The sequence below is a fragment of the Ailuropoda melanoleuca genome, chromosome 2 (assembly GCF_002007445.2).
Source record: "Ailuropoda melanoleuca isolate Jingjing chromosome 2, ASM200744v2, whole genome shotgun sequence".
NCBI lineage: Eukaryota > Metazoa > Chordata > Mammalia > Carnivora > Ursidae > Ailuropoda > Ailuropoda melanoleuca.
The window spans coordinates 160,091,294-160,163,382 of NC_048219.1; the positions used below are offsets into that span (position 1 = coordinate 160,091,294).

Genomic DNA, 72,089 nt, shown 5'->3' on the forward strand with positions numbered 1-72,089 from the left:
TCTGTATTAAAATCCGTTACTGGAGTGCCTGGATGGCTGTCGGTTAAGCATCAGACTCTTGATTGAGGCTCAGTCCCTCATCTCAGGGCCGTGAGATTGAGCCCAAGTCAGGTTCCAGGCTCAGTGGGGAGTCTGCTTGAGGATTCTCTCCCCCTCTCCCTCTGCACTCCCTCACCTCTCTCTTTCTCTCACATAAATAAATCTTTTAAAAAATTTGTTTTTAATATTTACATTATCATTATGTTTCATGGTTAACAAAACATTTTCATATATCTTACCTCACCATAATCTTCACCACTAAATTGAGTAAATACAAACAATGACACTAAAAATGTTTCTACTTCTACAGAAAACCTGCACACCTACTATACCAGCAGCCATGTTTTCTAACTTCCTTACATATAAAATTTATAAGACCAAATATCTAATAAAGCTTGCCTAGAAATTGAGAAGCGTAAATTATGTATTAACTATAACCTAGAATGGAAGGTGACACATTATTCTGATGACGAAGAAAAAAGATGGATTTTAATTAAAAAATAAATAACACTTAAATATTTATAATGCGTCAGACACTGCTATATTATTGTCTCATTTGATACTCACAAGTAAGCCTAAGAGGTGTATGTCATTTTAGCTATATACAAATCAGAAAACACAGATTTGAGAGTCCAGCCTAAAATAAGGCCTTCCCGGAGATCAGAGAGATTACCGTGCTGTCCTTGAAGAAGTCAGCACCTATGAGCTCTGCAACAGCAAGGAAATGAATTTTGCCAATGAGCATGTGATCTACTAAGAGGATCCCGAGCCCAGAATGAATCTCCAATCCTGTAGCCCCCTGAGACATGAACATGGGCCCAATTACGTGTTTTATTTTAAACTGTTAAATTTGTAGTAATTTGTCTTGCAGCAATAAACATAATATATCTGCCAAAGTTCACACGCCTAGTGGGTGTGGAAATCAGAATTTGAAGCCGGGGTGCCAGATCCCCAAACCCAACGAAATGACTAATTGCTATCATTTATGTTTGGTAGAAGAATGAAAAGATGATAGATAGATAGATAGATGATAGATAGATGACNAGATAGATAGATAGATAGATAGATAGATGATAGATAGATGACAGGTAAATGATAGACAGATATATAAACAGTTGGGTAGATAGAGAAGATAAACATTATTATCTAACTTAGAAATACAGACTTCTAAGCCTCTAGTATATTAAAAAAAAACAAAACCCTTAAGTCACTAAAGTCAGAGATGTAAAAGCCACAAAGGCTGTTTTTATCACTAACATAAGTTCTAAAAGAGGTCATTTAAACCCTAGGATATAAAAAAAGAATGCAAAATTACCAGTAATGGATAATGCCTGTGAGAACACTACATAATAAAATTTAAAAATGAAGTAGAATTAAGTGAGAATCTCTTTCAAGTCATGCTTTGAAATCCTAAGCTAATTTTTCTCTAAACAAACCTGACTTGACATTTTAATTTTGAAAAGTTTTATTTTTCCCAGGCAGATCTGATATATTGTTCCTCTTTCCCTGAAAAGCCATTAATTCTTGGCTAGTGGCCCTTTTGCAGTGCATATTGGATGTGAGCATGGAATTCGGAATCAGACAACATAGGTTCAAGTAATGCTAACACTTATTGGCATATGAACTTAGAATATCCTTTAACTACCAAAGTCTCACTTTCTCATTTGTAAAATGGAAATGATAATAACAGTTCCTACCTGTCCATGTTGCGGTAACTATCAAATGCCATGGTGTCTTTAAATTGCTTCAGATATGCCTATGGCATTGAATGCTCATAAAGAAGTTTCCTTTGGGTATTACTTTTATTACTGGTGGATAATTAATGTTCAGGCACAAGGACTGAGAGCAAATGACATGTGCAAGGAGCAGTTATAATGATAACAGCTGAAGTCATAATGATTTCAGTATCAGAAATGATCACACTTCTCAGGTGGATTTTAAAGATCTCAAGAGCAGATTCATGTTTAACAAACATCTGCTATGTGCTAGGATCAGTGGCAGACATTTGTATCTTGTGAGTCATATTCTTAATCTCCACCCAAAGTCTCAAGGGTGTGCATGAATGCTTCATTTCCACATGGGCAAACACCTATGGATAAAGAGTTCCCAATGATCTAGGACAGACAAAGTACAAAACTAGGTTTTTCTTTGTTTCTGTTGTTTACACACAGTGAACAGCAAAGCCCTAAACTAAAATTAAGATTTATTTTCAGTATCACTCCTAAAGCAGTGTTTCTCAAACTTGTAACACAAGCAAAGCAATTGAAGTTATTGCCAGGTTGCTGTGAAAAACATGCTGGATCACTTCTCTGCTGGCAAAGCTGAGCTAGATCTGCTAAACACTCAGTTTACACAAAGGTAGCTCTAGAACTTGCTGAATGAGGGCTAGGTTCCCAGGCCTTTAGGCCGGTCCCACACCACTGTGTTTGGACAATATGCAAATCAGCCAAAAAGATGGCATAAACAGTTGGTATCAAAGAAAAGGCAACTTGAAATACAGAATTAAACAAACAAGTGATATATAATACCCACAACCATCAAGTAAGAATGAAAAATTGAAATTCAAGTTCATGTCACTGTTGGGTAGAATATCCAAATTTATATTACCTGTATGTCCATAAATGCAAAGACAGACAATGAATGGTTCAAGACTAAAGAGGTAACTGGAACCAGTGAACAATAATTGAATGAGTGAATGGGAAAGTATCCTAGGAACATATTTGAACCAATCTGTGTCATCATGAAGAGATTGAGAGTGAAAAACGAAAAACGTTTTTACCTGAGTATACCATGTACCATACCTTAGTAATACTGTGTTCATATAATTCTGAGATTGGTGTGACTCAAGCAACGTGGCCTATAGCACATATCCAGGCAAAACTACATGCTAGTCTATCCAAGATTTATATGAAAACAGTTATACTCATTTCAAAATGCCTGATATGACCCTCACTCAGAAGTCACTTGGAACTGTGTTCCCACTGCTGAGGCTTAGGGGCTAGAAATCTCTTCTTTCCTGTAGAAAAAGTTCATTCTCTCTGTATATCTTGACTATAGTGACCTACTTCTTCTCATTTGGATGAGTAAACCTTATTTGATTTATTCAAATACTGTCTATGTCTGCTCTTTCTATCCATGTATTTATACTATTGACATCGTCAAGAGAATTTTTGTTCAGACATGTCATTCCTAAAGTGGTTAATATTCTAATATCTCACATTAATCTACAAGGCAGAATCACTGCACACTCTTATACATGGATATATTAATATATAATATACACAGATATATACATACATTTTATATACATGTATTTAAATACACAGATACACAAACACATGAATTTGTTTTTTATTTAGTATATTAAGGAGCTTCAGTTTTGGAGAATAAATGTATGTAATGTTGGCTTTAACTAATGATGTTCCAACTCTAGCTTTGGAACTCCATTCAGCTCAGTTCCAACTGCAATTAACTTTTTTTTTTTCTTTTCAAAATGTTAAGATTTTGTTTGCAAAGCGTCTTTGTTGTACAGATAGTAAAAATGCTATGGTCTTGGTATAACTGGTAGCCACAGATGGTTCACTCACCAATCACAGCTCTCCACACTACTGCAAGAGTCTTACATGGAAACGTAACAATGCTTACAATTGTGTTGGGGTGAAGTCCCCAAGCATGATGGTGAATTTCCAAGAAGGACTAAATGGAGGAAGGTGGAAAGTCATAAGAACGATTCTTTGGCTCTTCGGGTAGGTAGGTGTCCTGGGGTTTGTATCAAAGCTACCTTTTTTTAAAAAATAGCCACCAAATCCATATGAGCAGTCCAACCAAAACTGAACAGTTCTCTTTTTTACAGGTTATGCAGGGTCTTAATCATCTTCTCCTTCACCATCTGTTTCTTTCTTCCTCTTTTCATCTTTCCCACTTTCTTTCCCCTTTTATCTGCACCTTGCTCCTCACTGTCTTCACCTTCATCAACTTTATCATGTCCAGGCTCTACTCCCTCCCCACTGACTTCATCTTCATCTTCTTCCCCTTCCATATCTTCGTCTTCATCTTTATCCTATTTATCATCAAACTCTTCCTCCTCACCATCCTCATCTTCTCCTTCTTCATCCTCCTCTTCTTCATCCACACCATCCACCTTGGCATCTAAGTGAGGGGCTTCCCGATCCTCTTTTCACAGCTACCCAAGTAGGTCCGCTGGGGCAGGAGTTTAAACACTCTCTCAGTAGCCATTCTGGTTCGTAACCTCACAGTTAAACAGATCCAGGCTTTTCAGATATTCCAACTTTTTCAAAGACTCCAAGGCGATAATCTTTCAGTTTAGGTTCCACTTAAGGTTAGCAGTATGAGATTTGGAAGCTTTTCTCTTAGCTTGTCCAGACCTCCAAAGATTCTATTGTCACTAAGCTCAAGCTTTTTCAATTTGGGTAGTTTGGGGAGATTTGAAACTGAAATTAAGCTTGCATTTATTAAACTAAGGAATTCTAAGTTCACACATTCAGCTGTTAAGCCCTCAATTTTTCCATCATATGATTTGCAATTGTCCAAGACAAGTTCTCAGACAGTTGCTGGGGTACAGTTCCTCAGCCCCAGCTGTATCTTCCTCTTCATGTCTATGTTTCCTTCTTCCCCTCTCTTCAAACTTTACTTTGCATGGTGGGGGCAGAACAGAGAGAGGCTTCCCACCTGCAAAGCAAGGGTGCTTGGGAGGGGTCTGCTGGCAGCAAAGGCCAGCTGCACAGTCACAGGTGGTGTGCAGGAAGGTGAGCGGAGCCCTCGGAGCCCCAATTTACTTTTTTATCTGGGTTTTCTATCATACAATATGTGGGAGTGACATTGTGGTTATCTAAAAAAAAAAAGGCATATTTTTTTTCAAATGCTAACAGTTAATAGAATAGGATATATATATCTTGTTTCTGAAATTTACATCTTAAAAAAGTACATAACAATCTTAATTTCCATTGGGTATTTTAAATATTTCTTTTGATCTTTATTTAATATTTTCTGCTAAATAAATAGATTTGGATAAGGAATTGAGTGCTATTATTTAACAAAATTGGGGACTACTTTAATGATGTTATAATGAGTAAACAGATATCATCTGTACTGTAAAGCAGAAAAATTTCAAACAGTTAACATGCAAAACCTTGTAGAGTTTCAAATTTGATATAGCAAATACCTAATTGATTTTCTAACATAATAAATGTTTTTAAACTTTAGAAGAGGTGGTAACAAATCTTAAAGTGTTATGCATAAAAATAAAAAAGCAATTTAAGTATGATAAGACCATTATCAATAAAAGAAAAAAGTATGTTCAGCTTTACTGTTGGGTTTTATGAAATCTGAATTAGTTTTTGAATTAGACCAGATTTAGTACTATGCCAATGGGTCATTTCAATACAGTTGTAATGAACATTACCATGTACTGTACTGTATGGAAATAGAGCTTAGCTTGCCAAACTATCATTCTTGGGAACTCTGCCGGTGCAAAAATAGCCTCCTTCTCTTGGTATAATATTTAAGGGAATTTTAAGAAGTTTTAAAATTCTTTAGAGAATTATTAGAAGTTACTTGATAAAAGAAGCAATCAGGTGTGAGTTTGAAACAGCATCACATTGCTGGTTCCCCATCTAAAAATCCTTCTGCTTCTGATGGCCATTTGTCACTTTGTTTGGTCATTCGGTACTGTAAAGGAACTATTTTGTGACCATCTGCCACTTATCTCTTTGGCCCCAATCTCCTCTTCTCTGATCACTATTGATTTTCCAAATGGACCCACCATAAACTAACCGTAGCAATTACAACATTTAGGTTAGAAACAGCCTTTGCCACTGTAGGTTGTATGTGGATTACCAAAGAATCAGTCAAAAACAACCAACAAAATGAAAGCATTTCCTGGAGGCAAAGATTTTTAAATTGCTACAATTAAGTTTAAGCCTATATTATCATCATTAGTCCATATTTTCTATTTTTTAAAATAAATTAGCCACACAAATTCCCACATTTAAGTCCTAAGCAAATGCTAACACAGCTGGTCCTCCCAAATGCATTCATCGTATAATTTTTTGAACTACGTGCCATTTCTATTCAAAACTGAAATATCCTTCAGGAAAAAGAACCATTTAACATAAAAAGGTATTTGAATTAAAATTTTTTCTTTGGAAAGGCAAACTGTTGAGACAATAAAATTATCAGTGGTTTCCAGGGACTGAGGGTCATGGAGAATGGATGAATAGATGAGTACAATGGCTTTTTAGTGCAGTGAAATGATTCTGTATGATAACAAATGGTAGATGCATGAGTTTATACATTTGGCAAAATCCCTAGGTATGTATAACAAAGAATGAACCCTAATGTAAACAATGGACTTTAGTTGCTAGTAATATGCCATAATAATTCATCAACTGTAACAAAAATACCACACCAATACAATATGTTAATGATAGAGAAAATTGGATAGGGTGGCAGGATGTAGCAGGGTGAGGAGAGGCAATAAATGGAAACTTGCCATACTTTCTACTCCATTTTGTCTAAACCTAAAAGTGTACTATGAAATAAAAGTCTTTTTATTTAAAAACAAAACAAAATTGTCCCTCACTTGGCTCTTTATACTTCACCATGATTTTGTGTATCTGTCCTTAAATTAATGTAGAGATATGTGGAAAAGAAAAATTTGAAAGTCTGCTATAAATGAAACGGCCCAAACTAAAATCTCATGAGAAACTCAAGTAGAATTTCTGTCAACATATATTGTAACCTATATCACATTGGCCTGTCTGTTGAATTCCACTGTGGGTGAAGCAGCAATGGTGGAGCAGAAATTCCTGTTTATAACTCCCTGAAGGAAACCAACCAATTGATGATCAGACAGAAATCTTGCACCAACTGAAACAGTTGATGTCTACAGACTACCGGTCCTAAAACATGTTCCCAGGCTGTGTATGACCAGGGACCCATTATGGATTGGCGGGGGTTGGAGGAGGAGTGTTGTTGTTTAGTTCCTCTATATGTTGAATCTATGTGTTTCAAAGTTTCAAATTTCAATATATATCATGGTGTTGGCCCTGTCTTTTGAGGTTATTAGAAAGAAAGGGATAAGTGTCCCTCAATGGATGAATGGATAAAGAAGACATGGCACACACACACACAGTGGAATATTATTCAGCCACGAAAAAGAATGAAATCTTGCCATCGTTATAACACAGATAGATCTTGAGGATATTATGTTAAGTGAAGTATGTCAGACAGAAAAAGACAAATACCATATGATCTCACTTGAATGTGGAAGCTAAAACAAACAAACAAACAAACAACAAGCTCACAGATACAGAAAATAATTTACTGGTTGCCACAGACAAGGTGGGGGTGGGCAAAATGATTGAAGGATGTCAAGAGGTACAAACTTCTAGTTATAAAATCAATCATGGAGATATAATGTACAGCTTGGGGATTATAGTTAATGCTAATGTATTGCATACTTGAAAGTTGCTAAAAGAGTAAATCTTAAAAGTTTTCATCACAAGAAAAAGAAAGAAGGGCAGGTGACAAAAAAAAAAAAATAGAGGTCAGTAAGGAGCGAAGTGGAAAAGACAGGTGGGGCTTCCTAACTCTGATTAGGCTATGTTAGTGATAGAATCTGTATGAGCCCTTATTTATTGTTCTTATGTACATGTGTTGATCCAAATATCACTAGTAGTATTTTTTACTGCACATTGAAATCTAAGTTAGTATAATTCAGTTGATATCATATAATGGAAACAATACATATTTAATAAGATAATTAAATAGTATTTTACAACGTACTTTCTTCTACTCTTAAACGCTCAGATATTTGAAGGGAACTGCTAACTAATTCACTGTGCTTTTATTGATGGGAACAAGAGTAGGAGGTAAATAAGGAAAAAAAAAGATTTAAAAAATCAAGCCATATCCACTAACACTTCTAGGTTAACATGTACTAAGCTGACATTTGAAAGAGACTTACCTAAAACACATTCATGAGAGATGATACTGAACACTGGGAAGCCCAGAAATGTGTCCTGTATGTGTTCTTAAGTCAAACCTAAATTCCCTATATTTGGAATAGCTACTTAACTCAAGGGTCACACTATTATCTCATTTTCCAAATCTTACTCTTCTGTGATAAAGAATGTGTCAGTTAATTAAGTGGTAGAGAATAATTTAATGTTTCCCTAACCATTCAATTTTTTGAATGAAAGAAAAATACTTTTAGTTTAACTAGGGACATGATGCACAAATGGGAATGAACAAATCCATTATCTCTAACCCAGGGACATTAAAAAAAATCCTGCTATAGAAAGAGTCTCCCACATATTCATCATTCTCAGGGTGAACTGTGAAACTTGTTAAAGAATAGATATGAAAAGCATTGCCAATATGTCAACCACCTTAATACCATCCAAACTTCCTGCAATCGCTGCATTTTCTTCTGTAAGAAATGTCAAGATTTCATCAAAAAAGACTTTTAATTTGGATAGTCTCCATACAGTTGTCTGGCTATTTTCACTCTCTGGTTTGCAACTTCTCTTATACCAGTTGTCATTTCTGTAACCTTTCCAACAGCAACTGTGCAGTCTTGGGACCATGATGCAGAATATCTCACTCAACAATCCTCCCACAAACCATCTGCTTCTAGAGACATCAACAACTGTTGGCATTGGGAGACTCTATGCAAAATGGGGAAGAAATTGTTCTAAACGATAAAGTGAAACTTTCTCAGAGATCTCAAATCCCTAGCATAATAGGCAAATAATTGATGTATTAAAAAACAGAATTATTTGAGTAAAAGATATCGTCTGGAAAAATAAAATAAAACATATAAAACCAAAAGGACAGACAGTCCCTCACTTATTCTTCCATCACATTTACATAAAGTTGCACATCAAAATTTTTAAATTATAATAATAAATCTCTATAAAATTATGCAATATGCAAATGAAACATATACCCAAAAATGTGAAAACATTCATAAGACATTCACTCATCAAACACGGCCATACATATATATATGCCTTTGTGACATATATATATATATATATATTCTTTCATTATAAAATGACCGACATCAATCCTTGTGCAAATCATAAATAGAACTTTATTAACTTCCTGCATCTTGATTTGAAATCTGATCATCCTCGAGATATGAATGAACACCAATAATCATTTTTAATTCACTTTCATGGGGCAACTGAATGGTTTTGGACAGACTCTTTTTTTTTTTTTTTTTGAGATTTACTTACTTAGTTTCGAGAAAGAGAGCACGCAAGTGGGGGGAGAGGCAGAGGGAGAGGAAGAGAAGCAGACTCCCTCCTGAGTGTAGAGCCAGACAGGGTGGATCCCAGAACCAGAGATCATGATCTGAGCTGAGACCAAGAGTCAGATGCTCAAACAACTGAGCCATCCAGGTGCCCCTAGTTAGATTCTATAAAAAATAAATGCCCTAAAAAGACTAATTAGTTTTACAGTTGACAATGTGATTTCTTATACATCTGATATGATTTCCAAAATAACCTTGTGAAATATGTAGGGCAAATATCGCCACTAATTTACAGAAAAGTATTTGGTGAGTCATTCAAAGTCACATACCTTAGAAGTAACAGAGATGGAACTTAGAAGGCATTTTTACAATTCAAAAACAGTTCAAATTCTTTTCAAACACTACTGTTTAGATTGAGTTTTTAAAATAAAATGTGCTTTTTTTCCTTAATTTTCTAATATTACTTAACATCATATCATCTGGGTACACAGATGATAACTTGTTTGAATATAACATATAATTTTAAAAAATATTTTTAAAAGTCTAATACAAATGCCAAGATCTTAAAAACTGCAGGGTCTTACAGGTTAGGAACCACATCTGGTTAGTCTTACATAAAATTTAATAGCAAAATTATATTTAAAATTTTAAGTCTTATTTTAAAGACTGTTCCAAAGATCCAAGTTGCCACACAATATAAATTAATTCTGAAAAATAACTCATAGCCAAAATACCTTCTAAAATTCACTTCCTTCTTTTTTAATGGATTCTTTTGTTACTTTTTGTAAGCTCCCAGCCTGTTAAATTTCATGTCATTAATGCCTAATAGTTAATGTTTTGGTCTATTTAAGGCCTAAAGCTTAAATGATTCGAGTTTGATGATTAGCAAGTCTGTAATAGTGCTGTGCCTCTCTTTGGATCTCAGGTCTGTGAACCAGAGTCAGAGCATGTTTTATCTCATATGTATTATTCATCACTCTCATACTCGGAGGGAATTTTCACAGACATGAAAGCACTTTAATTTTTCTTTTTCTGAGGACACATTCATGTCCAATTGGACCAATTACCGCAGCCAGTTAACTCTCAATTATGTGGGCAAAACAAATTGTATCACTTAAAAGGTGTGATTGTCACTACAAGTGATCTTTTTGTAAATGGATGACTGGGTCAGACTTATAGAGTTTCTGTCAAAGGGCTGAGTAATTATAAATCTCCCAGATGTTAGCAAACTTCACCAAAGTGATGTCAAACAAAGGCATTCCATTTCGGTATTTTAGATCATTGGTTCTCAGAGGCAATTTTGCCTCTCCACGTAATACTCACCAATGTCTGAAGACATGTTTTGATGTCATGTTGGGGAAGAATAGTTATTTCTGTCAAAATGCCAATAGTGTCGAGGTTGAGAAACCCTGACCTAGATGGGATTATATGTGCAATGGTTCCTAAAAATAAAATCTGGCTAATCACAATCCTAATCAGTTTGTTTTAAATTGTAAGAACTGAACAGATTAGTTCAAGTTAATATCTCTCTTCCTGTAATATCTGATTGTTGTTTTAAAATTCTATTTTCCTATTTATTTCCATATTACTTAAGGTTCTAAACTTTAGCTTGAGTTTCTCTTCTGTAGTTGTCAGTGGATAATGTATTTGAGAAATGACAAGTATTTCTTTTTTCACATTGGGTGAGGAGATCCATAAAGGCCTAGTTTTAGATTTGGGTCATGAGAATTTCAGCAACTGCTCTACCACTGCTCTCCACTTAAGTTGGTTTACTTAATAGAGAGAAAGAGAGAGAGAAAGAATAGATACATGATACATAGATAGATAGATAGATGATAGATAGATAGATAATAGGTAGATAGATGATAGATAGATGATAGATAGATAGATGATAGATAGATAGATAGATAGATAGATAGATAGATAGATGATAGAATAGAGAAGAGCTTCAACCCTACAGCCAGCCTCCCTAAGTATGCATCATCTTGGCTTCATTACTTACTAATTGTGTGTCCTTTGACAAATAATATATTAGGAGTCTAAGATTTTAAATCTATAAAATTGGCAGAATATAATATTACCTACTTTATTAGGGTTGTCCATAGGATGAAATACACAAAGCCCTTAAACAGTTCCTTACATACAATATATGTTCAAAAATATCAGCTCTCCAAATATTTATTAATATAGATGTTTTTACACCAATAATAGCGCTTTATTTTTTTTAAAGATTTTATTTATTCATTTGACAGAGATAGAGATAGCCAGCAAGAGAGGGAACACAAGCAGGGGGAGTGGGAGAGGAAGAAGCAGGCTTCCAGTGGAGGAGCCTGATGTGGGGCTCGAACCCAGAACGCCGGGATCACGCCCTGAGCCGAAAGCAGACGCTTAACAACTGAGCCACCCAGGCGCCCCAATAGTGCTTTAAAAGTAATAAAAATTTTATTACTTAACATTATTTTACTTTTTCTGAAACACCAGAATTTCTGAGAATTACACGATTGCTTTCAAGAGCTTCAAATGATAAACAGATGTATACAACTCTGCTCCTCTGTGAAATTAATTTAATTAGCAATGTATTTTGATCGTCATTGGAAATGAGGAGTAAAAATGAAATTAGTGTATCAGTAGAAAATGAAAAGATTTACCAATCCTGCATTTTAATTTAAATGATTAAAGTACTTTTTGATCACCATTTCAAATGTATAGTGAAGATAAGATGTTTGCATCATCAGAAAATAACTGGATTGACCTATACTGCTTTTTCATTTGTATCTATTAGTACTTTCAAGCTTCTGACCCGAATTGCCCAGGCTTCAGTAATTTATTTTTCCAGGCTTATAAAGTGCTTTGGGTGTTCTTGATTGAAGTTACTCATTTTTTCATCACTATCATTGATCAAAGTCTTCCTACGCTTTTCTTTTTCTCCACAGTGACTTAAATATGTATCCTTGTCTTCAACTTTCTGCTTTAATCTTTCTTATCTTAAAATGTCTTATCTCACCATGTTTGTGCTGTTTTGTTCCAAAGGACTCTTACCTGAGCGTTTCCCTCTGTTTTTCACTCTAAGTGATAAATTCAGCAGGTACAGGGAAGTGATAGATAGATGATAGATAGTAGATGATAGATAGATGATAGATAGATAGATAGATAGATAGATGATAGATAGATAGATAGATAGATAGATAGATAGATAGATAGATAGATGATAGATAATAGATGAGTAGATGAACATATATTTTATATGCTTTTATACATATATAGCTTTGGCTGTATTTTAAATATATAGCTGTAAATGATGATAGACACAGTTTGGTCAATCTTAAGGTTTGCCTTATATCAGTTCTGATGTTTCACACTAGGATATGAGGATCCACAGTGTAGGCTTATACAAAGGAAGATTTGGAGTTTACCTCCGTTTAAACAGATACCCTCCAACTCATGTTGGTAAATTAGTTCAAGTGTAAAATATCCAATATCTGAAAATTGCCTTTTAATATCCTCAGCCTCTAAAATGGGATTAACTTTAAATGGGAAGTTGGGGACAAAGGAGTCCTTGGTGACCCAGAGAAGGCATCTGGAGTAGTACGAAATAGTAGCTCTATCCTATGTGAATTGACAACCATACACTTAATTTTGCTGGGCTGCATTTTGTCAGTTTTTCAATATAATATCTATAAGGAAACAGAACAGGATTTCCTTGAATGCTCAGATTTGCAGGGAAATAACCAGACACAAGAGAGATAATCTAGCCAATAAGCAAGGGGATATGAGGCATATTACTATTTTTACATATCAGTACCAAAACAATATGTTTTTTGGAAAGCTTTCTAAAACAGAACTCTCTATACCACATGCTGAGTAAATGAGGAAGTTTCACAAACCTTTCTTGAAATACCAGATGCGATATTTTATGAAATAAGGTTGAGCTTGACAATGTTTAATAACATACCTAATTCTAAAGTAACATAATCTTATAATGATATGGGATATAAATTGAGAGCTGAAAAATGTACAAAACATTTTGCTTCATTAGTGTGAACATTTTTTTTCCCCTGGCGATCACTTCTGATACATGCCCATACTCTCAAGCAATGGCTACTCCTAGGATGCTGGATTAAATCTAATTGGTTTAACTACATGTCTAAACAAGATCAGCCTGGTGCCTCTAGAAAAAATGTCATTGGAACTTGAAATGAAAACTTCCCTTTTTTCTTCATTTTCCTCTCCTACTACGTCCATATTATCAGCTCAAGTTAACAGAGCAGAAGAAACAGATAAAGGACTGTTTCTTTCTCCAACATTAACACGTTAGTTGGTCTTAGGTAAGTAAATCACTTACCTGGGTGTTTCTTCTTTTCCTTTATAAACTATATATTATTTGGAAAGTAACATTCTTTCTCAGACCTAAATTTTTGAAGATCCATAAATTAATGATTTTTTTAAATACTTAAGAGTTTTGTTTGTTTGTTTGATTTTTGTTTTTTTTTTTAAGGAGAGTAAATAAACCACACAATTATAAAACAGAATTCAACATGACTTAGCCGATGTTTGATTCATGAAGTTTTGCAATGGAGCACATTTAATGCATTTTGGTAATGTTTTGATTTGCATATTATTTTACATTAGGACAGCCACTCAAATTCATGACAGTTTCCTTAAGGTTCACCTTGGTCAACAATTCCTAGATGATGCAGCAGAGGCTCATAAAATATCTCTGGGAATTCCAGAAAGAGCCATCAAAACTTTGGAAAACTTTTAGGGTGTTACTAGTCTCTTTATTTCTTAATCACTTACAGAGTCAAATGAAGCTTGTAGATGAGAAGAATCTTGTACTTGAAGGCATATACAAAATTTTGACTCTGCAATAAGCAAACCAAGGGCTGCTTATGTTTTCTTTCCTGTGTTTTCAGCAGCAACAACTATAACAAATGTGCAGTGACTCATACAGTTAATTATTTCTGCTAAATTATTGAATCAATAATACAAATGCTATGCAGAGTATTGTTTAAAAATCCAATTAAATTACTAGCAAAGTATTCCAAAATTTAAGAACATGGATTAATGTTCATTTGAAATATCCTATGTAAGGGATATAGGACATCATGATTTTTGTGAGGCCAACACAGACCAAAGTGACAACTATATCAAGCATCTCAACACTAACCTTGCTGGGAGATGAATATCACTGTCCTTAAGAAGGTCCTGGTTTGGGGGCGGCTGGGTGGCTCAGTCAGTTAAGCACTGGACTCTTGATTTTGGCTCAGGTCATGATCTCAGGGTGATAGGATCAAGCCCCACCTTGGGCTCTGCACTCAGCCCAGAATCTGCTTGTCCCTCTTCCTCTGATCCCCACTCCCCTCACTAACTTTCTCTTCTCTCTCAAATAAATAATAAAAATAAATAAAATCTTTAAAAAGAATGTTTTGTTTTTTTCTCCCCCTTTGGTGATTGAGTTCTAACATGATTTTGGTACCTCATGAAATACTCTTAAATACTGAAATATTTAATGTATATAACAAATTCAAAAATTTGTAAAGATTTTATTTATTTATTTGAGAGAGAGCACAAGCAGGGAGGAGGGAGGAGGAGCAGAGGGAGAGGGGGAAGTAAACTCCCTACTGAGCAGGGAGCCTGCTAACGAACTCATCCCAGGACCCTGACATCATGACCTGAGCTGAAGGCAGATGCTTAATCAACTGAGCCACCCAGGTGCCCAGCAACTTCAAATTTTACATACAGAATGAATTTTATTTATATTGAAAGTATATTTTTTAACTTAGCATGGAAAGCTATTAAATTACAGGTATTTTAGACCATTAAATTTACCTTAATATGAGTACAAATGATTCTATTGTGTACAGCTCTTATATCTCACCAAGATGTCAGGAACCTTGTTTTTCACACCTGACTAAGGACTCCATCTTGCCCATTCCTGTCTATCTTTTTCTCCATCTGCTTTTTTCCTCAGCTCATTCCATATACTTTCCATCACTACTCCTCCAAGTTACATTTGGGGGATCCTAAAAATGACACATCTCTTCTCTGCCCATTTCATAATCTACTGAGAAATAAATGCCAAAGTGTAATAGAAGGCTTTCAAGTTAAAAAAATCTAGATAATGATAGAGAAATTTTTTTCAGATTATATGTTTTCACAAAATCAAACAACAATAAAATCTGGGCAAAATATAGACCAACAAATAAGCAAATTTCTCTTCGAAGCCATTAGAGAGATACTGAGGAAGCCAGGACTTAAGGAGGCAGAATCCTGAAAAGAAAGAAGCTTGTTGAGATGAGCTTAACACTACTTTTCCAGCACAGGATAATTCTTAAGTGGCAAGAGGTAAGAGGCTAAGAAGAGCAGAGAATGGCATCTGAGGTGGGGGTACTTTTGAGTTTAACCTTAGGCAGCCTCAAGGGGCTCAATCTCAAGAGTTATGACTCTGAATCAAAGAATATATCATGTCATCCCCTTGTATATAAATGTTAATGGCTTACAAAATTTTAGTTGAGTTTTAGATCTTCCCCTTTATGCTAGATGCTTCTAGGGCCATCCATGAACCAATTCTTTTGACTTCCACCTTCTGACCCACATACATCTGGACATTCCCAAATAAAACCTCAAAGTAGTTATAAAATTGAGTAAATGTCAAAACCTTAAGCTTATTTCTCTGAGTTTTCTAATTTAACATATAAGACATAGGTGTTTTGCCATACTCTTCTCCACTTGGTTCAGATTACAATAAACTGTAAGTAAAAAGAAAATACTGTTCAGGTATTTTTGTTTTTATTGTTTTATTAATTGTTATTATTATCGTTTTTATTGTTAATTGTTATTATTTTATTGTTTTATTAATATATTTAATCCAGAGAATTTACTTTTATGTAAATATAAACCTTTTTCTCATACGTAGATTCTATGAGTACAAATCTCCTTTTTAAATATGAAAAGTTTTTCCCATATCTTCCAAGAGATCTCTTTCAAATCTCATCACTGCTAACTGCAGAATTCAGGTCAGTTTAGGATTTATTTATAGTGACTCATTTGTCAATTTGTACAGATAATGTCAGTCAAAATTACTGAAAAATAGCAAAACTAAGTTCCAGCAGCCAGAAACTGTTTATTAAAAAGCCTAGGCTTCTTATAGGCACATTCTTATATATTATGGCTTTAGCACATTTTCTTGTATTGAACAATTTAATAATAAATATAAGTTTTGTAATGGAACCTTTCACTTAGAATTATTATTTTTCAAGTTTTATTTATGTAAGGAATATAATTATCTTCTATATTATGTGAGCAATTTCTATATACTGCAGAGTTCTTAAATCCTAGCTTAAATACTACTAGAGGAGCAAATGAAACAAAGAAATAAAATATTAAAACTTATATTTACATTTATTTTCACCAAATAATGAATGAGGAGATTTAGATTTGCTAATATTTAATATACAAATTAATATCAGGGTTTTTAGTCAAATATCACATGCCAAATGGAGTAAAAACAAAATATTTGAAAAAGTCATAACTGCTAAAGGACTGCCAGAGACAGTAAGTACATTTGGAGTTAATTAAAGTTTGAAAAAGACCAAAAATTTAAAATAAATCCAGGTGTAATTTTCAAAAATTTGAGGGTTTTTTTTTTTTCTCACTTGCTCGGCCTTTGCAAGGATTAGGTTCATAGTTTGTGCATACATACATAAATATCTGCATTACAATGTCTGTTTTTGAAAATGGGATGAAACCAGAGAAACCTGTGGAGCATCTGATTAGTGCTTAACACAATTAATTGGATGGCTAGTAGATTGGAATTTAGTCATTTTGGGAATTAAATCCTGTGGGGCACAGCTGCCAAAAGTGTCCTATATTTCACAGATTAGACAATGTTTAATTAATAGATTAAAGGTAAGCCAAGCAAATCATAAGCAGTACTGAGATTTATATTTTGACTAGTCAGATATAATGTATAGCAGAAACCTATTATGCTTATTTAACAGGGAATCACTCAATTTCAAGCTAAAAGGCATTTGCTGGTTTTGGTCATAAATCATTCTATTTGAGTCACCATCAATTTGGTTTTATATCCACTATTTATTTAGCTCATTATGTAATACTATTCATGATACATAATAGAGGCCATTATTTTGTGCAAAAGTATTCTGTCATGGGATTTTTGGAATATTTATTAAAAAATATTTTCTAAATGAAAATTATAGAGGTTATATTTATGAATATTTGACAAGAAACATGTACAATATTATGCCCCTTTCCTGTCTTAGCTAACAGATGATTCTTTTCTAACAGGCAAGTTCTGCAGTTCCATATGCTTGTATCCTATTTATTGGAGAATACTGAGAAGTTCTGAAGATGAAAATTACATTGTAGAAGGAACCATACATATACATCTCCAGTCCAGTGACTGGGAAATGAGTCACCGTCAAATCCTTATACTAGTCAAAACTTGCTGTACCCCATAATGAGTCAGCTCTGTTACTTACACTTAAGGATAGTGACCAAGCACAGTCTGTAAAAAGCCTTAAAATGGGAAGTCTAATGGAGTGCCTGGGTGGCTCAGTTGGTTAAGTGTTTGCCTTTGGCTTAGGTCATGATCCCAGGGTCCTGGGATTGAGCCCTGCATTGGCTCCCAGTTCAGTGAAGAGCCCTTCCCTCTGCTGCTCCCCCTGCTTGTTCTCTCTCTCTCTTTCTGTCAAATAAATAAAATCTTTTAAATAAGTAAATAAAAATTTTAAAAATGGGAGGTTTAATGTTAAAAGCCACAATCTCAAAACCACAGCTAATACTCATCATCTTTCTTCTCCACCACCCTTTCTAGATTTCCCTTACCTTCAGCCAACACTTCCACAGGTCTACATCTCTTTCTGGGAGGTATCATCAAAACTTTGTCAGTGATATGTGAGTCCTTATTTACCTTGTAGTTATTAGGATATAGCTGATATAATAGCCTATGTATCTTTATTATCACATATAGAAGCACCAAGAGTTCTGTTCACGAATCTTTTGAGTTTCAGACACATTCTTCTTGGATCCCATTATATCACAAGAACACTAGCTTCCTGTGATGATTATGGTCAATTTTCCCCACCCCACTATATTAACTCCTTTATCGCTTGTTTGTCTATTAGTATGAGGAACCCAAAATTGTAAGGTGAAAATTGTAGTTCTAAGTTCATCAGAATTTTACTGAGGCCCTGATGGAATCGTACTCCCTTGAAGACAAGAATTTGAATTCTTTAAAGACCAAAATTCAGGAGATAAGAATTAGAAAAATTACATAGTTCCCAAGTGGGTCACTTAGCTAAACAAGGACAAGCTCTACTCCTCTTTCCACCTCTTGTTTTCTAGACTCGTTTAATCTGTCAGAAACAAGCATATTCAACAGTTATTTGTTCAAAGTATACAAGATATCTTAAATAATAGGACACCAACCTTGCAAAGGATCATTCTCAAAATAGTGCCTTAGGCGTGTTTTTAAAAAGATATTTCCATTCTTTCAGAACAGCAGCTACTCAATGATATAACATATGACAGACCCCAAGGATCCCTTAATCATGTGCTCATTTTCAAGCTCTCTTTACCTGAAAGGCATCTCTTGGTCCAATACAATTCTAGCATGGAACATATGTAAGTAAATAAAAAACTCTGAAAGTCTTAGGATAAAGATGTCAAAAAAGCACTGAAGGCAGAGGTAACAAACCCACAGCCAGAATACAATTCTAAATCTCAGGGCTGATAAATCACTGTTCCCTCCATTTAAGAGGAACTTGGGCAATCAACTTATCACTGAGTGGTACCATATCAAAAACTCAACTTCAGAGCGCCTGGGTGGCTCAGGTGGTTAAGCTTCTGCCTTTGGCTCAGGTCATGATCTCAGGGTCCTAAGATCGAGCCCCGTGTCAGGCTTCCTGCTCAGTGGGGGATCTGTTTCTCCCCCAGCCCCACCCATACTCTCTCTGTCTCTCAAATGAATAAATAAAATCTTAAAAAACAAACAAACAAAAAACTCAACATCAGTCAGGCATTCAGCAAGGGCAGTAGACAAACCAGTCTCCACAAAAGCAGCCCCATGTTACTGGGCTTATGCCTAGACTATACTTAACCTCTGTCACCATGTCTACTCCATTCATGGGCCCGTTGCACAAATACTGGGGTGGCTGAGGAGATAGCCTGTCTTACCTACGTGAGACATCTTATTCACCTAGTCATGAAGTGTCTGTATTGATTGAGGTTTTAATATGAAACCAAAAAAAAAAAATTCTGCACATGTGTTTACTCCTATCCATCAATACAGAGCTCTTCGTCTCTGATCTTTCTTCTCCTTCCAGACTTTTGACCAACAAACCAATTTACCACTCCTCCAGATTTTGAGCATACCCTTACCTCTAGTAACTTCTCTCACGATATTAAGGTGATATAAATATGTTTACTACTCACAGTTCAGACTGCTGAGAAGATTCCCCAACTATACTTATAGCTATACATGAATGTAGCTATGGCTCATTGGCAGTCTGTTTTCAGCTTGCATCAACATATTGAGCTGACCCATCTGTGAACCAGATACTAGTCTTCTTCCAAAGTTAGCTTTAGGGAATATTCTCCTTTACCCACAAAGACATAGGTATGGACAGAGAATAAGGCTTTGTTGAAACAAAAAAAGGTTACCTGTTCATCGCTGGACTAAACTGCAATCAGGTTCTGAATAACTCACTTCCATACTGGATCAGTGTTGCTCCTGCTCAAGTTTGTGACTTAGTAGATCTAAGAATACCCATCCCTTGATGATTAAGACCACTCACATAGCCTTACTGTCCCATGATTTGTCACTCAGTCTCTATTGGAGTCTAATGCAAGTTTAGAAGATACTTTTGACAGTAATTCTCTGCCGCAAAAGACACTGCCTTCCTCCAGAATGTGAAAGGTCTATTATGTCTATGGGAGTCTAAATAGTCCATATGACTATTTTATTTAAAGATTCCAAGATATTCCAAAGCATTGTATCTACTGGGTCATATAGCCTGAGCAGGAAAGAAACAGGAAGGATACAAAAACTTGATATGCAGAACCGTCTACTGCAACTGCATGTGAGCTCAGAAGATAGAGTGGATATGGAGTAAGTCATCAACAACCAGCATTTAATCTATGTATGCATTGTTCTTACATTTGTCTATGTGTGCATTGATTTATTGTGCAAATGTTTCTTCTTCCCACATAAAATACAGACAAATAAAATATAATTTTAATGAAATGTAGACAACAGGGTAAAAGAAAAAAAATAGCAGCAAGAAAAGGCCAGGGATGAAATTTTGTGTATAAAATCACGCTGTGAAGTTCACTGCATTGAAAATATAGAGAAATTGACTTTTGCTACTGAGATGATAGAGCACCGTTCATGGCTCTCCTTTGTAAAATATGGCTTATCATCAGTAATACTGATCTTGTGAAACATTTTTTTACCAATCATTATATAATCAAAAAATAAAAGAAGAAAAGATGGAAAGGTAGAAAATTAAAAATAATAAAGAGCTATTGGAAGGTTGTGAAAAGCAAAAATAAAAGCAAGCACAAAAGCTGGTCCTTTGCAAAAACATATAAAATTTATAAAACACTAGACAGGCCAACCAAGAAAAAGAAAAGAAGACAAAATTGCCAATATCAGAAATGAAGGAGGAGTCATAACTACTTAGCCCATAGAAAATTAAAGGAATACTATAAATAACACTATGACCACAAATTTTATCACTTAGATGAAATGCACCAATTCCTTGAAAGACAAAACTAGCAAAACTCATAGAAAAAAGTAGATAACTTGATTGCACTATATCTCTTAAAGAAATTCAATCAATAATTAATGACCTTCAAAAAATATAAATAAAGTACCAGGCCTGGATGCTTTCATTGTTGAATTCTACCAAACAACTCAGGGGAAAATAATACCAACCTCCACAATCTTTGCCAGAAAATTGAAGCAAAGGAACCACTTTCTAATTCATTCTGTGAGTCCAGCATTACCCTAATACAGACCAGAATACGTCTTAAAAATAGACACAAAAATCCTCAACAGAATATTAGCAAATATGATCCAACAACATATAAAAAGAATTATATGTCAAGACTTAATAAGATTTATTCCACACAAGCAGGTCAAGTTCAACATTCAGAAATCAATGTAGTCCATCATTTCGAGTGACTAAAGAAGAAAAATCATATAATCATATCAATTCATGCACAAAAATCATTGATAAACCCAATACCCATTCATGATAAAAACTCTTAAGAAACTAGAAAAAGAGGATTCCTCAATTTGATTTTAAAAAAAAGTCTAGAAATAACAACCATCTAGCACCATACTTAATGGGCAGAGACGGGATGCTTTCCCACTAAGATCCTTAATAAGTGGTGAAATCAAGGATGTCTTATTTTGCCACTCCTATTCAACTATTCAACATTGTACTAGAAGACAAAGCTAAGCACAATAAGATAATCTGACAGTTTCTTACAAAGCTAAACTTAGCACTACCATATGATCCAGCAATCATGCTCCGAATTGCATACACACAACACACACACACACACACAGACCCCACACACACACATGCATATATATCTACTTTCTCAACTCAGAGGACCTAGAAGTAATGGCAGACCAATGGCAACAACTACACCTAGTACCCAGATCTTAGTTTCTAATAATCTCAATAAAAGGAACCAAGATTCTTTGGGAAAATGCCTCTTTGTAGGACTTATGCAAGAAACACACAAGATGTTCTTAAAGCATCTTATAATGCCAGAAAGGAGGCAAGTATTAAAACAGAGAAAGAGAAACACTGAAAGAACAAAAAACAATATTGGAAGTGTATCAAAAGAATGCAGGAGTTGACTGAAAGAGCTACTAATGCCCACACCTGGAACAATTTTACCAACAGAATAAATAAAATGGCATTGGATTATAATACAAAGTATAAAATAATAAATATCCAATATTAATACTGATATCTAATACATATCCATATTAATAAAAATTACTGAACAAAAATATGCGTAAGAAAAAAATCAGTATCCTATCTGGATAAATTTCAGATAATTTATGTAGATATTCAAGAATGGAAAGAAAAATGCCCCATATCTCAGGTGTGGACTGGTGCAGTGACCTCCTTCCAAAGTGTACAGTACAGAAAGGGTCAGAGGAGACAGTAACTGTACAGCGGAAAAACTTAAAAACCACTACCTCAGCCAGGTGATCAAGGTCAACATCAACAGTGATAAGCAATGTTGACAGTACATACCCTTGATATGATGTGATGAGAACAGAAATTTACCTGTGTGGTCTTCCTCCCCAAACTTTTAATCATAGCCTAATAATAAGAAAAACATTAGATAAATGCCATTTGAAAGATGTTCTAAACTATCTGATCAGTACTCAAAACTGCTAAGGTCATCAAAAACAAGCAGTCTAAGAAAGTGTTGCAGCCATGAGGAGCCGAAGGAAACATGACAATTAAACGTAATGTAATCTCCTGAATGGACTCTTTGAATAGAAAAAGGATATTAGATAAAAACTAAGGAAATCTGAATAGAGAATGGATTTTAGTTAATAGTAATGTATCAACACTAGTTCATTAATTGTGACAAATGTACCATTCTAATATAAGCTGTCAATAACAGGGAAAGCAAGGTGTGAAATCTATGTAAATTCTTTGTAGTAGTTTCACAATCCTCTAAATCCATAACTATTCTAAAATAGAAAGTGTATAAAAATTAAGCATATTAGTTCAAAGATTAAAAGGCACAATACTAGAATATATTATATAAGTAAAATAATTAAAAATCCATTAAAGATAAGCTAATATTTCAGAATAATGAGGGGTAAAACAAGATATTAAGAAGGAGTAAAGAAATAATTGACCTATGTAAAATATGAGGTAAAAACTTGAAAATCAAAAGCTACAAGATAAAAATGAGAATATAATAGAAGCTCTGGAGAGACAAGATCTGTGTGGGAAGCTGAGAAATGGTTGCTAAAGCTTAATGAGGTAAAGGCTACACTTAAGGAGAAATAGAAAACGGAAGAGAGGTTTGGATGAATAGAGAGGGGAACAAAATCCATGCAGAGACAAACCACATTTTCCAGTGACATCAATTGTATATAAGAAGATTGCTGGGGCGCCTGGGTGGCACAGCGGTTAAGCGTCTGCCTTCGGCTCAGGGCGTGATCCCGGCGTTGTGGGATCGGGCCCCACATCAGGCTCCCCTGCTATGAGCCTGCTTCTTCCTCTCCCACTCCCCCTGCTTGTGTTCCCTCTCTCACTGGCTGTCTCTATCTCTGTCAAATAAATAAATAAAATCTTTAAAAAAAAAAAAAAAAAAAAGAAGATTGCTGTGCACCATGGTCCTGGATATGAAATCCATCCTGGCTAAGAACTTGAGAACAAAGGACTGTTTGTATATTTTTCTCTCTGCTTTTTCTTTATGCCTGTTCTCAAATCTCTAGAAATGAGCTAAGCTGTCCGAAGTCCTTTGCTTCTACCCCTCAGATAAAGTTGAGTGGTAACAAGGGGTTGTAAGAATCAAAAGGAGTTATGCATTTGCTTCTACTGTGAAAATCAAAAGTAAACTTGAAAAGGGAAAGGAAATAAAAAGAACTTTTTAGTGTGAATATATACTTAAAAGTTTAGATTGGGGGGCAACCTGGGTGGCTCAGTCGGTTAAGCATAGGACTTTTGGTTTCAGCTCAGGTCATGATCTCAGGGTAGTCAGGCTCTGCTGGGCATGGAGCCTGCTTAAAATTCTCTCTCTCCATGCACCTGCGCGGTGCAGTTGGTTAACCATCCCACACTTGGTTCCAGCCCAGGTCACGATCTCAGCAGTCATGAGATCAAGTGGGTGTCTGCCTCTGCGCTCAGCTCCCAGTCTACTTACAACTCTCTCTCCCTCTCCTCTGCCCCTCCCCCCCATTTTCTTTCTCTCTCTCAAATAAAATATTTGAAAAAAAAAAAGTTTAGATTTGTCATTTCTTGAAAACAAGATTGTATGAAAAATTAGATGACAATATATAATTTTCATCATAGATGTTATATACCATCTTGGAGAAGACATTAAAGGTATACATATTTTTAATTGAAATAATTATTCTAAATGAATATGTATCAGTTCATACACATTTCTACATGGTCTTCTTATAATTAAAATATTCAGAGAGATATGTTTATCATTTTGAATAATCTGATTTACCTTTCAGAAATTTTTGTCTTTACATTTCTCCTATACTATCTTCAACATGTTTTAATAAACTTGTAGAAAGACCAGAAGTTTTTATAAAATAAGTGCATCTTTTTCTGATCTTACCATCAATATAATCCCTTTTCTCAGCAAATGCTTTCAAGTCAAAATACCTCCAGAGGCAAAGCTCTAAAAAAGGCAAATGGGAATCAGGGTATCAGTTATATACCTAAATACTTTAATAATTCATTAACTTAGGTGCGCCTGGGTGGCTCAATTGGTTAAGCACCTGACTCTTGATTTCAGCTGGGGAGGTAATCTCAGGATCGTAAATCCAGCCCCACGCGCCGGGCTGCGCTTTGGGCATGGAGCCAGCTTAAGATTCTCTCTATCCCTCTCCCTCTGACCCTCCCCTCTTCACGCATGCTCTCTCTCAAAAAAAAAAAAAAAGAGAAAGAAAAATTAAAAATTCATTATTTTTAATCCACGCATGCTCTCTCTCAAAAAAAAAAGAGAAAGAAAAATTAAAAATTCATTAACTTAGAATTTTTTCATCCTTTCCTTCGTCATGTAATACAGCATTTATTTAGAGAATTAAATATTTCATGTAAATATGAAAATAATATTTTAAAATAAATGTTTGAAATATTTGTTATAAAGGAGTTCAATTTTACAGTGAATAATTGAAATTTTTGAAAGCAAATTATTCATTTGTGCATATTTCAAAAAGCTTATTAATACTGTCATTTGACCAAATTAAATGGCAAATCTTTTTCACATATTCCACTTTTTATTAATATTGACTACTTTTTGCATTTGAAGTAGAACTTATGAGTAAGGATAATTTATTTGGGAAATAAAGTAAATTCAGATTTGGAAAGAAATATGTTAGACATTTTTACATATGAGAAATGTCTTTGTTATAGTTACATTAAAATTTGCAATAATTGACTATCAGAAATAATAGGTAAAATTTTGTCTTGAAGTGAATATTTTTTGTTATTGAACACACTTAAAAGAACTGTAGTTTTTTACAAACATCTTACAATTTCTTTTACTACCATATACATAGTAATTTTTTTTTTCACTTTTAACTAGTTTCTATTTTAAACTGATGGCAGATTAAAGAATGTGTTAAGTCACAAAGTTGTCTTATTTTGGAGCTGTAAGAAAGACTCCAGTGTTCATATAAATAAATTTCTTGTAGAGAAGAAAATAAGTTCAATTCAACAAAGATAGCTATTTGCAGAATCAGAATCAGATATCTACATGAGTTATGTTTTCATTACATCAAAGGAGATATTTATCTATATGTCATATGACAGATGAATATTCTAGTTTACAAAGATGCACACTCCACTAGAATTTTTATATAACCACAAAGAAATTCTATTTATGATTTGTATTAGAAACATATGATTATGTTTCTTGGTGGCTTTCTAATACATCACATACAGAGGAAAGACAAATATCACCTGCTTATCTCACTAGTTGGCAGCATATCTTAGGTCCCTCAAGCAGGAAAGAGTAAGAATTTCACTGACCACATCTTTTATACAAAAATTTAAAACATTAAGTGAACACACATACAGACATGGACAAGTACATGAAATGTATACAAACTACCTTAATATTTTAAAGTATAATTTTTATGTAAATAGATATAAAAGATGCATAGAAAATAACAAATAGGAATATGTGGATGAAAATGGTTAAATGTTGATTTAAAGAAAAGGTGTAGTTTTAAGCTCCTTTCCCTTTTTTCCCTTAAACTCACCTATATTTTCTAATTTTTCTACAATAAACATGTTTGTCTAGTGAAACTTTTTAAAGATAAAAATTAATAAAAAATGAAGCCATATTTCTAAGCATAAATATTTTTCTTTATGAAAGGAAATTTAAATACATGTTTTTTCAAAAGTTAAATGTAATAACTAATGGTATATCTTAAATATATATTTCAGAATAATAGAAAAATAGCAAAGAAGTATAAATATCTAGGTTTCAATTTTTAGTGTTTAGTTCGTCAAACTCTAAAAGTAAAGTATCAAAGCATAGTTCATTCCAAAATGTTTTTTTAATTTCTGTGACATACATTTTTATATATAATTTTATATATAAACATTTATATATATTTATAGATATATAAATATATATTTATATATAAACATATATATATATAAAATTCAACACTTCATAAAACACCCTGTGCTCATCACAACAGGTGCTCTCCTTAATTCCCATCACCTGTTTCACCAACCCCTCCCCCCACCTCCCCTCTGCTTTTTAATATTTTTCTATAATTCTTTACTAGCAACTCGATAGTTGAAAATCGGAGTAGGTTAAAACAAACAAAAAACTACTTCCCAAATGAAAACATCACATGATTATAATTTCTGTTTATTTAGAACCTTTCCAACTCCAAATGCTTTTAAGATCAGTTTATAAAATTCCTTGAACAAGAAAATATTTTATCATGTGGAGATAAATGGTAAGTTATATTTTCCTTGCTCGGATTCTATATTTCTTTTAGTTTTATTACAACACAATTACTAATAAAGTGACCTGAATTGGGATTTAGAGGCAAAATAAACAAAATTAAAGGAAACAAGAAGCAATATCATCAATAACAATAACAAAAAGAAAGTGGAGAAATGAAGGAGTAGTGAAAAATAAATAGGACTTCATAAGAGAGTTAAAAGGTATAGCAAAACAGTACCTATGCAAAGGACATGGAGGGCGTAAATTCTATGATAAATCATAGAGAGATGGTTATTACCATTTTCATGCCTTAAATGCCTGTTCAAGTAACCTTCTCATTTGTCATGGTATTAAAATTAAAAGAAAAACAATCATAATTTTTGGTTTTACTCCATTTGACTTTTGTTCAGTAATTGAGCCTGTCTGAGCTACATCTTCCTCAAGTGTAGAATGAGGTATAAAAAAAAAATAAGTCCATTCTGAAGGCTTGTCACAAGGATCACTTTAGCTTATTATTTGAGCCCACTGAGGGCAAGTACTATGTCCTATTTGCCGACCTATTCCCAGTACCTGGCCTGAAGCTGGTGCATAGTATGTAATTGAGAAATACCCATTTCTTTCTATATAAATAGAGTTTTTCTAAGCAGATCCTTGATTTTTAGGCATTTTAGACTGAAAATATTTTAGAATCATACAGACAGTAGCTTGAACTCCAGGTATATACTTTCAAGTTATATAACATTAAGCACCTAATTTGATCCTCATTTTCATCATTTATCACATGAAAATTTAAAAAGAATAACAAAAAAAGATCTTTCTACCTTACAGTATTATTGGAAATATGAATAATGTTTACTGTATGCCTGGCTTTTCTTTTTTACTTGATCAAGTCAGATTTTGCTATGCATACTTTTCAGTCTGATTACCATGCTGACCAATTTCCAGAGGAAAAGCAGCCCATTCCCTCCCATGGCAAACCACAGAAGGTACTCTGGTTTAAACAAGTGAATAAGACTAAAACACAACTCACACCTCTCTATGTCCTCTCCTGGCTTATGAAACAGTCTGTAGACTCAAAGTCAGAAAAAGCAGAGCCTGTTGCTTAAGGAAAAGTAAAATAGCAACAACAAAACTGTCCATTTCCTCCTACAGGAACTATATTATGGGCTGTAGCTGCGCTCTCCAACTAAGATTAGTCTTGGTATAGCTTTTTGCACCTTTAAAAAATGCACCTCAAAAAAATGGCTTTCTTCCTCCTTCTCCCTAAATTCCTTGATGCAGAATAGGAGTTTATAAGTTTAATTTCTTGTCTCTGGTTTCTTCATTGCTTATGACAAATCTGCATCAGTCTTTCAAACAGCCCTGCCAAAATGTACTGGAAAAAAGGGACTCATTGAGAGTTACTTGGCTATTTTAGTTTAATCAAATCCAAGTCTCCTAACACTTTCCTTCTCATTTGAGCAAGTCTGTCCTGCTAGGAAGAAAGGAAGAGTGCATTCAGGCTTGTGAGTGACACATATTTAGAAACCTTGTAATGGGTGGCTGGCTATCTGCAAGGGACTGAAAGATGTATTTACAAAGGGGATTTTCTTTTCCTTTTAATTTTATAGCTTTTCTGCTTTTGCATATTTTATCCGAAGGGAAGTTACATGCATCCTCCTAATGTCCCTGCCTGGGAAATAAAGTAGAATGGGGAGGATGAATGCTGAGTGGTTCTGCAATCCAGTGCAGAGAGAAAACAGAGACAATGTGATAAAGAAAAGAGGTCTCACACTGAATGCCCTAACCCAAGGGCTCTGTAATTGCTTAGTCCCATTATCTGCGTCATAAGGATCAAATGTGAGATATTTAGAGATATTTATCAAAGAAAGGAGGAAATAAAGCTGCAAAACAAGGTGAATTAATGTAGGAAAAATATTATGTTAAATGCATTTGCAGAATAGGAAAGCAAATTAAAATAAATGGGTAAAATAAATGTATATGTAAGAAAATGTGATTTTATAAAATTTCAGAGTAAGCATATTAGCGGAAGCATATTAGTAAGCATGAAGTTTCCACTCTTATTATCATGACCACATTATGGCCATAAAGTGAAAGAAAATAGGACTTCTTATTATTAACATGTCCTTCTAGCAACGAATTTTATAGTATTATCTTTTTTAGTGGCAATCTTTCTTATTCTCTAGATGAGATGAATATTTATGCTTGTCTCCTGTGTTCCAGATAAAAGGATATGATAGCACATTCCCTACTAAGTGACAAAGTTAGCTCTGCACTTACCAGCTTTCAACCTCAAACTATACAGAACATATTGATGTAGAAATCATAACAGTCTTTCAAAAAAAACCACAGATTTCTTAGGTAAGAAAGAAATTGAGATTAATGAGGCAATAATATCTGGTTTAGTGTGCAGAAAACAGTTCCCTGAGGGCATTGTCTGTCTCATTTTTATAGTTTATATACGGCCTTATTTTGAGAATAACTATTACTTACCATAGAATCATTTTCAACACGAGCTGTTATTGTCATCTATAGATCACTGGTAGCCTATCACCATGTGTTTCTTTTTTTACTCAAATAAATGAACCTAATATGTATATGATTCCATTTTCTTCCTCTGGTTTAGTCTTAAATCAAGAGAAGTAAATACAAATGCACTCAAAGAAAAAGAAAAAAAAAACATAGTAGATGAATAGGCATTTTAAATTCTACCCAATCTCCAGTTTAAAATGTTATTTGGAACAATCACAATTCTAGATAAGATTATGGGAAAATAATCCTATATAAGAAACAATGGTTTTCCCAAAATACAGCTATGTAATCATGGCTTCGTCATTTTTATATGCATTGTTGAAGTTATTTTGTTTTTAAAAAATTGAAACAAGTGGGGTAAAATGTACTAAATGTTTGTGTGCTGGAGGGAAGAGACTGGAGGAGATAGTGATTCTCAACAAAAATGTCAAAACCGAGAATATTTGCAAGTTGGGGATTTTGCTCAAATATGAATCAATTGCACTTCTGTATATTGTTTGGGCTTACTAAATGAATGAATTCTCAAAATTTCAGGGGAATGATATCATGCTTTCATAAGCTGGCTAAAATTACAGATGTATATATAAATCCAATATCAGTTTCAGGATTTTTTTTTCCCTTAAAATTTTAGATGTCTGCAATACATTTGAATAAATCATTTCAAAACTAACTAGCATTATATTAAAAAAGTATCATGAGTACAGGATTCAAAGGGATGAGTCTTCTTATCCTAAAATACTAACGAAGAGAGTCCTTAAATTTATAGGGTGGTAAGATGATACTGCTTTTCCTGGGATAGTGCACTAAAAATGTAAAAATGCATTTTTATTGTTTTATTATTATTTGTGCAGTGGTAGGAGTAGGAGAGACCACAAGTGGCCACCATTTCCTTTTTCAGCCCCTCAAATGTTTATATATATTATATAATGTATATATGTGTATATATAATGTATTTATATGTGTCTATCTATCATCTATCTATCTATCTATCTATCTATCTATCTATCTATCTATCTATCTCATCCCCTCCAGTCTCTTTTATAGGTATAAAGGGTAATGAATGTACATGTGCAAATAGTCTTCTTTTCTTTCCACTTTGGGAAAATCATCTAGCCCCTGTGTGTGTGCATGTGCATGTGTGTGGGTGTGTGTGGGTGTGTCTGTGTATTTGTATTTTATTAAATTATGTTTAGAAATTAGAGAAATGATCAAGGGCATGTCTTCTATGGAAATATTACCATTCATGTTATTTTCTCTCAGTTCACAGTTCAAATGAATTACTGAAGTTTGAGTACAGTGTAATCACTATTGTACCTCTAAACTATTATCTGACCATTTCTCCCTTTACTACCTAAAGTAACTTCTTCCCTTCCCAAGCTAATGTCTCTTCTCAAAGTTTCATGAAAACCCATGCATGTATCTTCTTTTGTACATTTTCTACTCTGATTACTATTTAATTCACTTTGTTTTTCTTTCCTTTAAAATCTCAAACAAGTCTAATTCTCTAACCATTCTATTGATAAGCCCAGGATTAATCACCAAATTCCCATAGGTTACTTACTGGACATGTTACTCATACTAATTTGCATTTTTCTCTTTCTTTTTGTGAGCATGTCTTATCTCCATCAAATTTGTTTGACCATCCCTTAGAAGTAGACAACATGTCTTCAACAAGTAAACTACTGTGTCAGAAGATGCTTGAATTTAAACCTGGCTCTGCTACTTATTAGTTGAGATAGACAGCAATTAAATTCTCTTAGCTTCAGTTTTCCTATGGGCAAAAGGCAAACGAAGAAACCAACCTTAGGACATTATGGTGAGAATAAAATAACTCATATGAATAGCACAGCCCATTTGTGGCCTGTAGAAAGTTACTAACACATAGAGGTTCCTTACATACCCAAGGAGCGCCTAGCAGAACAACTTCTATATAAACAGGTTTGAAAAGTCTTGGTAACAACTGAAATACTGATGTTCTCATATTAGACTGATATTTTACGTTCACTGTTTTGCTCACCTATCTTAAGAAACACAGTAAAATTGAGGTGCCTAGGTGGCTCAGTGGTTAAACATCCACCTTCTGCTCAGGTCATGATCCTGGGGTCCTGGCATTGAGCCCCGCATCAAGCTCCCTGCTCAGTGGGGAACCTGCTTCTCTCTTTCCTGCCCCCCTGCTTGTGCTTAAATAATCAATTCTAGATTTTTAAGTTAAAGGTAAGTAACGGTATCAGCAACCATGCAAAATCAAACAAGATTTTGTTTGTTTTCTCTTGTTAAGGATTGGGATTATGTTTTTGTATTTGTGTGGTTTTGTATTTGGATAGCAGGTGGACTGAAATTTCTTTCTTTCTTTTTTTTTTTAAGATTTATTTATTTCTTAGAGAGAGAGATAGCAAGCATGTTTGGAGGGAGTGGCAATGGGGAGGGAGAAGCGATTCCCCACTGAGCCAGGAGTCCAAGATTGGGGGTTCCATCCCAGGACCCAGAGATCACTACAGGAGCTGAAATCAAAAGTAGGACATTTAACCAACTAAGCCACCCAGGCATCCCTGGAATTTATTTTTGCTAATTTATAATTCTTCAAACAAAAGGGTGAAATCATATTGAAGATGTAGTTAGGTAGTTTCAGAAAAGTAGCAATCCTATAAACCTCAGTCTATTTCTTACTTATTTTCTAAACCCAATTTTCACATTAGAAATAGATAATTTTGCATCTGATTCTGGCAGAGGCTATCTTTTCATTTTTTCTAAGTCTGTTGTATAGGTATGATCCTTTGAAAGGAAATCTTTAATTATATTCTCCTATAATACAAAAAAACTAAATACCCTAGAAATTTCTTAAACAAAGTGAAGTGAAAATGAAAGAGAAAGACATAAACCTTTACTCTTGAAAAACATTTGGATTTGTCACTAAGAAATGTAGTAATTCTGAGCAATGCTATAATAATATGATTTGATTTGTGATGGTTCCCATGTATGGCTCCAATATGAGTATATTCATGCTATCAATTTATAACCCTTCCTGTGAACCAGTTTTTTTAATTCCTTCTGAATACCTACCTCATGAGAAAGTATCTCTAACATCTGAGTATGGATTTCTCAGGAATAAGATTGGTAGATGAATTCTTTGATCAGAAAGTCAAGGAGCAGGACCTGGTATGGGACTAAATGCTAGATAATGTAAAACTGCTAAACTCTATAATGCTCAGAGAAGACGGCAAAGTGTTTCAAGAGGCCTGGGCCTAGAAGGATATGGGACCAAGAGTCTTACATTATACATAAAAATAGAATTTGTTGGTTGAAACCTTGCATTAGCTTGAGTTTTAAAGAGTCAGTTGTGGGACACCTGGGCGGCTCAGTTGGTTAAGCATCTGCCTTCGGCTCAGGTCATGATCCCAGGGTCCTGGGATGGAGCCCCACATCAGGCTCCCTGCTCAGCAGGAAGTCGGCTTCTCCCCCTGCCTGCTGCTCCCCCTGGTTTTGCTCTCTCTCACTCTCTCACTCTCCCTCTTGCAAATAAATAAACTCTTTTTTTAAAAAAGTCAATTGTAAGACATCCAGAGAAACATTTTACTTTATTAAACAATATTTTTTAAGTTCTTTTCCTTCTTTCAACAATATTCAGGTATTATCCATTAGTTCTGGAATTAAAATGTTTATCTTAACTGAAGAATTTTTTTTTTATTTTAATAGGGATGATAAGCAACTAACTAAGAATTACTAAACTCAAATTAGGGAATGTGAACTAGAATTATAACGGTGATATTATGAATTCTTTAATGTTATCTCTATTGCCTATTTAATTTTTAAAAAAGATTTTATTTATTTACTTGAGAGAGAGAGAGGGAGAGAGAGCCAGAGAGAACAGGAGAGGAAGGAGGGCCAAAGGGAGAGAGAGAAGCAGGCTCTGCACTGAGAGTTCTCTTTTTCTGCCTCCTCCAATGTGCTATCTTGACTCTCTCATAAAAGCAAAAACTGTATTCTTGGGGCTAGATCTGTTCAGCAGTTATATTTTGACTGGTTTAAGGAGAATACTAAAATGTTTGGATTAGATGCTTGGATGTGAACATAGAGATATCTTCACACAAATCTGAATGTAGTATTTCTCCGGGGCTCTGAGATTTGGCTACAGGGATTCCTACTTCCCTGCAGGTCAACAATTCGTTGGAACTACTACATTTAAATGGGCACATCTCTTGGTTTGCTACTGCTCCTATCTGACTCCTTTTCCCTCTTTTCTGCTCCTGCCTAGCCCTTGTAGGTATTTGAATTTATAATCCTTGGACCATACCCTCTATTCTTTTACTGTTTACCTCCTCAAAGATTACCCTCTCCCAAACACAAACACATCACACACACGCTCCAGTATATGTTGGAGTTTCTCCATTAATCTGCAGATAAATCTAAGCCAAACTGTAACTTTTTAAATTTTTCTTATTATTTTATTAAATAATAGTCTAAGTTTTAGGGTGGATAATTTGTGTTTCAAATTACAACTGAAACAGTGCTTCAAGACTTTATCTTTTGATAGAGATAGCTAAACTATCAGTTTAAGAAGGTTGTACTGAATACTGTGGTGCTCTAACATATTAAAGATGACTGTGAGGCAGATTACCAAGCTGGGCAATTAAAACGAACCACTTTAAAAACAAAGCTATCAGAATTTCTTTCCACAGTTAAATTGGTCAAGAAGGAATTTAAAAAACATCACTGGTTGTTAATAGAAATTTCAGATGGGTAATCTGCCTCAGAGAAAGCAAAAGTCTAAATCATTTCTTCTGAAAGAGTTACTTTAACTTAGTAAATACGGCATTCTTATACTAAAAAGCTGAGCATTAGAAGTATAACTGTGGTGCCATTTCTGCTCTAAGAATGTTAGATTTACTTGGGGCGCCTGGTTGGCTTAGTCTGTTAAGTTTCTAACTCTTTGGTTTTTGCTCAGCTTTTGCCCCCCCCCCCCCTTTGTGGGATTGAGTCCTGCATGGAGCTCTGTGCTCGGTGCAAGTCTGCTTCAGATTCTTTCTCCCTCTCCCTCTGCCCCTCCCATGCTCTCTCTCTTTAAAATGAATAAATAAAATCTTTGAAATGGAAAAAAAAAGTTCTATTTACCTACTTGATTTTGATTTTCAACCATATTTAAAAAGGACCATAATATTAAAAAATAACCACGAAAACATTTCAGGACAACTAAAGTTCTGGGTAGAGCTGAAAATATTTTTCTTCAGGAAAACAGAATAGTGATGTGGTTAAAAGTGTCAAGAGAAATTGCCTGGGTTGGAAATCTGGATCCTCTATTTACAAACCGTGTAACCTTGGATTAGTTATTTAACCTCTCTGTGCTTCACTTTTCACATCTATAAAAGGAGGATAAAAATAGTCCCAAAATCCCTGGACATAGGATTTGATTTGTAATGCATGCAAAACACTGAGAAGTACTAAGTAATTATTAGCTGGCATTATTTGTTTTCAAAAGGATTTATTAAATTTAGACTGGGTTCCAAATACTATCGTAGTTATAAATGATGTCCATAAAATCTCTGTGCAGTTTGAATTTTTAATAACTTTGCTTCTGTATAGTGTGTAACAATGAACAAAATACAAGAGAAGGAATGTATTCAAAATGTAAATAAAATTGTTAATGATTTATTTGTTCTAATTATGTTTATTTTCCAGCTAACACATTCACCTTATGAAAAATAGCTATATTAAAACGTATCCAAAATTATAATGAATAGTTTAAAGTCTAAATATCTGCAATTAAATGGTGAGTAAAAGTTTCTACTCATCTCATCCAAACACAGAAGGCTGGCAATGATTTCAATTCAGGTAATAGTGTTGGGGAGGAGAAAAGTAAATAAAATTGCATTATGCAGATTAGGCCCTCCTCTTACAGAAATAAATTCTATGAGGATGCTATGGACTCACTATATAACAAAGATACTACATAATATAATAAATATCAATGTGTTTGCAATAAAGCAGTTGTTTTAAGAATTAGTATAAGAGCTTTGATAAGCTTTCAAAAAATATTTGATTTACCATTTCATGTAAAGTTTTATTACAGTTTATATATGTTAGCATGACTTCAAGACCCTAAAGGTATATGCAAAGGGTAGATAATTTATTTTGTTGGTATCATTCTTCCCTGTATTTTTTTAATTACATGTTGATATTATGTGAATATTTAAATTTCATGATAGCAACTATATTTACAGATAATTGAAGCCTGGACATTTTTAATAAAATAAAGATATTTGCATGGGCACATTGTAAGCAAACAAAACTGCTGTTCATTGGTTATTTCTTCACTGATGATCGTCACAAATAAATTCCAAATAGCCATTAATGATCTAGCGGGATAGAGGAAACCAAAAATCTATGTTATATTTTACAGCAAACGATGAGACAATTATTCATGATCAAGTAGGATTTTCTAGAGAACAGGCTCTTCTCAGTAGTGCATAAAAGCAATCCATTCAACTATAATACAATAAATGGGCTAAATCCCATTAAAATCTTAGACCTTGTTATCCTCTCCAGAAAATGATGGACACACTTCAAAGAAAATTGGAAACTGAAAATAAGTAATCAGGGATTTCTTCCTAAAATATGGCTTAATTATTTCATTTGGTCAAAAAGGTGTGTGTCTCTGGGTGTGGTATGTGTATGTTTCTCCAATAAGCCAGGCACAATTCTAGATGTTGGAAATACAATGAGCTGGATCCAATTCCCACCCTCAAGGCACATACACTGGATGAGCAAGTAAATATGCTGTTAAGCTTATGTGATAATTGCTGGGTGAATGATTTAGGAAGGGTCATTCTGGAGTGCCATGAAAGGAAAAAAAATGGTCTCAGGACTTCAGGAAACAGGACTCAGAGTCAAGTAAATGCTGAAGAGAGCTAAAAGGTTCTATATATATAATACATAAGGTTATATTATATATATAATATAAAAGGCTATATACATATATATATGAAAGATTACATATACAATTGACTTAAGAAAAAGAGCATAGATAGAAGTCTCTCACCAGGTTTCTGGGGAGGACAAGAATAATAATGACAGAAATAAGAAACACCAGTGTTGGACATGTTTACGAAGGTTGTATCTGACATAACTGAGGAGTAATAAGGCTAAGTAGGCATTAAGTGAATACAGAGGCTCTCTACACTAATGATACTTCTTTCTGTATGTCATATATTACCTGCCTTGGGCCTCTGTTTATGCTGTCAAATAGCACACATCCCTGAATAAGGCATTTTCCAACTCCAAGAAATGAAGATTCTCTGAGACAGAAAGTAAACTTCTAAGAGCTTGCAGAGTACTACAAAGAGCTCTGAAATATTTGTGTAAACTTCAATTCTGATCAAGATTCTAATATGATTAACTGGGTGAGTTAAAGCAAGTTAGGTAATTGCTATGTGCCTCAATTTGCTCATCTAAAAGTGTAAGGATTGAGTTTGATGGCACTTAGCACCTCAACTAAGTCTAACATTCTTTGATAACATGTATGTTTTTTATGAACTCATGAAAGTGGTCAACTTTCCTACTGGAAAAGTTCCTAAGTTATCACTCATCTATTAAACTGTTTTTCATTCTTTATATTCAATTTGGACCAACAGATGCCTGATAGAATTCAAAGGAACAGGACTGAACCATATGTGAATTTTAATATCACCTTCTTCTACAGCCCTTTCATTTGTGTTCAATGAGTTTTACTTAGAGTTATTATGGGGAAATTATGAAATATAGATTAATGGTTGCATCTTTATGCTTTTGATGTGTTGTTTAATGAGGTATGTGCTGTTTTATATCTAACATCAAAGAGACATCTGCTAGAAACCTTCTTATCATACACATCAAGTGACTTTTGCACTAATAAGCATAATCATCTGAATAATGGAATATGGTATCTCTTTTTTTATACCAATGAACTTACCTTACAAATTTAGTTCCCATTTTGAAACATAGTTTTTAATTTTGAAATTTAAATTTTACTTATTATTGAACATGCCTCTTCCTGAAATAAACTTAAATGGTATGTAAGATTAGAGGAACAATCAAAAGATACAGACATTTAATAGTCCTAAAAGTCACAGAATATAGTTCAGGAAATTGCCATAATGATGTGGACCGCATCATTAGTAGTTTCTACAGAAGTTATCAATCACCTGGATTTATGGTGTGCATTTCCAGTCATAGAAAATCATTAATTTGATGAAATAGTCATCATATTCTAAAGTTAAAACAAGACATCAGTCCGAGTTAAATAATAGTTTAAATAAAATCACCATATTGATGATCAGACTCTCTGCTCCACCTGCTCTCACAGCATCTTTCAACCTAGGCCTGCATGGTTTAAAATCAAATTGCCCTTTCAGTGAAATATGAAGTGTGTCAATATTTTCTGCATTGCCAAACTAAACCAGTAAGATGTAAGATGTCTTTGTAAGACATAGGACCAGAGAATAAACTATAAAATCAAAGAAACCAGACCAATACTATGCAATTTACCATTCTGTTGTTTTTCGTTTTTTGTTTTTTGGTTTTGGTTTTTTTTGGTTTTGTGTGTGTGTGTCGTGTGTGTGTGTGTGTGTGTGTTGCACACAAACATAAAGTTTTGACATAAGCCCATCAGAAACAGATAAGGACCCTGGTGTGCAAATTCATAATATCCCTTAGTAAGCAAGATGGAATGTAGTTACTAACAAATTTATTAGAAAATATTGTTTGACATACCAAGTATTAAATAATTTCTCAGGGCAGATGAATAAACTATTACTAGCATGGCAATTACAGACGGCTCCCAGCTTAATGACTTTTTTGACTTTATAATGTGTGAAAGCAATACACATTCAGGAGAAATCATACTTCAAATTTTGAATTTTGATCTTTCCCTGGGCTGGTGACATGCACTTTGACACTCTCTTGTTAAACTGCGTAGTGGTGGCCAGACAATCACAAAGGCAAACAACCAACACACTCAAAACTATTCCATAACCATATAACCATTTTGTTTTTACTTTCAACACAGTAGTCAATAAATTACATAAGATATTTAACACTTTGGGGACACCTGGGTGGCTTAGTCAGTTAAGCATCCAATTCTTGGTTTCACCTAAGGTCATGATCTCAGGGTTATGAGATCAAAGCCCTGCTTTGGGCTCCAAACTCAATAGGGAGCCCGCTTGAGATTCTCTCCCTCTGCTCCTCCCCCCCCACCTCTGTGTGTGGTGGGGGAGCACACGCTCTCTCTCTCTCATAAAATAAATAAAATATTTTTAAAAAAATCTTTAACGCTTTCTAAAATAGGCCTTGTGTTAGATGATTTTGTCCAACTGTAGGCTAATCCAAATGTTCTGAGCATTTAAGGTGGGCTTGGCTAAGCTATGCCATTCTGTAGGTTAGACATATTAAATGCATTTTTTACTTAGAATATTTTCAGTTTATGATGGGTTTATCATGATGTAACTCCATAGTAAGTCCAGGAAGATCTGTATTGCATTTTCCTTGTAATTCCCAAGTGTAAATATCCAAGTAAAAGTATACAGTGAGCTTTTCACCTAAACGTAAGAATAACACATATTTGTTTTAGTATGTGAAACAAACAGCTCTAAAGAATGAAAAGCACAAAAACTGTCCTTCGAAAAGTTTGGTTCTACATATATTACAAACTTGATGCATTACTTGGTGTTTATAAAACTAGACTATATACTAAATTAACGGAAATATTATATTAGATAGAAGCAGCTTTTCTAGAAAATGAAAATCAAATCAGTGACTCAGGAGCTTTAAAAACAAACAACAAAAATGACCACACATACAACAGCAGTACACCGTCAAACTTAGGTTCAAGTTTCAAGTCTCAGATCTTCCTTTAGCCTGTTTTCTGAGCAGGCTCAAATCAAGCCTCCTTAGCTTCATTTTCCTTGTCTTTAAAATGAAAGAAATTTAGTGAAAGGAACCTGGGGTCAGAGTAAAATAATAAATATTTCATTCTTTAACAATATATTTCACTGTTTATTCACGGCAATTTTAAAAATTACTTATTTTATTTTTAGAAAGAGAGGACGGGATGTGCAGGGATGAAGAGGGGCAGAGGGAGAGGGAGAGAGAGTCTTAAGCAGACTCCCCAGGGAGTGTGGAGCCTGACACAGGGCTGGATCCGGAACCCTAAGATCACGAACTGAGCAGAAACCAAGAGTCAGATACTTAACCAGCCATGCCACCCTGGCACCCTTATTCACAGCAATTTTAAAGATATAACTTTAAAACTATTATTTTAATGTACAGTAGCTCCTATTTGTCTGTATTTTTAAAATCTTGCAAAGCCTGCTCTGTATCAGTCACACTTCNAAGAGAGGACGGGATGTGCAGGGATGAAGAGGGGCAGAGGGAGAGGGAGAGAGAGTCTTAAGCAGACTCCCCAGGGAGTGTGGAGCCTGACACAGGGCTGGATCCGGAACCCTAAGATCACGAACTGAGCAGAAACCAAGAGTCAGATACTTAACCAGCCATGCCACCCTGGCACCCTTATTCACAGCAATTTTAAAGATATAACTTCAAAACTATTATTTTAACGTACAGTAGCTCCTATTTGTCTGTATTTTTAAAATCTTGCAAAGCCTGCTCTGTATCAGTCACACTTCTAGATAAAACTATGTGCTGCAAGTAACATATTGTTTTTAATTCTAACTAAGCAAATATATCCCTCAACATTAATCCATAAGTGCTGTTTAGGTCTGAGATAGTTCTATCAATTGTCTGCAGTGTGCTACAGACAATTACTTTAACTGTTTGATCTTTTTCTGTATCTCAGCATTTCAGATAAATTACTAAGTCTCAGTTGACATTTGAATTAAAGTTTCTCTGTGTCTCATTCCTACATATTTTTGGAAAAGGCTTTGAGAATCCAGGGCATAACCATTTAATCTTACTTCTGTTTGACCTTGGTTACCTCAGCTCAGAACAATATACAACATGTCATCCATCTCAATTCCTAAATTTTATGCCCTTTATCTCATTTTGTATGTAATAAATTGCCTTTTATATGTATAGCTCTGAAAATGACTTGAGAAGAAGAGAAAGATTAGGTTTTAAGACTAAGGATGGGGGCAAAAAATCTACTTTTAAGCAAAAAGTAAATGTCCTCCTAAATGTAAGGGAGTATTCTGGAGATGCTTTTGCTAAAGCAGAATGTAGAAAGACTATGAAGTAAAAAATTTCACAACTTTTTTAAATGGAAAATTATAATTGAAAGAGGTCACTGGGTTATCAAATAATATGTGTGTGGCTTCATTAAGGAAGATGATTCTCCAAATACTTGTGTGTATATGAATATATATATATACATATATATGTATATATATATATTCTCACATTTTAAAGTAATTCACTTTTAGATGTTGAGTAAAACACTCATTTTAAAACCATCTATAACATTGCAATCCTCATAAAATATTCTTAAAAAAATCAAACTTGAATCAGAAGAAGATTCCAGATTTAACTACAAAAAATGCATGGGCAGAGTGACAACTTTTAAAATGTATTACAAGTATGCAATCAAAACAATTGATAACAGGAAAGTTTACAGGAAAAAGAACTCAGTTCATCAATAAAAAATTACACGGAGGAAAAAGCAACCAAGAGATTAAAATAGAATTAAAGGAGAAGTCAACTAAATTCAATGTGTGAATTTTATTTGAATTATGATTCAAATAAACCAACTGCAATCTCTCTCTCTCTCTCTCTCTACACACACACACACACACACACACATAAAGGAAACTTGAAAATTCATTAAATATTTAATAATACTGAGGAATTATTGTTGTTTTCTTAGGGAAAAATATCTATAAGCCTGATATGTTTCATTGGTCACTAATTCAAGACCGGTCAGCCAAGTATTGGTATATTGCCGAATACAGTAGTCACACAATAAACTTTTGTTGAATGTTGTTATTGTTGTTTTACTTGTAGGTGTTTTAATATGATTAAAAGTTCAAAGGCATAAATTGCAAGTACATAAAATTTTTAAAAATCACATGCAGTCGAAGAGTCACGACAAAGAGTTCAGGACACATTAATTTATTCAAATTTGTATGCTACATCAAAATAGTTTAATTCTCTCTCAGACCTTGTTCTTTATGGTGAAGGTCAAAGGTTTAAATTTACATGCTCATATCTCTTTTTGGATTCCAACATAGTCCTAATTGAAATTTGACATATATGCCTATTAATTGAAATTATTCCTTTTCCATGCTTCATTAACAATGCACTTTACTATACTACAACGATAATGCTCATAATAAAAGTCTCCTATGCAATGTGGATTACATTGAAACATGATTGATTATCTCAAATGTAACATGGAATTTGTATTATAAAATTTCATATGGTGAAATTGAGTCTGTGAGTAGAATTTAAATATATACTGAGAGAAGCAAAAATAGTTTTCATTGTATGAAAGTGAACAAAATTTTGAGAAACTTTTTTTTTAACTCAGCTACATATCAGTTAGAGATAGATATGACATTCCAGACTTTAGTTAAGACATTTTATTCTTCAGTATTATTTAGGAAGTGACATCACCAAGATGGCAACATAGGTCATTCCTGACTTTGCTCCCCCTCACAAGAAGAGCAACTAACATCTATTCAAAACAGCACACCACTAAAAGAATCCTGGAATATTGGGCTGAGCCTGAAGTACCCCGTCTGTCTGAGAGACATGATAGACTGCATTAGAAGGGTAAGAGAATCAGCTACACACTGACTACATTCCCCACCCCCAGGCCAGCACCCCACCACCCAGACAGGTCCCCTGAGCCCTCAGCTCCTCCCATGGGAAAAGAGAACCCAGGGGACAACCAGCCTCTCCTAGTATTGTGGGTCACTTTGGGGCACCCTTACTTCGACCATGGACGATGGGGACTGCCAGGGAATCTCCGGTTCCCACCTTTTGGAAATCTGGCTGGCATGTAAGGGGGTTGAGGGTGGGTGACTTCCAAAAAACAGTGTTGGGTTCTTGGCAGACCAGATTTATACCAATAGGGCTCAAGTAGTAATTCCACCAGTGGCTCCCCCATCACAGGACCAAGTTGGGGGTGTACTCTGACCAGGGAACTTGGCAGGTGCAGATCTGCCTCATTTGGATCCTCAAATGGAGAGTTTTGTCAGGCTAAGAGTCTGGTTTGCCCATATCCAGGCAAGGTGCTGAGTCACAGCACCACTCACTGTGGAAAGTGTCTCCCAGCCCCATTTGATCAGAAGAGCTGGCAACAACTCCTGGAAGATATGTAGTCCAGTGGCCCTTGAGACAAGAGGTGGGCAAGCAGAGCTGATTTGCCCCAAAGCAAAGCCAGTACTTGACATGGAGACTCCTGTGCTATGCCTTTTAGGGGTATTAATTCACAGCCAAGGCTGAGAGTAGCTTCTAGCCTTTCCCAACAGGAGGGACTATTTGGAAAATTAAGAGTAGCCTGGAATGTCTTCTTCCCCTGATTTCTAGGCAAGGGGGGCTGAGACATAGCCCCACCCTCTGTGGTGAAAGTCTTCTGGCCTAATCTGATGAGAAAGCCTGTAAACTCCTGGAAGCTAAGCAACGCAGTGGCACTTGAGCCAAGTCAGGAAAACAGAGCTGATCACCCCCAAGGCAAAGCCAGTGGCCCTATTCAGCCAAAAAACCCAAGGCAAAGGTTGGCTTGAGTTAAAACAACAACCTAAGAGCTTTACCAGTTTTAGAGCTGCTTCTCCCACTATGCCCAGCAGGAAATCTAATTTATATCCCTGCTTATAACAAAATACAGCCTTCAGCTTGTCTGACTAGGGAAGCTAACGGGATCCCACAGGTCACTGAACAATTCAATAGCTCAATGTACAGTAGCACTTGAACAGAGACCACAGACCATGGTTTCCCTTGTCTGCAGAGCAAAACCAAGGGCTTCTGGACCAGTGCACACTCAGGCCTGATTCAAGCTCCCAAATATCAAGCTTGTACAGGCCCTGAGCCCTGACCTGCTATCCTGCCAGGAAGCTAATTCATAGCCCCATCTGTTACTGAACACAGTTTTTAGTCCCAAACATCTAGTAAGTCTGACCAAAGAATTCAAAGACCTGCAGAGCCCATACAGCCTCACTTGGGTAGGGAACCAAGCCAGCAGTCCTAGCCAACTGTTCTCAACCAGTGGCACACCCCCACCTCATACCTATCCTCAGAGCTCAAACAGGGGCCTCACCCCAAAATAAGCCATAATAGTAGGCCCCACTCCTGTCACGAATGACATTACCAGCAGACACACCCAGAAACCGAAACTGAGTTGACTGGTGAAGAACCGTCTCTGCCATAGCAAACCTGTAATATCTGGAGAGGAGCCAAATTACTTAGGTAAGGAATCAAGGATCCCTAAAAATCAGGTAAATATGATACCACCAAAAGAAACGAATAGAGATCTAACAGAACCTAAAGAAATGAAAATCTATGAAATTTCAGAGAAAGAATTTAGAATAATCCTCTTAAGGAAGTTTAATGAACTATGTGAAAACACAGACAACTAACAAAATTAGGAAAAACATGCATGAACAAAACAGATAGTTTGACAAGGAACTAGCAAGAATAAAAAAACAAAACAAAACAAAACAAACAAACAAACAAAACCCACCTAGATTTAAAAAATGGAAATTAACACTCTTCTGAACAGCCAAGGGATTAAGAGGAAATTAAATGTGAAAAAAAAAAAAAAGGTTTCTGAGACAATTGGAAAGGGAAACACAACATATCAGAATTTATGGGATATAAGTAAAGCAGGTCTAAGAGGGAAGTTCATAGCAATAAAGATCGACATCAATAAGCAAAAAAGGCCCCAATAAACAACCTAACTCTATGCCTAAGGAACTACAAAAAGAAGCACCAACAGAGTCCAAAGTTAGCAGAAGAAAGGAAATAATTAAGATTAGAACAGAAATAAATAACTTAGAAAACAGAAAAACAATAGAAAAGAGTAACTAAGAGTTGGTTTTTAAAAAGATAAACAAAATTGAGAAACCCTTAGCTACACTAACCAAAGGAAAAAGAGAAAGGCTCCAACCAGCAAAATTATAAATTAAAAAGTAGGCATTATAACTCACACCAAAGAAATTCAAATGATCATGAGGTTACTGTGAACAAGTACATGCAAACAACCTGGACAATCTAGAAGAAACGAAAAAAAAAAAAAGTCTTAGAAATACACAACTTGCCAAGACTGAATCAGGAAGAAATAGAAAATCTGATTAGACCAATAACTAGTAATTAAAANAAAAAAAAAAAAAAAAAAAAAAAAAAAGCCCAAAACAAGATGACTTCACTGGTGATTTTAACCAAGCACTTAGGGAAGTATTAACACCAATCCCTCTCAAACTCTTTTTAAAAATTGAAGAGGAGGGAACACTCCCAAACTCATTTTATGATACTGGCATCATCCTGACACCAAAACCAAATTAGGACACTAGAAAAGAAAGATATAGGTCAATATCCCTGATGAATATAAATGCTAAAATGCTCAACAAAATACTAGCAGACAAATTCAGCACCAAATTAAAGGGATCATTCACCATAATCAAGTAGGATTAATCCCTGGAATATGAGAGTGTATGGAAATCAATCAATGAGATATATATAGAATTAATATCTACTCATTAATATAACAAATCAATAATAATATATATTAATAGAATAAAAGAAAATAATCATATGATCACCTCAATAGATGCAGAAAAAGCATTCAACAAAATTTAGCACCCATTCGTGATAAGAACTGAACAAATTAGGCATGGAAGAACTATATCTCAAGATAATAGAGGCCATATATGTGATGAGCCCACAGCTAACATCATACTCAGTTATGAAAGGATGACAGTTTTTTCTTTATGATCAGGAACAAGACAAGGGCACCTACCCTCACCACTGCTCTTCACCATAGTACTGGAAGTCCTAGCTAGAGCAATCAAGCAAGAAAAAGAAATAAAAGGCATCAGAATCAGAAAGGAAAAAGTAAAAATTTATCTTTTGCATAGATGGCTTATATATAGAAAGCCTTAAAGACTCAAACAAAAATCTGTTAGAGCTAATCAATGAGTTCAGTAAAGTTGCAGGGTACAACATTAATATACAAAAGTTAGTAGCATTTCTATACACTAACAAATTTTCTGAAAAAGAAAGGAATCAATACCATTTATAATAGCATCAAAAACAATACTCAGAAATAAATTTAACTGAAGGTGGCTGGAGGGCAGGTGGGGGGGATGGGGTAACTAGGCGATGGGCGTTAAGAAGGGCACATGATGTGATGAGCACTGGGTGTTATACACAACTGATGAATAATTGAACACTACATCTGAAACTAATGATGTACCATATGTTGGCTAATTGAATTTAAAAAACAAACAAAATAAAACAAAGAAATAAATTTAAGGGCATGAAAGATATACTTTAAATACTGTAAAATATTGATAAAAGAAATTGAAGCCACACCAATAAATGGAAAGACATCCATATCTGGAATTGGAAGAATTAATACTGTTAAAATAGCAATACTCTAAAAGCCATCTAGAGACTGAATGCAGTCCTATCAAGATGCTAATGGCTTATTTTATAGGTATAGAAAAAAAACTACTAAAATTTATATAAAACCACAAAAGACCCCAAATAGCCAAAGAAATCCTGAGAAAGAACACAGCACCAAGAGGTACCACACTTCCTGATTTCAAGCTATATATATATAAAGTTGTGGTCATCAAAACAGTATGGTACTGTCATAAAAACAGACAGGCTAATGGAACAGAATCAAGAGCCCAGAAAGAAACCCAAACGTATATAGTCAACGAATATTTGACAAGGGAGCCAAAAATATTCAAGGGAGAAAAGATTCAAGGTCTCTTCAATACATCATACCAGGATAATTCAATATTCACATGTAAAAGAATGAAACTGGACCCATATCTTATACCACAAACAAAAATTGACTAGAAAAGGACTGAAGACTTAAATGTAAGACCTGAAAACATGGAACTCCAAAACAAAATTATAAGAACAAAGCTCCTTTACATGGGTCTTGGTAATGAGTTTTTGAATATGGCACTTGAAGCACAAGCAACAAAATCAAAAAATAAACAAGTGAAACTGCATCAAAATAAAAAGCTTCTGCACAGCAAAAGAAACCATCAAAAAAGTGAAAAGACAACCTATGGATTGGGGAAAAAATATTTGTAAGCTACACACNTCAATACATCATACCAGGATAATTCAATATTCACATGTAAAAGAATGAAACTGGACCCATATCTTATACCACAAACAAAAATTGACTAGAAAAGGACTGAAGACTTAAATGTAAGACCTGAAAACATGGAACTCCAAAACAAAATTATAAGAACAAAGCTCCTTTACATGGGTCTTGGTAATGAGTTTTTGAATATGGCACTTGAAGCACAAGCAACAAAATCAAAAAATAAACAAGTGAAACTGCATCAAAATAAAAAGCTTCTGCACAGCAAAAGAAACCATCAAAAAAGTGAAAAGACAACCTATGGATTGGGGAAAAAATATTTGTAAGCTACACACCTGATAAGGGGTTAATATCCAAAATATATAATGAATTTGTATCACTCAATAGTTTAAAAAAAAAGACAAAAACAAAACAACAACAACAAATAAATAAAACAATTAAAAACTAAGCAAAGAACATGAACAGACAGTTCATTAAAGATATACAAAAAGCCAACAGGTATATGAAAAGATGCCGAACATCTTTTGTCATTAAGGAAATGCAAATTAAAATCACAATTGAGCTATCACCTCATGCATGTTAGAATGGCCATCATCAAAAAGACCAGTGATATTAATGCTTATAAATGGATGCAAAGAAAAGGAACCCTTATGCCTTGTTGGTGGACTTGTAAATTGGGATGGCCATTATAGAAAACAATGTAAAGGATCTTCAAAGAGTTAAAAATAAAACTAGTATATGATCCAGCAATTCCTCTTCTGTGAATATGTCCAAATATAATGAAAAACAATATCTTCCCACATGTTCACAGCTGCATTATTTACAATAGCCAAGACATAGAAAAAACCTAAGTGTCCATCAATGGATGAATAAAGAAGCTGTGTGTGTGTATGTGTGCATGTGTGTGTGCGTGTGTGTGTGTGTGCATGTGTGTGCACACACGCATGCACAGAATGGAATATTATTCAGTCATAAAAAAGAGGAATTCCTGAAATTTGCAACATGTATGGTTCCTGAACGCATTATGCCAAGTGCAATTAATCAGACAGATAAAGACAAATACTATAATACTGTATGATCGCATTTACATATGAAACCAGAAAAAGAAACAACAAAAAAACAAAAACCAAAAACAAACAACTCATAGAAAAAAAGATCAGACTTCTGCTTATCCAGAGGCCAAGGTTAGGGGAAGAAGGAATTAGAGGGAAGTGGTCAAAAGGTGCAAACTTCCAATCATAAGACAAATAAGTACTAGGGATGTAATTTATAGCATGATGACTACAGCGAAAACTCCTGTATAATATATAGAAAAGTTGTTAAGAGTATAAATCCTAAGAGTTCTTATCACAAGGAGAATTTTTTCCCCTTTATTCTTTTCTTCCCTCTTTTCTTTTTCTACTATAAGAAGATTCTTGTTAGCTGAACGTATTGTAGTAATCAGACATTTCACAATATACATAAATCAAACTATCTTGCTGTATGCCTTAAATTTAAACAGTGGTGCATTTTAATTATTTCTCAAAAAAACTGAAAAAAGATTATCTATTATAACAAATTAAAAACAGTTTCTGTTTGCAATTTTTTTCTAAACATTTTGATATTATTAAAACTTTCTATTGAATCCAAAGTACTGTGTTTTGAAAATACATAGTTATTTACAAGGTCTAATTCTTCAAAGTACATTAAAAAAAACAAATCTAGAAAAATATCTGCTGATTTCTTTTCCAGGATAGAGTTCCCTTCTTTTCAGCCAGTTACCCTGATTTTTGTTTGGTAGATTTCACCTTTTCCCTAAGTTGTAACAGTCCTGAAGTCCCAGATGGGCTTAAGCCAATAAGCAAATGACCTGGTTTCAATGGTTAGTTTAAAAACAAGCATGAAGGATTTATTTGCTAAGACTTTCTAGGAAAGATTCTTTACTCTTCTAAAGCAAACAAACAAGCAAACAAACAAAAAAACTTCTGAAGACTGTTCTCTTTTCCTTTGGTCAATGTGATATGAGAATATGAGTGACCCCTATAAGTGTTAAAGGCATTTTTCTACCCAAGGATGAATTGATGCTGGAGGAGGCAAAGTTGAAAGAATTGTTTAAAAAAATTGGCACCTAACCTTGACTAAACATGTCTGAAGACTTTCTTACTTATTCACATTATTTCTATTCCATATACATATAGAAAATATTGTAATTTTTTTTTCAGTTAATCATTTGTTCAGATTTTTTACATAGCTTTAACAAGGCCAGGGTTTAATTGTGGACTGTGAGGTGATAGTTTGGGGGCTTCCAACCAACTGCCCTATTGCTAAAGAATACACATCTCTGGGGGGACACCTGGATGGCTCAGTCAGTTAAGCATCTGCCTTCAGCCAGGTCATGATCCCGGGGTTCTGGGATCAGTGTCCTGGGTTTGAGCCCCATGTGGAGCTCCCTGCTCAAGGGGAAGTCTGCTTGTCCCTCTCCCTCTGCCCCTCCCTGCTGTTCATGCTCTCTCTCTTGCTCTCACTCCCACAGTCTCTAATACATAAATGCAATCTTTAAAAAAAAAAAAAAGAAAAAAAGAAAAATACAGATCTCTGGAGAAGGATCCAGAAATACACATTTTTTTAATTATTTATTTATTTGACAGAGATAGAGACAGCCAGCGAGAGAGGGAACACAAGCAGGGGGAGTGGGAGAGGAAGAAGCAGGCTTATAGCGGAAGAGCCTGATGTGGGGCTCGATCCCATAACGCCAGGATCACGCCCTGAGCCGAAGGCAAACGCTTAACCGCTGTGCCATCCAGGCGCCCCTGGAAGTACACAATTTCACAGGCACACTTAGGTAATTCTGATGTCACCCACCAGATAATTTGTTTTTAAATTTATCTTTGCCACATCATCACCTTGGATCTTTTAAAAAATGCAGATGCTTATTCCACCCTCTATCCCCCCAAACTCCTCAACCAAAGATTCCATTTTGGTGATAGGATTCAGGTAACAGTTTAGAACCCTAAAAGCACATTCACGTGCAACCATGGCAGAGCATTGCTCCAAGGCAGGACTTCTCAAACTTGAATGCGCAGACAAGTCATCCAGACACCCTGAGAAACTACAGATTCTAATTCAAGAAGTCTGGGGTAGGACCTGAGATGCTGCATTCTGAGCAGACTTCCAGGTCACGTTCAGGCTCCTGCTTCACACACTACACAATGAGTAGCGACGAACTGTAGATTTTTAATGGTCAGTCAGGCTTGACAAGGCCGATATGTCACAAAAGAAGTAGAGAAGAAACTGGCAGTAGGAACTATCCATTGTAATAGCGTAGGCATTAAGAGCACAGATCCTGTTACACAATCTAGGAAAAGTCCAGTCTACCAGCCAAAGAGGAAACTGAAGTTTATGACCCATGTATGATTTATGATGCAGTAATACACTCCTCACTAGGGGTCAAGAAAAAAAGCAAATGATCTGTAGTGAAAGGAAATAATAACATTATTCCTATTAAGTTTGAAGTAGTAGGAAATGCATAATATTTGAATTTATCTTATAAGGCATATATGCAATGTAACTTCAACATTTCAATAGCTTTTTTTGTATCACTAATTTTTTAAATAATAGGAAAGTCCATTTTAATGTTATGCATTTAAAAGACAAACTAGGTATTAGAGAAATTAACATTTAGCTTTTGGAAAACACTGACTTGGTAGCAGGGAGTCTGTTATCCTTGCTGTTACTCTGAACATTTCAATTTCAGAAAGTTGCATGACTTTCCAATCTCCTCCATGTAAGACATTCTACTTGACATACGGATTTATTTCTGGCTTTCCATCAGTTTCTAATTAATAGCACCACTGTGTGTTACATGATGTGAGAATTGAAAATCTCTAAACAGTACCACAGGAACACCACATTGCACTTCTACTTGAAAAAACACCTGATCAGTTACCCAGCTGTTTCCTCCAGATGTTGTCTGTAAACTCAAAGGTCATTGTTTCACTAAAACTAAGATTAATTTGACTTTATCTTACTATTAAAAAACCCCACAACTATTAAAATCAAGTTCTTAAATAGCCACAAGTATACACAATCAAAACATGTAGAACTTACAAAATATATATATTTTAAAGCATTTTCTGTCTACTTTACAAATCTAAATACAAAAAATATATAGTTTGTATGATTAATAAAGTGTGGAGTGACTTTTTTTCCTGTTTTTAAGAAAAAACATTATCTTCCCTCTGAATGAACTCCCATGAAGTAAAAAAATATATATATCACTATTTGTGCAGATTAAGGACAATTTAGTGTAAGATGAAAACCTCAGCAAATGGTGAATATTTTTGAAATGGAAATAAAATATAACATCAGTAGACTCTCTTTCTAATGTTTATCTGGGAAACACAATAATAAGACTCAACCTAAAGGACAGAGAGTGTATTTGTATGTGTGTGTGCGTGTGTGTTTTATTTTATTGACTTTTTGTTTGACTACATGACTTTACTACATTGCATAAGATCCTGTAGTAACAGGATACTATCAGTCTTTTTTTTTTTAGATTTTTTAATTTATTTATTCGACAGAGATAGAGACAGCCAGCAAGAGAGGGAACACAAGAAGAGGGAGTGGGAGAGGAAGAAGCAGGCTCATAGGGGAGGAGCCTGATGTGGGGCTCGATCCCACAACGCTGGGATCACGCNGCCTGATGTGGGGCTCGATCCCACAACGCTGGGATCACGCCCTGAGCAGAAGGCAGATGCTTAACCACTGTGTCACCCAGGTGCCCCAGGATACTATCAGAGTCTTAAGCATTAAAACTTGTCCTTCATAAAGGGTGTTGCAGCATTTAATTATAAGTATACTATCTTATAATAAAATCAAAATGCAAACATCAATACTGCACTAACTGCATTTGATTAGCTAAAAGGAAACCAAATATCCCTGTAATGTTATTATTTTTGTGTTTTTTATAGATTCAAGATTGAAAAATGAAATTTAAACTTGGATTATTCTGTCGCTGGGAATATAATTTCTTTTCATTAATTGCTCACCAAAATAATTTATTGTTCACCAAAATAAAATAAATAAAATAAAATAAAAATCCCATGGAAAACTATAGCACAGTAATATTTGTTGAGTGAGTATTTATCGGGTGCTTGGGTGGTGCAGTCCATTTAACATCTGACTCTTGGTTTTGGCTCACATTGTGATCTCAGGGTCCTGAGTTTGAGCCTATCAGGCTCCATGCTCAGTGTGCAGAGTCTGTTTGAGACTCTCTCTCTCCCTTTGCCACTCCCCACATGCACTCTCCCTCTCTCAAATAAATAAATCATTTTTAAAAAATGAATATTTATCAAGTCCCATTGTGAATATGGTCTTGGGTGCGTACTATTCTCTAAACTTTGGCCCTCTATGTAATATTAATGGTATAACATGTATGCATCGATATTTATTTTTCTATTTATTTGCATGTCCCTGATGACATGTATGCATCAACATTTATTTTTCTATTTATTTGCATGTCCTGCATGACCAAACCATAATTTGGTTTATAAATAAATATTCTTCTCTTGTTTTCAAAAATTATTGTGCATTAAATTAGCAGTCCTTCCTTTAGAAGGAAAAGAAAAAACTTGGAACTATAGAGTGAAGTTTTGAATATACCAATTTCATAACCAGATTAAAATGACCACATCGATAATCAAAACACACAAAACAGTGGATAGAAAATTGAAAAATACAATTGTTAGTTTAGGTAGATAGATAGATAGGTAGATAGATAGATATAGACAGATAATAAATGAAGAAGAAATGAAGGCATTTTGGTCTCAGCTTGAGAATAACAATTATAGCAATCATAGTATCTAGTGTTTGCTATGTACCAGGCACGATGGGAAGTGCTAAATATTTGTTATTTAACTCTGTGAATCCTATGAGATGGATAATTTTGTTACTCTCACTTTACATATAAGGGAACTGAGGGTTGAAAAGGTCTAATAACTTGTCAAATGTCAGATCACTAATAAGTGGTACTAGCAGGACTCAGACTTTCAGACTTCAAAGCCTATCATCTTAACCAAACTACACTTGACAGCCAGAAAGCAGTACACCTAAAGACAGAAAGTAGATACGCTTAAATGCATACAATTATTCTGAGATAATTCCCCAGTCAAAAGACATCGTTAGGATATACAATTGTTATTTGTCAAGAATAGCTCGATAAAGCTGAAGGAAAAAACAGCTGACTTGATACAGGCAATAAAACAGCTGGTGAATTGTTTATCAATTCAGCATGCAGTTTAAAACCACTTTTATCTGGTCCAAATGAAAATAAATTATAAATATAATAATTAAGATGCTCAACATCACTAATCATCAGGGACATGCACATCAAAACCACAGTGAGAAATGGGATAGACTGGTGATGGGTAGTAAGGAGGGCACGTATTGCATGGTGCGCTGGGTGTTATACGCAACTAATGAATCATCGAACCTTGCATCAGAAACCAGGGATGTACTGTATGGTGACTAATATAATGTAATAAAAAAAATTAAAAAATAATAAAATAAAATAAAATAAAACCTACAGTGAGAGATCACCTCACACCAGCAGAATGGCTAGTATCAAAAAGACAAGAAATGACAAGTGTTGGCAAGGATGTGGAGAAAAGAAAACCCTTGTGTACAGTTGGTGGGAATGTAAATTGATGCTACTACTGTGGAAAAAGTATGGGGTTTCCTCAAAAAATTAGAAATAGAATAACCATATGATCTAGTAATTCCATTGCTGGATATTTACCCCCCAAAAAATGAAAACAGTNTAATAAAATAAAATAAAATAAAACCTACAGTGCGAGATCACCTCACACCAGCAGAATGGCTAGTATCAAAAAGACAAGAAATGACAAGTGTTGGCAAGGATGTGGAGAAAAGAAAACCCTTGTGTACAGTTGGTGGGAATGTAAATTGATGCTACTACTGTGGAAAAAGTATGGGGTTTCCTCAAAAAATTAGAAATAGAATAACCATATGATCTAGTAATTCCATTGCTGGATATTTACCCCCCAAAAAATGAAAACAGTAATTAGAAAAGGTCATTTGTACCCCTATATTCCCTGCAGCAGTATTTACAATAGCCAAGATCTGAAAGTAACCTAAGTGTCCATCAACAGATGAATGAAAAAAGAAGATGTGTGTGTGTGTATAACTCAGCCATAAAAAAATGAGATCTTGCTCTTTGCACCAACACGGATGCAACATTGATGGGCTTAGAAAGTATTATGCTAAATGAAATAGTCAGAGAGAGACAAATACCATATGATTTCATTTATATGTAGAATCTAAAAACAAAACAAATGAGCAAACAGAACATAAATAGACTCATAAATACAGAGAACAGACTGGTGGTTGCCAGAGGAAAGGGGATTTGGAGGATGGGCAAAATGGGTAAAAGAGATTAAAAGGTACAAACTTCTTATTATAAAATAAGTCACAGANGTGTGTGTGTGTGTGTGTGTATAACTCAGCCATAAAAAAATGAGATCTTGCTCTTTGCACCAACACGGATGCAACATTGATGGGCTTAGAAAGTATTATGCTAAATGAAATAGTCAGAGAGAGACAAATACCATATGATTTCATTTATATGTAGAATCTAAAAACAAAACAAATGAGCAAACAGAACATAAATAGACTCATAAATACAGAGAACAGACTGGTGGTTGCCAGAGGAAAGGGGATTTGGAGGATGGGCAAAATGGGTAAAAGAGATTAAAAGGTACAAACTTCTTATTATAAAATAAGTCACAGAGATGGACAGTACAGGATAAGGAATATAGGTAATCATGTAATAGTATTCTCTGGTGACAGATGGTAACTATACTTATTGTGGTGAACACTGGCCAATGCAGAGAATTGTTGAATCACTGTGTCATGCGCCTAAAATATATTAATGTACATAACTATATCCAAATAATAAAACTTTTAAAAATAAATAATACATAGCCACTTTTTAACACAAAGAAAAACATCTCAAACAGAAATAGAATAAGAAACTCACAGAGTGAAGCCATGACTTAGGTAGTAAGGCTGTGACAGAAGGATTCAGAGCCCAAAAGCAAGCAGTGGAGACAGAGAGTTTACTCTTGTGTAAAAATGCAACTGATTACACCTCATGTGAAATGAAGACCTAGAACCAACTTTTCTATGAGAAGCCAGTAATTAGAATCCTCCTCTCACCCTCTCATCAATGCACACAGAAAAACTAGCAACTACTGACAGGGTTTTCATGGTGTGGGACATTAACTGGGAACTAGAAAGTGGATTGTTGCCAATGTGGGGTTGATGGGATGCATCATGGAGTGAAAGTCTGAGCTAACATAATACTGTGTCTGATATCTGGCTGTCTTTGTACTAGACAATCATGGAATCACAAAATAGAAAAGGCAGAAAGAGGATGAGAGAAAACAAAAGCTCCCTCAAGAGACAATAAGCTCTCAAAACCCAATCACACACATATAAAGAAACAAATACTAATAAAGTTATTCAATAAACCTGAAAGATGGAAGATTTTATGCTGACAGAAATAGAAATAAAAGGGCAATGTGTAAGTGCTTTAAAATTATAATTTTAAATTCTCAAATATGTAGTGTAGATAAGCGCATGTATAAAATAAAATCCCAAATCTACAAAGCAGATAAGGGATCTTGGCACATGAGATCAAGTACAGGTAAATATGACAAGGAACCAAAAAATGAAAAATGCAATCATTGAAATAAGCATCTGAAACACTAAATCAATGGAGATAAACAGTAGATTGTATGAAGGCAAAGGATAAAATTTAGATATTAGAGCATACCTACAGTTTTGATGTGAAATAAAAGGTTTATCAATGGAGCTTTTGAATATAGCATGTTCCTTGATATTGAATTCAAGAGCAAGTCCCTCAAATTGAAGAAGTAGAGAGAGAATGCAAAATCCTCATCATATTTTTAAAATTTTTTAAGTTCACTTTGTAAAACTGCAATTAACGGATCTGAGATACACACCAGTGTGTAAATAAATGAAGAGCAACCAAATAAGAACAAGCAAAGGATATTTATGAAGACCTTGCTACAGACGTCAGCCACTACCACCTGCATTTGGGCAGAGCCTCAAACGGAGGCAGAAAGGTGGGAAAGCTAGAGTGGGGAAAAAAGAAGCCTTCAGGCCTGCCCTCTTTGAAGGCTGTTGGTACAGAGAAACTGTAGGTGCTCTTCTAGAAGTGGGACATTTTATGTGATTGGTTAAGGGTATGTCTTTGGCTCATTCTAGTTTGTCTAAGTTAGAAGCAGGTACAAAAATTAAGGAAGCTGCCAGTCAGTTATTAATTAAGTTCTGGCTATTTGGGGCCCATTGTTGCAGGGGCCATTGTTCGGATAGATTGCTGGTAAAGATAGCAGCATGACCTTCTCCAAGTCTGACTTTATAGCAGGCTGGCTTCCTGGGTTGGTTACTATAGAAAACAGATTGGTTTCCTGGACTGGTTGTGGGTCAGAGTTCTATTCTGATAGATGGTCTGATCATCGTCCCACTTCACACTAGATGACCTACTTTATTGGCCTATTCAGTCTCTTGCTAGATAGTTTTGCAGCAGAATTTGCAAAAGCCTTCTTTTTATTTTAACAAGATACTAACGCTGAGATCTTAAGAAACTTAAATACGTAGGCTGCCAATTATGAATGCCTGCACTATGTATCATTAACATCTTCGAGAAAAAACGCATAGTTTAAAATTTTTAAACTTTTTTTTGCAAAAGATCTCTGATGAATAGCACTCATCTCTTTTTTCATACTTTCTCCTATGCAGAATCAACCACAAGCTATCAGTTCCTGTGCAGGCACCAGTTGAGTGCTGGGATAATTAGTGAGAACCATTTTTTACACAAGAAAATGTTTGTAAACTAGCACTTCATAAAGTAGTTACTTAAAAAGTCATAATATATGTCGCTCATGTGCAGCCAAGCCTAAGAGAGTCCTGTTCACTCTCTGGTGGTTGTGATAATCTTTCTGGCATGAAAATCCACCTGGGATATCTGTGGAAAATGTCCTACAAGGGAAAACACCCTCACTTTCAAGGCCTCCGAAGAGCATTGCATATGAAGGTGAGTAGCCCCATGAACTTCCTGTCTCAATCAAAATGAAAGACTATTCCCCCATTTCTTTCACAGTGAGTGGAAGATATGAAACAGAAATTCATCTGCTCCTCCAGATCAGAAGCTCCTAATTCTATCCCTTATTTTCTACAGCCTTTATCCTAGGATTCCAGCTTCTAGCTGCTTGACAAAATACAGCTGCCAACTCCCTCAGTAAGTGCCTTTATGAACACATTTGGCTGCTTGTCTTTAAAACATCCATAATTCCAGCAGGAACACTTTTAAATTTATTCCCAGAGCACTTGCCCTCTATTTCTCTCCTCTTGACTACTTTCATGTCCTCAGCTCATCGCAGACATGGAGGGCACTAGCAGAATGCTCTGGGCTACAAATGGTAGCTGGGGTTCTCTCCACAGTGAGAAAACCAATATCCACCAAATAATGAGGGTGGCACTCAAACTGTGGAGGTGACTGTGATTAATTCAATGAAGATTTAGTTAGCATATAGAACCAAATGTAAAAGTAACTCAAAATGGTAGCTATCTGGTGAAAGAACTAGAGAGTCATGCAAACAGTGCAAAAGTCTAGAAAAATGCTATTAACCAGTGGTTTAAGGAGATAGGAAGAGAAAGTTTCTTTAATATTCAAGTCTGAATTCAGACTCACAACCCAACTTTATTTCAAAAAAAAAAATTATATTCCTAGGATGAAATAAACAGCAAACCAACTAAGGTGTAAAAATATTTTAATTCTCTTTTATTGGTTTTCTTTTTTTTCTTTTTTTTTTCCCAGATAAATACGGACTCTAACAGTAACCTGTCATAGGTCAATCTCTAAGTCAATTCCAAGATTCCCATAATCACACACCAACAGAAAGTGGATGGCTAAAATAGTTCAGCTCCTAACAGGAGATTTGTCACCTCATTTGACTCTGGACTTGGAAGAAAGCAAGCAATGGAAATAACCAATACATACAGTATAAGAATGTGATTCAGTTACATTAGCAAATCAGGAAATATACTCCAGCTCTAGAGAGATGAATCCTTGATAACACTGTCCAGGAAATATAGTATGTGGATTGGAGATCACAGTATGTTCTGTTCCCTTTTCTTATTTTCTCAGTGGGAGTTTTCATAATGGCTATCCTGTTTGCCTTTTAACATTAAAATTAGGGTACACTGAGGCATGAATATTTAGGCCATATACAAGATTAAGGAGACCCACACCTAAAAATAATAATGAAATCTATGAGAAACCCTAGACTTGGAACTGAATGTAATATATGAATATGACATTAAGTTTGCTTGTTTGTTCTGTCCTTTGAACGGACTTAAGTTTATAGGAGATATCATTGCATTATGTTTCGTCAGAGCATTTTTGCCATTTTGTCATTGCCATTACCTCAGAAAAATAGGTAAATGTGATGTAACAATAAGAAGACGTGATTCTGTAGGAATAAGGAGCCATATTATCCTTGCTGCTGTTTGCATAAACTATCAAACCCACTTTTTGCTTTTTGTTAATTTGTGTCATTTACGATTGAAAAAGCAATAAATAATGGGGGGGAGTACAAGAAATGGGCTCCTTGGCAATAAAATTTCATATGTGACTCCTAGTGGCCTTTTCCTCCTTGTTCCTCCTGATTAATATCCAGTCTTCCTGCAACTTTTCTTCTTTTTATAGTTTCCCCTCCTAGATTTTTCCTACATGATCAATCTCACAAGGCAGTTGTGCAAAGGAAGGTTTATTCAAAGTTTTGTGGTATAGTGATAAGCATATAAAGCTATAATTTTCCTCTAAGCACTACGTAGGTGCAATCTACAAATCTGGATATGTTGTAGTGTTGGTTTTATTCACTTTGTACTTTCTAATTTCCTTGCTTTTACTTGTGGGTTATTTAGATGAAAGTTGTCTAATTTCCAAATACTTAAATATTTTTCATGACCACTCAACTATTGTTTTTTATGTTCCTTCTATTTTGGTAAGCAAATATACCCTATATAATTTTAATTATTTTTAATTTGTTAAAAATAATTGCTTTATGACTCAGAATATAGTTTTAATTTGTGAATATTCCATATGAACTTTAAAAGAGTGTATATTCCACAGTTATTGGCTAAAAGTATTTTGTTGGCTGAATATTTAACCAAAATAATTTCGAAGAAGTAAAAGAAAATTAGAATACTTAATACTACTTGATTTCAAGACTTATTATAAAGCTACAGTACTTAGAACACCCCCTCACACAAACGAAATTTGTGACAAAGATCTCTCAAGACATTACCAATTGTCTCATGGGGCGCAAAATTGACCCTGATTTAGAACCACTAATCCAGGTATGCCAGCTTTTTTTTTTTCTTTTCTAGAGCCTATTTGTTGTATCCTTTACCATAATTTTATTTTTAAACCTTCAATACCCTCGTGCTTTAGATATGGACCATTTTATTTTAAATTTTATCTGAATATACCTGTCCAAACACTGGTGATTTTGTCCTTTTACATTTTAATTCAAACTTATCATGTTTTTCTATATTTATTTTCTTATATATTGGATAACCCAATTCTTTAAAAGAAAAAAAAAACCTTATTCCTTCCACTGGTTTTCATAACATACACTGCATTTTAACATGTATATGTCTCAAGAAAATTGATTCACCAATGATTGAAATTAACTAATATTCTCTTTTCAAGGAATATAAGCAAGGACTTCAGAAAAATTTGAGCTCCTATCCTCCCCGTCCCCATCTTACTTGTGTGGTTTTGGATTTTAATACCTCCTGCAGTAAACACAGTAATGCTCTCCCCATACCCAAAGATGTTCACATCCTAATTCCCAGAACCCGTGAATATGTTACCTTACACGGCAAAAGGGATTTTGCAGATGTGATTAAAAATCTTGAGATGGGGAGATCATCCTGGATTTTCTGGGTGAGCCCAAGGTATCACAGGAGTTCTTATGTGCTAAAGGGGCGGAGGGGAGTGAGAGAAGGAAATGTCCATTGAAGAATAGTTCAAAATCTTAAGACTGCTGGAAGGAGGGCAGGAACCAAAAAAATGCAGGCAGCCTCTAGAAAAAGGAAATGGAAAGGAAGTAGATTCTCATCTGGAATCTCTAGAAGGAATACAGCCCTACTGACACCTGGATTTTAGCCCAGTGATGTCCATTTTGAATTTCTGAACTTCAGAACTTTAAGATAGTCTTATTTTAACCTGCTAAATTTGTAGTAATATGCTACAGCAGCAGTCATAAACTAATAAACCACATTTAGTCTATACCAATCCCCATTCCCATCCTGGCACTCACTAGTTTTCCCTTGCTCAATTTAAATGTAGTGTTCATGCTCACTGACTGATTCTTCACCCTCTTCTTGCACCACATGATAGCCTGTAGGGTGAAATTGTATTTGTCATAAAGAGTATCTTCATGTAGTTCTTCGGGTGAAAGTCTTTTTGTGGTGTGTTCCATATAGCCTTTCTTTGGGGGAGACAATTAGTTGTGTAGCTTGTACTTTTGTTCTCCTACTAGGAAAACTATGAGTCATTCCCTAACATAAAACAAACAAACAATCAACAGGTTACTCTTAGGGTGGAATCCCTTATACTTTTTTTTTTTTAATTGTACTGCCAGCCAGTTTCTCAGATGCAAGTTATTTTCATCTTTCTCTAATTCTTTATTTTTAGCCATAGCATATAATTCTATATCATTGTTTATTTCCAGTGCCCAACTAACCTTACTTATTGTAGTTCCTCTAGTGTGGTGAAATTTATTTTATTTTCTATTTGCTTCTATAAGTAAATTTTAAGAGTTAAAATACATAATGTATTTTGTTTATAATATTAATTTAAATCTTCTAGGATTTTTTCCTGATCATTCTGGCTAATGGCTAAATTCTTCAATCTTCTTCAAAAAATACCTTTTGTTTTCATTGATTTTCTCTATTGTTTTTCACTCTATTCTATATCACTTATTTTCACACCGATCATTATTATTTCTTCATCTATTTACTCTGGGTTTAATTTGCTCTTCTTTTCTTATTTTCTCAAGGTGGATGCTGAAAGCACCTATTTGAGACTTTCCATCTTTTTTACTACAGGTGTTTAGTGCTATAAATTCCCCACTAATTACTGCTTAGGGTATTATATATATTTCTTTATCTAACCTGTCTTTATCTAACTTTGTGAACATATGGAATATGGTTAATATGGTTTAAGATGACTTTGGCTACTAAGTCTAATACCTGAGTCAGTTTCAGTTGACTAATTTTTCTTCTCATTGTGGTTGTATTTTCTTGCTTCTTTGCATGACTGCCAATTTTTTACTGAATGTCAGACATTTTGAATTTTACCTGTTTGGGTGCAGAATATTTATGTTTCCCTGTAAACTTGAGATTTGTTCTGGGATGCAGTTGGATACAATTTGAATGCGGGGGGAGGTCTTGTTTTTAAAATTAGTTAGATAAAACTGGAGCATAGTCTAAAGCTCATTTTTCTCCAAGACTTAGACAAAACACTTCTGTATACTCTATACAATGTCCTGTTTCCAGTCTGTCTGTGGAAACCACCTCTCTTCACCTTTGTTGGGCATCAGGCATGTTACCTCTAAACTTGTTGGGTTGATCTTTCCCCATCCCTGAGTAGTTTCCTATATGCATATGCCATTCAGTACTCAAATGACTTCTCCCAGAGGACCTTTTGCCCATCTCCAGAATTACAGCCTTATGCACCACTCTCTATTCCAGTACTCCGTGCTATGAATGTTCCTTTAGTTTCCCTAGGCTCCCAATTCTGTCTCCCCAATTCAGGGAGTCCACCAGTTTCCCTCTGGGTTCTCCCTTCTTGTGCCACTGACTCAATATTCTCTCAAGGTCATAAGTTGTGGTATCATAGGAATCATATCACTAGTTTTCTTATTGTTATTGCTGCTCATTTGTTGTAGGTAGGAGGTTAAATTCAGTCCCTCTTATTTCACCTTAGCTGGAAGGAGAAGGTCCACTTTTAATAAATCTTAAAATGTTTTACTTTAATCTAAACTTTTATTGAGTTTTCAGTCCAAATGTAAAATATTCTTTGCCCTTTAATCTATAATGCATAAATCTGGTTATATATATATGTGTGTGTGTGTATGTGTATAACTTTATTCCTTTCTCGCATTTTAAATAAGTCCTTGGTATTGCAAAGTTCTGAACAAATCTTCTGCCTTTCTAAATGACTGAGAAAAGTATACAAGGGAAATCTATTATTTAATAACTGCAATTTTACTTTATCCCCTGTACAAATAATCTCCCACTATAAGTTACTGACAAAAGTACAGAGTTAATAGCAGGAGAAAAACAGAAAAAAAAAAAAAGCAACAAAAATTTATTCATAACACAATGACATTAATTCACAAGACTTTATTAACCTGGCACTCTGATGGTTAAATAAAGTCGGCATAAATAAAAATTATCTTTCCGTAATTTAATTTAATACACAATGCAGGGTCAGAGGCCCCTATCTCCTCCTGCTCTCATAGAATTCAAATTGCAGCATGATCGATTCTTTGGACCATGAGTTTGGTTCTCAAAAATGACTGTTAGGCATGTAAACTCCAATGGAAAGATTAAATTTTAAGTCTTTGTCAGTTAACACTTAACAGTGATATAAGGCCTTACAGCAGTGAGACACCAGTTACCAAAGGGTCAAGGAGTTGGCTGTAAGTAAACCAAAAGCGCTAGAGAGTGCACAACAGCGGTGAACTGCATTCCTTTCATAGTAACATAAAATCAGCCTAGTTGCTCTCTTAATTAACTGCTGTACTATAGAACTATTTTAGCTTTTGTCACACAAGCATTATTCACCTTGATGCTTTAAGCTTCAAGGCTATTTTGTCTTCCATACCTCTGTACAAAGGACATTTATCATCAAATTTTACTAGAAAAAGAAAATGATCTGCTAATTTTCTGCCACCTGCCTTTAAGAGGGTTCAGCTATCATTGAGATCATTTGCTTTAGACAGGTTTTGTCTAACATGTAGTATCTCACCAACTGTGATGCATTTGGTACTAACCCAAATATCTCTTCTGTGGATAATAACACTGAAAGTCCTTATCTAACTCAACATAGCCAGAAATTAAAGTCAATTTCAATTAAACAAGAAAAAAATGTTTTGTAATTACAAACACAATGTAATCTGAAGCATAAATTTAGAGGAGAAGTACTGCCTAGGTTAGCTTTCCAATTCCAAGAGAGCATACAATTTCTGGACACATTTTCTCAGATAATAAAAATGAGAATTCTATTCTTTCTTGCAGCATATAATCAAGTAAGATCTCCACTAAACATATTTCCATAACATTAAGTCAGAACAAAATTTCCTTTATTTGGGATCCAGGTATTATTTATTTCCTCTACTTTAATAGTATTCTTATGTTTGTACTGCTAAAATATAATGTATTTTATCAACAAAGAACTATTGTGAGGTGCCTTGAAATGCGCTTTTTTTTTAAGTTAGAATGTCGCATTTTATCCTCTGTATGACATATTCTCCCTACCCAGAATTTCTCAAGAATTACCTTAATATGATAGGCAAAATGGAGAAACCATCAGAGCATACAAAATATTACAGTTATCATGTAAAAATTCAAAAGAACCTCAATCTTTCCTTTAGTTTAAGGAGCAAGTGAATTGATATCTTAATACTTAAAGTTGAACTCTAATTAATATTAATTGAAATAAAAGAGTGTTGGAGAGTGGATGAAAAAGTGGGGTGTGTTATAAAGGAAGGAAAAGCAAAGCTGTGATAAGCTGCTTCCTTTCCCTGTTTTCCCACTCCAGGCACCTCTACCACTACAGTCAAAACTTCCCAGACATGCATCTCAAATGCAGCCAGTAACCAAGAATCTAGCGCCACATTTCTGCTCCTTTTTTAGTCACCTTCACTTCACTCCATGTTCACCAAGAGTGCAAACATGTAGCAAGTGTCTTTTCATGAATATTAATATAAAAATGCATTTAATGAGTGTGATTTTCTAAATTATCAATTATAAGCAATAATGAAAGCCTGTGAGATAGATACACAGATATACATATTATATAGTCAAGTTGGCATTCTTATGTAGCAAAAAAAGTTATTCTGTATAAACTATTATGACATATAACTCCTAGTTGCAGTTAACAGAAAGACCAGTAGGATATTGCTTATAAAGTATAAATTCTTTCTTCACAATGCTGAAGAAATACTCAATAGTAAGATGCTAACTTACTCATTTTATAAGAAAAGTTTCCTGTAAACAGCTATTTATTACATACTTATTTCTAAAAATAAAAATTTTACAAAGTTGGAAAATTCAAACAGCAATCTAAAAATACCATTCTTGCTTTAAGGTGCGCTGGAAATTAACTGGAGATTTGCATAATTTCTATCCTATATCTACTCTCTGCCTAAAAAATAAATAAATTTGTCTGCTGGATAGCATTAGCTATTTACATAATTTCAAATATCATATGTATACTAATTTCATCCATATCACACCATGAGCTCTGAGATCATTAAAGAGTCCTGATGCACACCTGATTCACAGATCCCTCTGGTTATTACTTTGATCTGAAATTAGCTTGGCCATTTAAAATTCTTTCAAATTATAGTTTGTTGACTGAAAGTGGTAATAAATACAGGCTCTGGAATTAGACAGTCTAGATTCAAAGACTGGATCTATCACCTCTGTGTGACCTTGGCCGAGCTTCTTCACCTCTCTGACTCAATTTCCTCATCTGTAAAATAGTTCTAATAATAATAATAATAATAAAAATAATACCTTTATCATTAATTTCTGTGTGATTAACTGCAATATTCATAAAGATCTTAGAACTGGGACTGCTTAATTGTTAGCTGTGTATCTTACTTATTGATAGCATGTTCCCAATATAAATATCATAGTCATCCATCTCCTGCTTCTCTACAACCAATCACCAAGCCTTGTCAATTCTGCCTCTATCATCTTTTTCCAGTATATTGGTTTTTTTTTAATTTTTTAATGATTTTATTTATTTATTTGACACAGAGAGAGAGAGAGATAGTGAGAGAGAGAGAGCACAATCAGGGGGAGAGGGAGAAGCAAATTCCCTGCTGAGAAAGAAGCCCGACATGGGGCTCAATCCCAGAACCCTGGGATTATCACCTGAGCCAAAGGCAGATGCTTAACTGACTGAGCCACCCCAGTGCCCCTATATTCTATTTTTTAAAAAATTTTCATTGGGAATGACTGAGTTCAATTTCTTATGATCTCTTCTCTCAAATCTATAATAACTCCTTTACAGAGTTCCCAGTTCTCTAACAGCTATATCATTAATACTTTCAACAGATTTATCTGAATAATAGTCATAATAATTTATCTGAATAATAGTCATGAATAAAATAAGTCACTCTACTACAGTGGTCCCTCATAGCTCCCCATTGCAACCCTCAATGCCTCCATAATCTGACTCTTAATTCTTTGATATTTAAAATTTTGGTGTTGGGGCGCCTGGGTGGCTCAGTCGTTAAGCATCTGCCTTCAGCTCAGGGCGTGATCCCAGAGTCCTGGGATCAAGCCCTGCATTGGGCTCCCTACTCCCTTCTTCGGGAGCCTGCTTCTTCCTCTCCCACTCCCCCAGCTTGTGTTCCCTCTCTCGCTAGCTGTCTCTCTCTTTCTGTCAAATAAATAAACAAAATTAATATATATATATATATATATATGTGTTTGTGTATGTTATGTGTGTATATATATACACATAATATATATATAAATAAAATAAATAAATAAAATTTCAGTGCTTTTCTTCAGCCTCCAAAAACTTCTAGCACATTTTCTTCTTATATTTTTTTCTTCAGAATAACCTTCCCAACTTTTGAAACTTGCAATTTTTTTTTAAGGTCCACCTTAAATGCCAATAACTTAGCAGACTTTCCTACCACCCATATTACACATTAAGCATGGCCTCAGTCTAAGTCACACAGTTATGTTACTTATTATAGTGTTATTTTTGTTCTGAATTGATTGCATATAGTTTGTTCTGGATCGAGTCTAAAATTCTTTGAAAGCAACGTCTTCATCTTCTTCATCTTTGCTTCTGCACAGTGCACAAGATGAATATGAAACTTTCCCTATCTCTAGCTCTGATTTCTGATTCAGTATAAAGAGGCCAGGATATATATTGAAATTACATTTTAAGAGTCATACAAGAGTATATTTTCTGAGTGTTTGAATAATAAAGTATCTTTTTATTAATGTTTGGATATAACTTTCACTCTTAAAATTCATTCTTTATTCATTTCATTCTTACCTGATGATTAGCATTACTGAGACATTGGAGTCCAGCTTAACATTTTTACTTCTTGGGCAAGACTTTTCTAATTTTTGATTTGTTTTATGTTTTAGTTTTGAAATTCCATTCAAAAAATCATATACTTCTTGCACTCATATAATAATCAAATAAAGACAAAATTTGAATAGCTGTGAATCTCTTTTCTTTGATTTCCTTGCATCCTGGAGAAGCCCTTTCACTTTTTGTACTCATCTGTTTCTTTGCTGCAGAAAGTTTTCTTTAAGTATTTTTAATTTAAAGTTTCTGCCCAAATCACTCCTGTTTCTTTCTCATGAATACCTGTAATTCTAAGGTTTAATCTTCTTTTTAGGTTTAATCCCCACATTCCTCAGATAACATGCATCATGCTCATTACTTGCTCCCTTTGGTCAGTATTCTGGGAATGTTCTTCAAGTTTTCTCTACAACACTGATTCAATTTTGATCTATGTCATTTTTGCTTTTAACCTTTACTTTAGAGATTTCAATTTTACCGATGGGGTTCAGGACATGCTACCCCAAAATACACACCTTGGTATATTGAATATTTTAAGCTGAAAGAGTTTGAGAAAATGACAGAAGCAGAAAGGTCACTCTGACTTCCTTCCCCTTTGGCCTTTTTCTCTAAAACAGGCCATAAAATCCTCATGTGAAAGGTGTCCTCCCTATACCCACAGGAAAGAAACTCTATCTCTGAAAGCAAAGGTACACAAGGAAGAATTTTAACAAGAAGGACTTGCTAAGTTTCTCCTAGTTTACTAAAATTACCTCATACTCCTTAACTTATCATATTCCTCCACAAATATCCACTCTTCAACAAACCTAGCATAAAAATATGCAACTGTTTCTTTGGGTCTTCATTTCCTTACAAAGGCTCCTATGTCATGTAAATCCTACATTAAGTGAATGTGAATGCTTTTCTCCTGTTAATCTGTCTTTGCCAGTTTAATTTTCAGAGCCAGCCAGGAACCCTAAGAGGGTTGAAGAAAATGTTTTCTTCCCCTCCCTTCAGGTATCACTAAAGGTTCTTTGCAATTCTTTCTTATCTCAGTCCATCCTTTTTAAAAAATCTTAACTTCCTGTCTTTACTACCTATTCTCCTTTTCTTATTCTGTTATCTTGGCTGTTCATGTCACATATATACACATTTTCTGATATTCTATTTGCTAGGATGACCATACATCTCAGTTTGCCCAGTATAGACCTAGATTCTGGATGTTGTTCTGGTCTAATTATTAACAGTGCCCTTTTCCATTCTCAAAAGTGTCCCACCTCATATGATAAATTACATGCTTGTCCTAGGAATGTCAAGCAGATATTCTAGATGCCTGGGTGGCTCAGTCAGTTAGGCGTTTGCCTTCAGCTCAGGTCATGACCCTGGGGTCCTGGGATAGAGTCCTACATCAGGCTTCTTGTTCACCAGGGAGACTGCTTCTCCCTCTGCTGCCACTCTCCCTGCTTGTGTACACACTCTCTCTCTCTGACAAATAAATAAATAAAATCTAGAAAGAAAGAAAGAAAGAAAGAGAAAGAAAGAAAGAAAGAAGAAAGAAAAAGAAAAGTTTCTTTTCATCTTTTGATAAATGTCAGGAGTTTTTCTGTTTCTCTGAATACTGAAATGCTGTTTCCGTTCTCACTTTTCTTTTCTCTTGCTCCTCAATATTATTTGAAGGATCTAATTTACTCACCCATAAACAACAAAAGATATATAGAAAGTATTTCTGCACAGTGTATATTTGACCTTAGCTCTATCTACAGAATTTATTACCTCTGTCATTTTAATTATTTCTGTACCTATTTGCTATACTCAAATTGTTACAATTTGTTCCAAATTGTACTAAGTTCCAAAAGTACAAGTGTATTCTCTAATGTCTTTTTTCAAAATATGCTTCTACCTTTGTATAAGTGTGAATATGAATTCTTTCTAGAAAATACCAAGAGCAGAATGATTTCTGTTCCAATGGGATGGATTCCAACAACTCATCTCTTTCAGGTGGTGGATATATTTTATAGAGAAATTATATATATATGTGTCACACACATGTGCATGAACATGTTCCCGTATTTAGAATCAGATTCTCCTTGCTGGTTATTCCTGTGGATTCTAAATACGAATTGTCTTCAGTTGGGTCTCCTGATTTAGCCATACATTTTAAGGAATTAAGAAAATGATCAAAAGAGAGAAAACACCACTGGGAAAGAGAGAGAAAGATAAGTGCAATGATTTTCTAATGTCTGTTAGTCTCAAACACTTTTTATGATTATTTGCTCTAATATAATAAAATGCTCAATAATTTTTAAATCTCTCTGAGACTTCTCCTTAAGAGCAAAGAGGGGGCACTCTAAGGTAACAAAGAGAAAGGATTAGCACGATAAAATGTACTTGAAGTTGACATCTGGACTAAGAATCTTACTCAACAAAGGAAAATTTCCTTTATGTTATTATATCCCTAAGATTTTTCCTCCAAAATCATGTCATAGATACTCAGTATTTCTAAGTTGATTGTACACATCTATTGATGGACCTTTAACCATTCATGTCTCTTTCCTCTTGTTTATATCTCAGGAAATGGAATGACAAAGGATCTCTGAGAAAACATTCAAATTTCCTTAAAAATTGGGCATTGTCAAAAACCTTGAATATGCTTTATATTGGTATTAATGAGATCTCCTATTGTATCCCGTTCACTATTTTGAAAGCACAGTAATAGAGTAATAAAGCACAAAGTAATAAAGTAATTGAGTACATAGTAACAGAGAAATTTCTTATTGAGACATAGCTTTAAAGCGTAAAGTGAAAGATTTTTGTTTTCCTCTGAAGAAATTCTATAATCAAATTTCACTGAAAATGTTGGGGGCCTTGAGGAAGCCCCAACAAATATGAAACCTCTTTCCCTCCTGAGTTCTCAACAATTGAGGAGATGAAAGAGTTCATATGGGAGCCAATCTATTACATTTATTGCTATAGGGGATGAAAAAACGTGGCTTTATGTGTTTTGGCAGAGTGGGCCTGATAATACTTGTGATAGGTGAAAATGGTTCCCCAGCGATCTCCACCCCCTCATTCCCAGAACCTGTGAATAAGTTACATTATGTCACAAAAGGGCCATTACAGGTATGGTTAAGTCTATATATCTTAAAATAGATTATTCTGAATTTTCCATGTGGGCCCAATTAAATCCCATGAGTTCATAAAAGCAGAGAACTTTTTCCCAGCTAGAGTTAGAAATGAGGCAGAATAAACAATTGGGAAGATCTGAAGTCCAAGAGGAATCTAACCCCCTGAGGGGCCCACGTGGAATGCATGAAAAGAGAGACAGGGGCAACTTCTCTGAACAAAGACTGTCTCTGGCTGACAGCAAGGAAACAGTGATTCTGCAACCTCAATGAATTTAGAAGAGGATTTTCCCCACTGAGAAACAAACTGAGGGCTTCAGAGGGGAGGAGGGTGGTGGAATGGGATAGACTGGTGATGGGTAGTAAGGAGGGCACGTATCGCATGGTGCACTGGGTGTTATACACAACTAATGAATCATCGAACTTTACATCAAAAACCAGGGATGTACTGTATGGTGACTAACATAATATAATAATTAAAAAAAAAAAGAAAAAGAAAAAGAAAATGAAGGCAGAAAGAAATGAAGTTATATGAGGGACCAGACCCAAATTCCCAGTGACTTGTAGGCCATGACAAAGAATTTGGCTTAACTCTGAAATGGGGAGTCACTGAAGCATTTTCAAACTTTTGGATTTTTGACAACTGAATAGATTTTAAAAAAATGTTTTTTTCAGTGTTTTAAGTTTGCTTTTTTTTTTCTTTTTAGAAAGGTTGAGCACCTTTTCCTGTCTTAAATGCTGTGCTATTTCCTTTTCTAAGTATTCAAATCCTTTCCTTGTTTTGAGGATGTTTGTTAGTCTTTTTCATGTTGATTCATAGGAACTTTTATATATTGAGGAAATTAGCCTTTGGTTTGTTACTTTAGTCACAAATTCAGTGAACATCTGATATGGTCTTACTACATGGATTTTTGCTTTTGCCTGTTGCATTTCAAACTTTAGGGCCTTAGCAATAACAGTGCGATTGTATATGGAAATTAATTCATGATTCTCTATTCCTTCGTCTTATTTTTTTTTGAAATCAAATTAATAGAGAAAAATAATTTCTGAAATGACAAAATGCCTAGAAGTTCTTAGGTGCATTTTTTAATTAATAGCTAACAATAAAAACAGGTAATAAAAAATTTTAAGTATCATAGCATACATTAAAAAAAAAAAGAAGAGGATTTTTCCCAGACCTGCCAGATAAGAGCCCATTAGCCCAATACCATCACAGTGGCCTTGGGAAGTAAGGAGCAGAGAAAACCAGCCAAGCCAAACCAAAGAACCTTCTAACCAACAGAAACTGAAAAAAAAATGTTGGTTTTAAGCCACTAAACTTGTAGTAGTTTGTTAGAGTAGCAATAGAAAACTAATATATTAGTGAATGACATTAATAAGCAGACTTGTTCACCCACACCCTGGAAATCCTAGAGAAGGGCAAAATCCTAAAGGTAGACAAGCCCATTGAAGAGGGAGCACTTTCTATTCAGGCAGCTGCAAAGAAATAGAACAGACAAAGAAAGCATAGGAAGATTTGTTTTTCTGCAAATTTACCTATCAATAAGTGATTACTCTTTCAAGGAGGAGAAACCTCAGAGGCCTGGGATAACATTCATTAATATCCTTTCCTAGAAAAGAAACATCAGGAGCAGGGAAGAAGCTTTCTCTATTGAAATACAATTTGTTTCAAACTATGTGCATATTATGAGGTTAAAAATGCCAATAGTTGATCAATTTTTTAAATATACATAGATTATATATCTATCTATCTGAAAAGGACTTTATTACTGATTACAAGTGAAAATATCATTTTGTATTGAAGTTTGAATTTCTTATTATCACTTATGGTGTATATTTTATTAAAAACATAATATTAAAAAAGAACAAGAAGATTAAAAACTAAGAGAAATTATATCATTACATGTGTAATGAAAATATTATTTTCCCCAGAGACTGTCAAATTGAATTATCAGAACTTTATATTTATATTTATTATATTAGAGAAATAAGAAATATTATAGAAATATTGCAGAAATAAGTTTTACTAAATATTTACTATATACATTACCATTCAAAATTTCAAATTTTATGTCAACACTAAATGAATGTACATTGCTCATATCAAAGTTACAAATGGATCTAATTAATTTTACAATTAACCTATAATAACATGAAGAAAAATATGTGACCTTCATTAAATTTGTTCATTATTTAGTTTCAGATTCTAGAAGAACTCTTTTTAGCTAATAAAGCCTTGAGTTCCAAATGTTGATGGTATAAAATAGTAATTAATTAGCACATGCAAATGAAATGCGTTGACATAATACTGCAACTCATAACTTATGCTTATTCTACAGGATTCTATTTCATGTGCAATATATAGGCCAGTATTTTACTATTATTTTCAAATAGATAAGCACTATAATTAAATATTAAACAATGTGTTCTAAGCATGCTTTTTTTCAGGAAAATACTTTTTTTTTTCAGAAAAATGTATTTGTGTTTCTTGTTTGTTGTATTCTTTTTAATAGTGAGGGGTGAGATAAGAGGAAACCCAGATATATCAGTATCAGTTCACTTACAAATTTAAATAAAATATTAACAGTTCTTTTTTATGGATGCCACTAATGTCATATAAGAAAAATATGAGAGAACGATGTTTTTACTATTAAAATAAGAGCGAATTTCTACCACTATCACGATCACTCATTAAGAAAATACTGCATA

General features: G+C 34.6%; 1 pseudogene; it reads right to left on the minus strand.

Annotated features, from left to right (window-relative positions):
* Positions 1 to 3,905: 3,905 nt before the first annotated feature.
* Positions 3,906 to 37,531, minus strand: LOC100468659 (annotated as a pseudogene).
* Positions 37,532 to 72,089: the final 34,558 nt, after the last annotated feature.